The 56,782-nt window shown below is 37.9% G+C and overlaps 2 protein-coding genes across 2 annotated transcripts; one reads left to right on the top strand and one right to left on the bottom strand.

Annotated features, from left to right (window-relative positions):
- The first annotated feature begins 5,777 nt into the window (after window positions 1-5,777).
- tprb (translocated promoter region b, nuclear basket protein) lies at window positions 5,778-40,383 on the top strand. Its single transcript, XM_055221099.1, has 52 exons — window positions 5,778-5,937; window positions 6,271-6,375; window positions 6,465-6,538; window positions 6,649-6,745; window positions 6,820-6,923; window positions 7,133-7,297; window positions 7,371-7,463; window positions 7,533-7,613; window positions 7,939-8,026; window positions 8,386-8,526; window positions 8,598-8,698; window positions 9,148-9,345; window positions 9,754-9,861; window positions 10,241-10,467; window positions 11,637-11,800; window positions 12,402-12,547; window positions 13,316-13,464; window positions 14,089-14,251; window positions 14,371-14,505; window positions 15,166-15,306; window positions 15,819-15,984; window positions 17,007-17,173; window positions 17,605-17,757; window positions 17,941-18,057; window positions 18,628-18,831; window positions 19,744-19,931; window positions 20,582-20,729; window positions 21,060-21,197; window positions 21,280-21,411; window positions 22,208-22,317; window positions 22,398-22,608; window positions 22,732-22,878; window positions 23,256-23,454; window positions 24,111-24,304; window positions 24,436-24,509; window positions 24,732-24,925; window positions 25,907-26,200; window positions 26,870-27,024; window positions 27,652-27,732; window positions 27,810-27,989; window positions 28,538-28,654; window positions 29,787-29,837; window positions 32,177-32,270; window positions 34,477-34,628; window positions 36,253-36,309; window positions 36,847-36,935; window positions 37,664-37,773; window positions 37,867-37,941; window positions 38,511-38,655; window positions 39,039-39,172; window positions 39,670-39,762; window positions 40,310-40,383. The coding sequence occupies exons 1-52, from the start codon at window positions 5,787-5,789 to the stop codon at window positions 40,342-40,344; spliced, it is 7,035 nt and encodes a 2,344-aa protein (XP_055077074.1). The 5' UTR covers window positions 5,778-5,786; the 3' UTR covers window positions 40,345-40,383.
- Window positions 40,283-53,826, bottom strand: prg4b (proteoglycan 4b). Its single transcript, XM_055221100.1, has 14 exons — window positions 53,552-53,826; window positions 52,811-52,884; window positions 52,373-52,489; window positions 51,340-51,462; window positions 49,743-49,811; window positions 48,000-48,041; window positions 47,685-47,921; window positions 45,539-46,324; window positions 44,712-44,798; window positions 43,531-43,667; window positions 42,718-42,874; window positions 42,065-42,181; window positions 41,218-41,346; window positions 40,283-40,651 (listed from the first exon to the last, which is right to left on the bottom strand). The coding sequence occupies exons 2-14, from the start codon at window positions 52,875-52,877 to the stop codon at window positions 40,530-40,532; spliced, it is 2,190 nt and encodes a 729-aa protein (XP_055077075.1). The 5' UTR covers window positions 52,878-52,884; window positions 53,552-53,826; the 3' UTR covers window positions 40,283-40,529.
- Window positions 53,827-56,782: the final 2,956 nt, after the last annotated feature.

Genomic DNA, 56,782 nt, shown 5'->3' with positions numbered 1-56,782 from the left:
TTACTGTATGTAATTGCAGGTCTTTGTTGTTCTTTTTTTTTTTTATCTGAGCAGGGTCACCTCTCCACAGATCTGGCCTAATCTACTTGCGATAGACAGGTTTAATGCCATAGAAACGGTGATGGATGAAGTAGTCAATTTGTTACTTAAGTAAAAGTACAGATACAGAGGTAAAAAGATGAAGTAAAAGCATCGCATGAAAAAATCAATCTTAAGTACTTTAAGACTAAAAGGTTTTCCATGTAAGTGTTGCGTTAAAGTGTTAAATTGAATTATATTGATTAAAAATGATACATATTTTGGTCAACAGTAACAATATAAATCAATTTCTTAATTTTTCCTTACAAATTTTGTGTCTTTATTTTTGTTTGCTCAAAGCTGAAGCTTGAACCTGAAAACTTTAGTTGGGATGTTGTCTCAAACATGGTAAAAATAACAACTCAAATCACATGAAAAGTACTTTTTACTTTACAGTCCAATTAACAAAATGTAGTGGAGTAGAACGTACAGATACTGCTCTCAAATGTAGTGAAGTAAATGTAAAGTATCCATTGTAAAATCTGCATAAATAATACACAGATACCTAAAAATTCTACTTAAGTACAGTGCTTTACTACTTTTACTTTTACCTTCCATACATAGCATACATGAAAACATATTCCGTTTTTATAAAATTCCCACTTTTTTTTGGACATAAAAATAGGGAAGAATCTTGTTTTGTCCTTCAATACCAATTTACTTTGTCATGTTTTTAGGACCAACATCAATACGAAAAATCCCTTAAAAATGCAGTTATATTTAGCACAAATATAAATTCACTAATGGTATTTAAGGTTAGCGTCTGCCTCCCCACAGCATCTTCAGACTTGCCTCCTCTTTGCTGTATCGTGTAAGCAGGCTTCCATAACCTCCAGTGCATCGCCTGCAAAGGGTTTTCCTAATTAGTGTTTTTGAAGTGTGACACGCTAGCTCATTCCTCTCTCAGGATATACCAGTGTCTGCATTTAGTCTGGCTACGCCTTTTTAGCCTCTAGCTTCCCAAAATCTCACAACAGCGTGTCAACAATAAATCAAAAACACTCAGGAGAGGAGAGAGGAGGCTTTCTCAAAGATGCCCAAACATGTTAAGTTGACCCACATCAGCTGTGATGGATATTTTTGACTCTGTTTGCGTGCCACATGTTAAAGTATCTGAATACTGTAATAATAAAGTACATTAAATGAATTGGCAGCTCAGAAGGTTCATAAGGACACTGGAAATAGACTTGGAGTGAAGATGAGTCATTGCGTGAGCCAGAAATAAACAGTAAACCATTAGTGAGGGGCATATTTAGCTTAGAGAGTCGCACGAAGGGAAGATCTTTTCCAAGTAGGTGCATAACAACTTTTTAAGGTTAAGTAGGGCCGACAGTGACGCTACTACTGCAAAATTAACCTTTTGTACTGTTACACTCATTTACTTTATAAATAATGATGATTATATTATAAGGATTTTAACATACAAATAAAAATAAAATACTTTTTGGGAGAACCCCTCAAAGACAGTATAAGATTATTACATTGTCCATTTTGGTGTTTTTAAGCTCTGGGGAGGAGAGTTTAACATTATTTCTATATGCATTTGGTGATTTTCAGGCCAAATAAGGCTGAAGCTTGTTTTTACTTGAAAAAAGCAGCTGGGGTGTATTTTGTTTTATTCTGGTAATTTAATAGTTACTTTATCTTGTAATTAGTTACTTTCATGAATTAATTAATCATTGGATTTATATGTCGCCCAAACACCCAAAGCGCTTCACAGTGCATTATTCATTCACTACATACTTTGTGGTGGTAAGATACTGTTAGCCACAGTTGCCTTGGGACAGACTGACAGACGGCAGGCTGCCAATCTGCACCATCGGCCCCTCCGACCAACACTCACGCACACACATACGCCACTATATAAATCCATAGTTACTAGAAAGAGTTTCATACAAAGGCAGTAAAGTAACAAAAAGAATAAGGAAGAAGGAAGAAGAAAAAGTAAGCCACTTGACCCAATGTTATCAATGTTATCCATTGACTTGTGTAAATAATTAGTACTTCCTCCTCAATTGTACACTTGCATTACATGTTTTAGTGAGTCCTGCTTGTACTGGAGACTGACTGGCCCCAATAAATACACATGATGAAAAAGTAAGCATTCACTTCTAATTATTATTTCAAATTAACAGCAATGTTTCCCATACCCATTTTCCAATCACTCTTGTTGGCCTGACCCTTTGACCAGACAATGAATAAGTGAATAATGAGGATGCATAAGGGCACACTGACATTCAAGACAAGAGCAGCAACTGTTATTGTAAACACTTAAATCTCACTTTTCATGTCTTTGTCTATGTATGTCTTTATTTACATCTCTTACTCTATTTCCTCTGATGAATCATTAGTCCCTCCTCCACTCTCCCATTCACAAAAACCATGCCTGCATATCTGTCTGCAAATCAGCTTACCGTGCGATGGCCTGACTCATCACTACTTCCTGTTCACCCCCAGCTGAAGTTTATCTCGGGTGTTTACCATTGACCGCGGCACCTTATTCCGCCCACATATCATGACGCTGGGCTTTTTTGCAAATGTTTGGTACAACCTTTGTGTAGCTAAAGTCCAGCTGCTATGTTCTAGTTACGCTCCAGTTACGCTCCATTTAGTTTGGATGATGTCATGAGGGGTAAAAGGGGTCCCCGGTACCAAATATGGAGCCGGATATGAGCGAGATGACATAACAGATCACATAACAGATAGACGTTCCTAAACAGTCAAACAATATATTCTAAATGTTGACACAAACAATTCAGTGTTTTGGGGGTGTAGTGGAATACAATAAATATTTAGCTATAATGTCCAGAATTTGTTATATTGGAGAATTGTTTACTGTCAATATCCAAGTGATTCAGCAATCCAATTACAAAACTTAAGATCTAAAATACTAAAGGTCCTATATTACAAAATTGACCCCTGTGAGCTTTAAGCCATGTTATAATGCTGTTATCTCCTCAAAACATACCTGGAGTTGTGTTTTGTTTCATTCACACATGTTTGAGTAACACTTTATTAGTCTGTCTGCATCTCCAAAGCTCAAAATGCTCTGTTCCACGTTGTGATGACATGTAGTTGTAGTTTTTATGTTACCAGATACATTTTACCTTTAGTTCAGTAGAGATTGGAAATTCCAGGGCTGAAACCATCCAAATGATTCTAGTGAAGGTGTGTGGAGTTTAAAAACACAGTGGAGCACTTCCTGAGTCATGACATCACACGGTGGAACGAGTATTTTCAATTTGAGAGAAGAACTCACTAAATATGCAGGGTTTGTGTGAATGAGGCAAAACACAACTCAAAACACAACCAGGTCCGTTTGTGATGAGGGAACATTATAACATAGGTCAGAAAACAGCGTAATGTGGCTTCAAAACCCCAGATCTGTGGTTTAAGGCAGAAACTTTTTAAACACAAACAAGGAAAGCATTATATTTAAATGTGGGCTATGTAACTTTACAGGGAGTCCACTCCACGCCAACTTCTCTTCACATGGAAATGTTTCGCTTTATCATGCATTTGTTCAACTATGTTTGTTTTTTTGCAAAAAAATACCTTGAAAAACATGCACTCTTCCTGTAATAGTACATGCCTCTCCTGTAACTTGTCCTGGTGGCATCACCTGCTTGTCTGCATAGAGATATATATATTTTTTGTGTTTTTTTCCCCGTTTGTTTTCATTAATGAATTTTTTGAATGCAGGTTTGCAAGTGAGAAAGCACAAAATAATTTTATATAACAAAACACACCCACACACCCTTCCCTTCACACACACTCAAACATACACATCCTGGTCCAATGTGTACAGTACACTTTGCCGTTTATTTACAATTTCCAAATCTAAAAATCTAAAAATAAACAAAGCAAACAAAAAAGTAGGTAGAATAGAGAAATAGATTTGCACTTGGCAACCTTGACAATGTCCCTAGTCCATATCAGTCCAAAAGCATTATTATTATTATTTTAAATGCCATACATTGGATCTTTCCAGACAAGGCAATAACATCTCCATGAACACACAGGCAGTGGACCACAAAAGTTGCATGATGCATCTTTAAAAATATATTTAAAAAAATATACATAAATAATAATAATTATGTCAAACCTTTGAGTATGTTTAGTCTGTATTCAATAAACTCTAGAAGATGTCACTTACACAAAGAAAACACTTATTAAACATGTTTCATAAGTCCTAATGTGTTATATATGTGCAGGAATTTCAAAAACTGTTGCACAGCCTGACTATGACCTTTCACCGAAAATAATAATGATGGACTACGGTATTCAACAGTTCTTTGGTTTTGGGAAGTTGTTTGCTTGAGAGCGGTGAGTACGGAAACCAGGTTAAAGTTCACTCATAAAATATGCAAAGGAGTGTGTGTGACAACCACCGACACGCTGTGATGTATGAGGAATGAAGCTTGGCTTTCACTGCACTTAAAGGGTGATTAAAGGATTAGGATATAGGCTGTATAATACACAGATCAGTTAAATGAATGCCACCAGTATTACACACTGGAGCCACCTTTTCACTCAGGTATCCAAGATTTCCAAAGCCAATAGAGGAAATCCCTTTGCATGAGTCATAGCTTAACTACTCCTAAATCTCAAAGTGATGTTTTTTTGCCCACACTGGAGGGTTTCTATGGGGCAAGTATAGACAGACCCAACATGGCTGACTCAGATCTCAGTTTTGGTTGCCATGGGTTACTGTACATCCGTGTATCTAGGCGTGACAATAGGTGTAAGGAAATAGTCCTGCTGCCTGGAGCGTCATTCTTGTTAAATATTAATAACTCATAAAAGTATTCAAAACTGGTTGAGACAGGGAGGAAATACCATCTGAGCAGAAGTCACAGCTATACAGGGATGGTTATATATTTGAAATATGTTTTGAATGACAGAAGAGGATGGATGATAAAAATAGGCTTTGAGAAATTTGCAGGCCATGTTGAATGCAAATATTAAAATAATAAATAAATAAATAAAGTCTAAGTTGCATGAGGGAATTGTGGGACAAATAATTGTTCTCTTTGCTTATAGTTTAGTTTGGTTTTGTCTTAATTTGAAGGGACAACGTGCAGACACATAAACTACAAAAAACAGATTATACAGTGCAATTACATCCAATCAAAAAATAAGAGCAATCCACAATGTCCACTCTCTGACTCGTACACACTCACATAGATCCATGTACTTTAGGGCAAATAGTAATCTAATGTTTAATGAATCTAACATACAGCCTGTTACCAGTCCTAGGCTTTTCAAGTTTTTAACATCTTTGTTTTATGTTACAGTGAAGAGTAACAGCGCCATCTACAGTGTGTGATGGGCTGTTATCGCGATACAAAATAGCTGGACTAGTATGTCTTAGCTGTAAAATAACAAAGCAAAGAAGCATAGATTAAGTTTTTTTTTTTTTTTAATTATGCATGATTTATTGCTGCAAAATATAAATATGGATACGGGGCTTACAATGAGTGAGTGAGGCAAAACAAAATAACCAAATAAATACACGTGAGACGGTTATAAAACATACAAACATACATACACTCTACATAGGTCTAAACCATAGACTGTATATAGCAAACATTTGTGTCAAAAGAATCTAGTCTATTACATTCAAAACTACATTACCCACAATGCTTTGTTGAGATCGACAGCCTCAAATGCTAAAATGCGCATGCGTCCTAGTTGTTGTGGGAAAAATGGCGGCACTGCTACAGCAAGAGCTGGAGCCTGCGGAGATCGCAAAACTACCAAAAAACATCATAAACAAACTCGAGAAGATCCTCTTGGACCAACAGTATGAAATAGACTCTTTAAAGGCACAACAGGAGCAGTTTAGAGTGGATAATGGTAAGATAATATGTAAAAAATCTGCTGGATAATTTTGCTAAACTTGCTCACCATGCTCTTGAATAAGTGCATGAATGTTACCCAAATCCTGGATTATAACACATGTTTTATTAAAAAAATTAACTTACTCAGTTTGAAGTTCCAGATGTAACTTTACTTACGTACTTGGTCGGGCTCAATAGGTTTTATGTGCGTTTGGGATATAAACAATTGTAATGTTAGCTTGTCCTCAAAATTAGCATAGGGGATCATTCTACGTTAAACCTTATGAAAGCTCCAGAAGTCCACCACATTCATGTTTTAACTTAAATATGTCTTTCTCTCTCACATTAGAGCAACATTTCTTTGAGAAAGTGCAACAACTTGCTCACTGTCAAGAAGAGTTTTTGGCTAAGTCTCAGGAGCACTTGAAGCTCCAAGAACAATTCACCAAACTTGGTATTACAGACTTTGCTGTTTATACAATTCAGGACAATATGTTTGACCTTTTCCATGTCACTCACTAATTAATATGTTTTTATATTCAGAGGAGGAATTTAAAACTGAGAAACTGAAGAACAAAGAACATGAGATCACAAAGGAGAGGCTGTCATCAGACCAGGTAACACAAACGTAACTTAAACAAACGTAATCTGTGCATTTAGTGCCTTGAAGGTGGAAAAGCGCTGTATAAAATGTGACCTTTTCTTTTAAACGATTATTTTTGTGTAGGTTCTGCTGTCAAAAGCCAGAGAAGAGCTCGAGGCTGAAAAGCGAGAACTTGTCCGGACACTGGAAAGACGGTCATTGGAAGTTGAGCATTTAAATGGTATATGGCCAAAAGTTTTTTTTATTTTAAAAGTTCATTTTATTTAACTAACCTAATGGCTGTTTTTTGGTCAGATGATTTAAGGCAACTAAATGACAAACTGGTTGGAGCTGGTACATCTAGATTAACTTTGCAAATGAAACTTGATGAGCTTGAAGCAGCTGAAGTTAACATTAAGGTAAGTTAAGGGCTGGCTTGTCCATGTAGTGTGATTCTAATAAAAATAAATACAACTGAATGACTCTGTTCAGTTCATATAGTCTATTTAAGCGGTTTGTAGTAAGAAAGTCAAAGGAATGCTGATTACATCCAACTAGGCCATTCAATGCTCAAACTGAAATACAAATACCCCCTATTTAACAATTTTTATTTATTTTTATATGCTAGTACAAAGAGAAGCGTATGGATCAGGAGAAGGAGCTCCTACAGGGACAAATCTCTTGGCTGAATGATGAGCTTAAAGCAAAGACTGAGGAGCTGCTGTCCCTATCCAGACAGAAGGGCAACGAGATCCTGGACCTAAAATGCTGCTTGGAGAATAAAGATGATGAGGTGTGTTTCTTATAATGTAAAACAAATATGATTGCTTGTGGTTCTCATTTATAAGAATATACAATTATTGCAGCTGAACAAGCTTCACGACCAACTAACCAGCTGCAAAACTTCAAATGAAAATCTGCAGAAACAAAGTGAAGAAATGGTCAACAAACTGAAAGAGGTATGAGGTTTTGTAATGTATCATTTTAAATGCTCTGTTGAGTTGTCAAGCAATTTGTTTTCATTTTAGGCCAAGGTGCAACAAGCTGCGATGGAGGAGAGGTTTAGAAATGAACTTAATGCTAACATCAAACTGGCTAACTTGTACAAGGTATGTGTAATTAATCATACGTTTATTATTTTTTATAATAGAGCTGTAATGACTAATCAAAATAATTGTGACTAGTCGACTATTAAAATAATCCTCAGTATATTTTCACATTTTTGTTATTGTTAACTGGGCTTTACACACACTGAAGCACATGTTGAATTACCTTTTTATAACAAAGACTGAGACATCAAATCAAAATGTCAATAAACATTTTTCCTTTTGTTTTACTAGTTGACGAATGAAAAAAAAAAAATCCCTGACTTATTTTTGCCTTAAATTATATAAGTAGCTGTTGAAATGGAAATTGAATGGCATTTTATTGCAGGGAGCAGCAGCAGATGCAGAGGCAAAAAGTGAAGAGTTGAACCAGGCAGTTGAGGAGCTGCATAAACTCCTAAAAGATGCTGGAGAAGGTGGGACTAATTCATCTAAACACTTGGGTAGGAGTGGGCGATATGAAATCAGTATGAGATTTTTCTGTTGTTCACACTTCACTGTGTGTTTAAATCCAGCAGTTGCCCATACAAAACCTTACAGAAGCTGACCAAGTGGTTGTGGAAAAGTGTCTGTACTTGAACAGACAACTGTAGGGAAAGACACTAGTGAATCAGGATATGATGACAACAGCCAAAATTGTACATCATCACAGGGATAACACAGGATTTTTCTCCATATCGCCTAGCCTTACAATTGAGCATACTTTTTTGAGCTGCCGATACATTTTTTGCAGTTTACGCAACGTCTAACAAACTTGTATGACTCTTGATTACAGCTAACAAAGCCATGGAAGAAAAAGTGCTGGAAATGAATGCAGGCACAGATAAGGCTACAGCTGAGTTAAAGGAGAAAATTCAAAGTCTTGAGAAGGAATTGGACAATGCAAACGAACTACTGGCTTCTTCTAATCTCAGAGGTTGGTTCACATTGTCATAAATATGTTGTTTTTAGTTTTCTTAAAAGTAATAATCATAATATTTCTTAAAGGTCCTGTTGCTTCATCCTCCTTAACTGAAGAACAGCTGACAACTATGTCCCCCACTGCTGCCGCTGTCTCAAAGATAAAGCCTAAAATGAAACTGACAGAGGTAATTCATTATGTTGAATCCATGGAATGTAAATATTTTTAAGTTATTATACAATGTGGGATGGATGGGACAAGATCTCATGCCACAAAAACTAGTTTTGTGTTCCTGTAATTATTACTTTGTTTGGTGGGATACATGGTAAATCAATGCCTCTGTCACATCTGCTGCCCAAATCTAACCAGAAAGTAAAATTACAAACTAACTGGAGATCACTAGGCAAGATTTTTAGTAAAATTGGTAGTCTAACCTGTTACACCTCAGCTGTATTTCCATGTGCTGCAAGGAAAACAAAATATTCATGAAAATGAATGTACATTTATTTTTGATTATGTAAAAATTTTGTTCTGGTGGACCTAATCTTACTTATCTTCATGTGGAAACTGATAACTCAACCACGTTTACATATTAGGGGTGGGATGAGACATTTATTCATGTCTGTGTAATTTCAGTTGTATACAGCATATGTGGAGAGCCAGGAGCAGCTGCAGTTGGAGCGTCTGGAAAACAAACGTGTCAACAAATATCTGGATGAAATCGTACAGGAGGTAGAAGCCAAGGCCCCAATTCTAAAACGCCAAAGAGACGAACACGAACGCATGCAGAAGTCTGTGGCAAGTCTCTCAGCCAAACTGGAGCAAGCTGTCAAGGTGTGTAGTTTTACCAGTTATTTATACTAATACCTGAAAATGTCTTCTCTACTAGGGCTGCAATCATTAATGAGAATTAAGATTATTTTCATAGTCAACCAGTCACGATTAATTGTAATTTTACAATAGTTACTATACAGACTCTAAAACACACGCAAAAGATTTATCTTATCACAAAGACAGAGGCATGATTAAATTAAACAAAAAAATAATTAAATAATAAATAAATTTATTCATAAATTTAGAATCCTACAGTTGCCATATTGCAATATTTATATGTTTAAAAAAATCTACATTAACTAAACAAGTTGACTAATTGAAAATATAATTACTGACTGTTGCAGCTCAACTTTCTACTCGATGTTTTTAGTTTTTTGCTGATGTATTTTGAAATGATTTTCTATTCAGGAGGTGCATCGTCTCCAAAAAGAGGCAGATGAAGCCAACAAGCGCGCCTCTGTTCTTGAAAGAGAAAGCCAAAGATCTGAAATGCAGCTGTCTGATATGGCTCAGCAGGTTTGTGAATGTCCCTTTTTCAGAAAACATTGCTTCAACATAGGGCTAGGCACACTGATCAGTGACATTTTATCACTACATTTAAATTTTGTCTTATTGAGATAAATTAAAAGGCTTGCTATATGCATTTTCTCAGCCTGAACAATATGGACTTGTAATCAGTGCCATTTAACATTAAACAAAAAGTCAGATGTCTTCCTCTATTTAAAAAAATTATTAGAAATCATAATAAAAATAAAAATTTGATCAATTGCACAGATCTACTTTATCATAACGATCCAGGTTTTGCAGAACGTTGCTGGGATTTTTGGGATGTTTATTTTTCTATAGTTACCATTTCTGTTTTTCTTTTAAATTGATTGTGAAATTCTCCTCTCAGGTGCGAGTGTTGCTGATTGAGCTGGAGGAGGCTCGTGGGAACCATGTGCTTCACGATGAGGACGTGAGCTCGGCCGACGTCAGCAGCACGTCTGATGTCATCTCTCAGCACCTGGTGACCTTCAGAAGTGTGGAGGAGCTACAGAAGCAGAACCAGCGCCTCCTAGTGGCCCTCAGGGAGCTCGGGGAGGCCCAGGAGAAAGAAGAGTTTGAATCCACCGGCAACAAGTGAGTAACGCAAATTTAACTCTTTTATTTATGATTTTAAAGATGCACTATGTAACTTTTCTGGTGGAGCGTTTACGACTTCCTTATGTCCATGAAGATTTTATCTTGAATGTTCCATATTAGCAATGTAAATGCCTGTAATTGAATAAATGCATACTGTGGAACATTCCAGACAAGGCCATTATTAGGGCACAAGTAGCAAAAAGCTTCATAATGTACCCATCACCTGGAACAGTATACATTAAATATGCAGATGATACAGCTATATTAGGACTTCTCTCAGACAGCACATCACTTGGACAATATCAGAACTCTGTATCACACTTCACCACATGGTGTAAAGAAAATCATCTTCAACTCAACCTCAAGAAAACACAAGAAATGACCTTTGGCCCTGGAATATTTGACCCTACCAGTATTGACAATATCACAATAGACACTGTTGAACATTTCAAATATCTTGGACTCACAATTGATCATAAACTGACTTTTGACTTTCACACTCTGGACATTTCAAAAAGATGCAATCAAAGACTTTCTGTTATCCGTAAGTTAAAAGGACTCCATGTTTCACCACATCTACTGCTTATTCTGTACACCAGCATCATCCAACCTGTCCTACTGTACTGCTCACCATGTTTTCTTACCATGCTCACAGTTAAAAACCGTAATTCATTTACAAAAATAACCCACCTAGCAGCAAAAATCATTGGTCTCCCTACTCCCAGTCTGTCACAGTTAAACTCTAAAGCCATCACTCGTATAGCACAGACAATAACACAGGACCACACTCACCCACTGCACCGGTACTTTACTCTACTGCCTTCAGGACGACGATACAGGACTCTCAGATGTCACAAAGCACGCTTCAAAAATAGTCTCATACCCACAGCCATTATTAACTTGAACAATTTATAGACTACGGAACTCTAATTATCATTATGCACTTTTACAATGTCAATTACCTGCCTTTGTGTTTGTCCAATATATGTGATGTGTTTGTGTGGCATTGTATGTATGTATGGCGTTTTTCTCTGTGTGTTTTTGACTGTGAAGACAAATTTCCCCTCGGGGACAATAAAGTAACTAACTAACTTTTTCATTTTTAAAAAATACATTTTGCATATAATATTTTAATTGCTAAATATTCGGGAAAAAAAATATTCCAGGCGAGCTGAACTGGAGCAGAGTCTGGAGAAGGTGCAGTCGGAGTTGGACAGCTTGAAAGAGCAGAGGGGTCAACAGCTGAAGATGACAGAGTCCATAGTGAGACAAAGGGACATGTATCGTGTGCTGCTTGCTCAGGCCACTGGGGTCAGCTTCCCTCAACAAGGTAACCGTAACGCATTACCCTTATATACCACTTTTACAGACCCTCAAAGTCCCTTTACAACATTCTCATTATTCTCTCCACACACTGTGGTGGTAAGCTATTGTTGTAGCCACAGCTGCCCTGGGGTAAACCCACCGAAGTGACCGAGTGGCAATTTATGCCAGTGGCTCCTTCAAACACCACCAACAACAGATAACCCACATGTCCCAGTGTGAATGTGGTGTAAGGACAGCAGTTTTCATTAGAGCCACTGCTTCCTCAACTGTGGCACCTGGGACTCCCAATAGTCTCTCATCCAAGTACTGTCCAGGCCAACCCTGCTTATCTTCTGAAGCTCTTGCATAGGGCTGAATACAAACTGAAATTGCTGTTTAAATGCATCTTGTATTAGTTTAGCTATTCACATTTTTATCATTAACATTAGAGATCCCAAAAATATGAACACAATTCTATTGCTGAAACCTAAATCACAAATCTAATTTAACTGCGGTTGTCTGATATCCTGAATTATCCACCTCAGCCCTTTATACTCATTCTATCATGTCCCCTGTTTTATTATACTGTATACAAGGATAGATTGAGCATGTTATTTATCTTATAGGTACTCTCCCTGAAGACCTGACCACTCTGACCTCGACCCCAAGACGCTCACCTGCAACCACGCCCACCACGGGAACACCCACTGCTCTCGTTTCCATGGCAACAGACACAGCAGAGGCTCTGGAGGCCAAAGCTGCTTTGAGACAAGTAAGTTCCATTATGTTCCTGTAGATGGTGGTGTTTTCCCTGGTGTAGCCCCATCTTGCTCTGTTGCCTTATTTTGTGTCTTTGTTTACTTCTCCAAATACCTGAGGGTGCACTATGTGAGGTTCAGCCACCTGCTTGTCTCCATGGAGATGGCTATGTTTAATGCCATACTATTAAGCATTTTAGGAAAACATAACATCTACACAGAGACAAGTAGCACAACAAGAAAACTTACGTGGTGCATCTTTAACTTAAATTTTCTATTTAAAGGTCCTATATTACACAAAATTCACTCTTGTGAGCTTTAGGCCATGCTATAATGTTAGCTCCTCAAAAACAGACCTGGAGTTGTGTTTTGTTTCATTTACACATGTTTGAGTAACACTTTATTATTAGTCTGTCTACATCTCCAAAGCTCAAAATGCTTTTGTCCACCTTGTGATGTCATGAAGCGGTAGTTTTCAAGTTAAGATACCTTTTTACCCCTTGTTCAGTAGAGGTTTTTCAATTCCAGGGCTGAAATTATCCAAGTGATTCTAGTGAAGCTGTGTGGAATTTAAAAACACAGTGGAGCACTTCCTGTGTTACCACATGACATCACAAGGTGGAGTGTTTTCTATTTGAGAACTCGGCCTAAATATGCACGGTTTGTGTGTTAAACATTAATGAAATAAAACACAACTTCAGGTCAACTCCAGGTTTGTGATGAGGAAACAACACTATAACATAGATTAAAAAAAAACAAAAAAAAAAACAGATTCTTTTCAGTTGCAGGATGTGTTCACCTACTATAAAAAAGAGCGATTGGAAAGTGACAAATCGATGACTGAGCAGAACGAGAAACTCCAGGAACAAATCTCTGAACTCCGCTCTGCAAATGCCAAGATCTCCACCCAGCTCGAATTCGCCTCTAAAAGGTACATTATAGGGCTGCCCAAGTTATAGTTGTTACTGTTCCACTGTTAGCTGACGCAGTTTTCATTTAGCAAGAAAATAAATATACTCAGCATTTTAAGGTATGGTTTGAATATCTTAGTTATCTTCTCAATTTAGTGCTAATTTGCCCCTTTTGTGATCCTGATTTATTGTTAAAGATACAGTATGTAACTTTGTGGAGGTAGCACATCACCTGCACGATTTAATGAAAATAAATTGTTAATACCATACTTTGGAAAATTCTCCATGAAGATGAAAACAAGGAGGCCCTCCTCCAGGCCAAATAAGAGTCTGGTTTATTAATGTGTAAACGAGCTCAGAGTAGCAAAATGAGGGGGAAAAGAAGTGTTTATAGTTACATACATGTTACATACTGTGGCTTTGTCTGGGCTTTCACACATTTAATTAGTAACCATTTTAGTTTTATATATTAGTTCATTTTATATATTATATATTATATTATATGCTTTTTGTTTATATATATATAATTTTATATATTTTATTTTTAGTTCAACTGTTTAACTAGACTAGACTGTTTAATTTCATTAATCCCTTGTATATCATTTTAACCTGACTGAATAACCTAATGACTGAAACTTGTGCAGGTACGAGATGCTGCAGGACAACGTTGACGGCTATCGTAAAGAGATCGCCTCCCTCAGAGAAAAAGAACAGAAGATGAGCACTGCGATTCAGAAGCATGAACAGACCATCCACACTCTCAGTGAGGATCTGAAAGCTGCCAAGGAAAAACTAGCCATGTCTGAAGTATGTTATATTTACCTTTTTAAAAACAAAATAATTTTACAAAGTGTCTGGAATATACTGGGCTGTGCTTTACAGTGCACATTTTTTAGAACTGATTTTGTGACTCTGGTTATTTCCAGGGACAGGTTGGAAGTCTTCGTAAAGAGAGAGATATGCTCAAGCTGGTGGAGTCTAGACTCACCAATGAAAAGGAGGCCATTTTGAGTCAACAACAGAACCAGAATCTACTACTCACAAATCTGCAGAGCATACAGGTAAACTATATTTTTGTCCATGTATTTGAGAAACCCCAGTCTTACCACAGTGCTCCAGCTGTATTGTATAAGCCAGTGGTTCAGCAAGTGCAGCTCTATGTTAAAACGTGAGTGTTGTTTGTGCAGGGCGCAGTTGTGACTCATATTGTGAGCACTTGCGCTGCTTTTCAGTGCCCAGCCTTATGTGAACACATGAAGCTCTATCAGGCGCCACTAAAACTCCACACTCCACAGAACCCAGGATACTTAACTAGGTTATTAACTCAAACCGGGTCTGGCTTCATGTTCATAATGAGCGGGTGTTGCGGTTCGTCAGCAGCTTAACATTGGGTTATAAACAGCTGTGTATCATCTGCATCTGCAGGAAGTTTGTAATTAGCATGCTAGTTATTGTTAGCACTACTGTGACGATAATTTGGATGCTTGAAATGTATAAGTTAAGTGAGGAGTAACACTGGACCACTGCAGTTTCATGTTTTAAAGACAGTAAGTCAATTAAAGGTTTTGTACCTGATTTACCATATTTTGCAAAGTGTTTTTTATTGTGGCAGATTGAGCAGTGAATATCAAGCTTTTTGCTTAGTGTCAAAATCAGGTTTTACATTTTTGTATCTTCACAAAATTAGCTAAACTTTGGTAATGTTTGTCTTATATTTGCAGGCCACTCTTGAGCGCTCGGAGACAGACACTCGTCAGCGTCTCACTAGTCAGCTTGAGAAACAGGAGCGTGAGATCTCACAGCTGCAGAAAAAACTGGAGAATGAAGTGGAACAGCGCCACCTGCTGACAAGAAACCAAGAGGTATATCTGTAAAAGTTTTTTTAACTACTTCACTCCATAAGACACTTGGTGAAAGGTCGTAGCTGTAAAATACACTGGTGTGCTTTTAGCTGGCATGTAGATGTGGGAGATGTAATATTGTGATTGTCGTTTTGGCGATATACTCGATCTTCAAATTTTGCATACCTATAATTATAACTATTAAAATGACCCAGAAATAGACTGTAGATGTAGTGTAATCTCCCAAACAAGAGTATAAAGTGTTATTATGAGAGTGAATGGACCAAATTAACTACAAAAGGACACAAATTGTTTAACAGTATTAGAAAAGTTTAGTTTTTTTTTTGTTTTCTTTGTCAAAGTTGCCCAGCCCAACTGTCATATATTGAGGACATATCCTGTAATGAGCTTGGAATGGATTTATTGTTTTTTGTTGTTTGATATGGCGACTGTGGAGCTCATTGCTAAACATACAGCAGTAACATTGCACTGAATGAACTTTATCACAATTTCTCAAAAACATTTTTACACAGATTCAGTTGTTAGAGACGAAGAGGCAGCTGGAGTTACAGGTGACTCTACATCAGAAAACCAAAGATCAGTTGAATGCAGCCGAGGTGGAGCTGAACACCCTGAGCATCCAGGCAAGAGGAGGAGACGCCCGCCGCAGCCTGGGCTCTCCACCTACACCAATACGAAGTGAGTAAACACACGTGTAACTCAGAAGATCCACCTCTCAACAACTCTGAGGATTAATATAACAGTCTGAAGCCCAAACCACACACTTTTACTGACAGAGGATTCACTGTTGACCTCTCCCTTAAAATGACCCAAACTTATCATTGACAATTAACAGTTACTAAAACTCAGTATCAGTTATAAATAAATAAATTCCACTGCCCTATTTGAAACTCATGACGAATGAAGCGGATGCTAGGAATATTTTATGAAAGTAAGGAATGCATTTGGACTACTGCAAACAGTATAAAACTAACTAGTCCAGTCTTTCACATTTGTTTTATAGATAAAAAAAAAATTGGGGAAATCCCTATGTTTCAAAGTTAAGCATATTGCCCAATAGTTTGGAGTTTAGTGGAGTTTTCTAGACTTATTTTTGTTGAGGTGAATTTATTTTGCCCACAAACTGTGAATGAAGTTGAACCCAATAAAATGTTGGTTAGCTTTTATTAGTGTCTGGTATTTGAATGAGGTTTGTTAATTTCTTTCTTCCAAAACAATGTTGCAGTGTTTTCCTCTTTGTCCTTGGGCTGCGGGATGTGGCAAAACAACACTTCATTAATCACTTTTTCCCCCTCATTTTGATCAAATACAATTTCCACTTTAGTTTCTTTTATTAAAATCAAAATTATATCATTTTCTTGAGTAAAACAAGGCAGATTGCAATAAAATCCTCCAAATTCTAGTCCATTCTTAACACCAACACAGAAATTGACTATGTAGACTTAAACTAGAAATAAACCTGGACTAGAACAGGATTAAACAAGTACTATAATGGGACCAAACTGTGCTCAAACCAAGACCAAACCAGTGTGAAGTGCGAATGTGCCCATAAAATCCCCAAGCTGATCTAAAGCAAGTCAGAGGCATGGACTTTAGAAAAACTCTGAAACAAAGTCGAGATCCGATAATTTCAAATCATGAATGATCAAATTTGATTAATTACATCCCTGTCTTATTCCCATTATTCTTTCTGTCCATAGGCTTACCAGTGTTGGACCAGAACCAGGAGGACTTGCAGGGTCGTCTTCGTTTGGCTGAGACCAGAGCAGATGAACTGTCGGAGAATCTAAAGAGCGTCACTGCCTCCATGGAAATGTACAGGACCATGGCCCAAAGTCTGGAGGAGTCCATAGACCAAGAGAAGCAGGTAGGGACAAGATTATCCAAAAACCCAGCTCTTATCTTCATGGAGTTGTTGGTGCTGGCCTGGAATGCTTCACAGTTTGGTATTTAACTTGTTCATCTCCATGGAGACAAGCAGTTGTGCCACCTGATGTATTTTTGTGCCTGTAATTAAATAAATGCAAGATCAGTAAGTTTAATGCCATATTGTACCCCATCCCCTCCACCTCCCCTGCCCCTCCACCAAAAAAGTTACCTAGTGCACCTTTTTAACTATATTGTACAACTTGTAATTCTATATAGGACATCTCCTGTTACATAGACAGTGACATATGTAAATAACTATCTAAACCTCGCACTTTCTTCATTGTATTGTTGGTTTGTAAAAATGAAAAGCTATACTGCATTTTATTACAGTATAGCTTTGAATTTAATCTAAATTTTTGCACTGTACAGGTGACTGAACAGGCCCGATCCTCTATTGAAACTCGTATGAAGGAGGCTCAGGAGCAGTATCACAAACTGGAGGAGAAACTGGGTGAGGTCCAGAGAGAGAAGCAGAGCCTGGAGGAGCAGAAGAGGGCTGCAGTAGAGACCCTAGAGGAGCAGGTGTGTATGCTGCGACAAAAAAATACTTGAACAATACAAATTTTTAACAGTAGAAGAAGCATATACATCTTATCAAGACGGGGACAAACTGTCTGGGGAAAAATGTATCCAAATTAGTCATAATTGACTCAAATGAATCTTGAGGACCTGCTATTGAGTGAGTAAACATGTTTTTCATTTCAGATAAACGTTCTTAAGAGAGATCTAAGCAGCGCACAGGCTGACCACCAGGAGGCTCTTCAGAAAGTGGCTGTTCTTGAAGCCCAGCAGCAACAGGCTCTGCAAGACAGCCGCGAACAGGTAAGATATAGTTTAGTAAAACAATCATTCTTAACCTGGAGGTTGAGACCCTTATGAAGGTTGCAAAATAATTTCAGGGCATCTCAAGGCTTGGCATTCTTTAAATTCAGCATGGACTCATTTGTATGTCACACATCTGAATTTTCATTCGGCCTAATAATAAACCAACAGAGATTCTATTTTATTTTAATTTTTGAATGCTGAAGTTAGCGTTCATTCAAAAGTATTCTGACACTATAGAGCAATAAATACTATTCACTGGTAGTGACTTAGTTTATCAGGTTGTTCCATGGCTCTTTAAAAAAAACAAAACAAGTATTGTTTTGGCTAGTGCATCTATGGGAGCGTAGGGATAGACTTATCCAGCTTTTTCAGTTCCAATACTGATTTCAATAGTATCGATTTACGTACTGCCAATATTTAATTTATGTACAACTGCTCTGCTTTTTGAATTCTTCACTTTGGAAATAATGTGTTATTGAATCGAAAATAGAATTGAATTATTACATGGAGTAAAAAAAATGCTACCGACCCTTTTAAATGCACTCATTTGTTTGTGATATTCTGAAGGCTAAATTGACTGCAGAAGCACAGGACAAATATGAGCGCGAGATGATGCTCCATGCTGCGGATGTGGAGGCTCTTCAGGCAGCGAAGGCCCAGGCTGCGCAGACTCTGGAGCTCAGACACCAGCTCGATGAGAGAGTGCAGAGGGTCAGTGCGGAGCTACTGGAGGCACGAGTGTCCTGGGAGGAGCAGGAGAAGATGTTCAAGGTTAGTGACAAGGATCGGCTTTTCCTCTGCATTTCTCTTTAGTTTTACCATTTCACTGTTAATTAAGTTCAGTAAATTTTAGATCAGAAAATAGCATAATATGGGCCCTTTAAATCATTATTTTATAGTCTAAATCCTTGCATCCCTGGTATACCCACATCTGTTATAACGTTGTTTCCTCATCAGAAACATACCTGGAGTTTTGTTTTGTTTCATTCACACGTTTAACACATAAGGTCTCCATATTACGAGTTGAGTTCTTCTCTCAAATGGTGATACAGGAAGTGCTTTACTGTGTTTTTAAACTCCATGCACCTTCACTGAAATCATTTGGATTATTTCAGCTCTCAAAATTGCCGATCTCTACTGAACTAAAGGTAAACAGTAGCGGTTAACTTAAACTATCACTTAATGACAAGTACAAAACAGGGTATGTTTTCGATTAGGTAATAACGGTTTAACATGGCTTAAAGCTCACAATAGTCAATTTGGCATAATATAGGACCTGTTGTTGCTTAACTATAAAATTTAAGATAAAAGAATGAATGAATTAAGATGCAAAAATGTGTGCCTTAACCACATTCTCCAAAAGGTTTTTCTCATATTTTTCAGCAAAAACAAAACAATATGTACATTTCCTTCTATTTAATAAAAGCTGATCACATAATGTAGGTTTGTAAGTGTTTTAAATAATATGTGAAAGCAAATTTAGGATTTCACAAATCAGCTATTCTCTTCCACTATTCTTCTTGTATTTGGTGTTGCAACATGGAAATTTCCTCACCCTGGGCCAGGCAAGATTGTTCAATTACTGTGAAAATCTTACATTTCAAATTTAAACACAATATATTAAACTGGTCAACTTTTATTGGTTAATAATGGATTGATTTTTTTTTTTTTTTGATTCCACAGGAGGAGATGTCCAAAGTGGAGAGCCGTAGTGAAGAGCTTCAGAAACAGAACACAATGTTACATGAACAGATCCAAACGATGAGCAAGAAAATGGCTGAAAATCTGCAGAAGGCGTCTAGTGACAGTTCTCTTAATATCTCCTTAGCCGACGAGGGCAAGTCTCAAGAGCAAATACTCGAGATCCTCAGGTAAGACTGGGCAGAAATTTTGTTGTTGGTTAATATTTACTGATGGTACTTGATGCTAAAACCAGTCCCTAAACCAGATGGGTACCACTTTATAATGACTGCACCTTAATCAACCTTAATAAAGCATGAACAAAGACTTAATTCATGATGAACAAATAATTTATTAAGAATTATTCGGGCTTAGTAACTACTTAATTTAGGAGTTAGGGGTTAGGGTATTGAGTAGTTACTAAGCCTGAATCATTCTTAATAAACTATTTGTCCATTATGAATTAAGTCTTCACGTTTCCTGAATAATTTGAGATTGGTTTTGGCTCTTTATCAAAATTAGTATAAAACCACATGATAATATTAAAGAAATTGGACTATAAACATTTTTGGGGGAAATCTATTTTACAAAATCTGAGACCAAGAACATTTTACCTGTAAAGGCAAGTTATAATAATAATAAAGTGCGACTTATAGTCCGGAAAATACGGTAATTATCATTGTGCTATTGAAATCTGTAGAGTATCAAGCAATTTCCCTTAGTAAAAAACTTTAACCTACATTTCAGTACTGTTACAACATTAGTATCTATCAGTAACAAACTGATCTATTTACATTTGCACCGTTGTTCAGAATTTCATTATTTTTGTGAATTTTTGCAGCTTTGTAAGACGGGAAAAAGAAATTGCAGAGTCCCGTTTTGAGGTGGCACAAGGAGAGAGTCTGCGTTACCAACTCAGAGTGGAACATCTGGAGAGAGAACTGAAGGAGGTGCAAGACAGTCTGAGCGCAAACAGAGAGAGGATGCAGGTTTGTTTTATTCTAATGCATAAACACTGGGAATTACAGATGACACAAGATAAAGATCGACTAATGTGTTTTTCCCAATGCAAGAACACGCCTGCTAAATAGTGCAAATAGATGCGGATGTATCAGTTCTATTATTTCTCAATCAATCTGCATCCACTATAGCTCAGATTACACGTGACTACTGAAGATGGCAATTATCAAAATTTACCCAATACTGTGTCCTGTATTGTCTTGTGATTTAAGTCTCATCTAAACTTTTTTCAAAATATATTGTAAATAGTTAAGAAGTTATAGATGACATTAAACGGGGTTCATTTTGACTTGTTCCAGGTAACGGCAAAGACTTTGGCTCAACACGATGAACTGATGAAAAAGACTGACACCATGAGCATCCTGATGGAGACCAACAAGATGCTGAGAGAAGAAAAGGACAAGATTCAGCAAGTCCTGCAGCAAACCCAAGCAAAGGTAATGTAAAAAACAACGCTTTTATATATATCGGCAAGTCAACTTTTATTCACATGTGCTTGTTTATTTTGTCTTATTCCAGGTGCAAAAGCTGGAGTCTGATATCATGCCTCTGGAGATGGCCAACTCTGAACTGAGTGAGCAAAGTGGGATGCTTCAGACCGAGAAGAAAATCCTGGAGGAGGAAATAAAACGATGGAAAGCTCGAACCGAGGTTTGTGGCATCCATTTTAAACTTCATCATGGACTGGGGATGTCACAAGAGCATATTTTAAATTCAATTACATGGTTATTTGTGATTGACAACTTGACCAAACAACAGTGAAATCCTTAAATCACTCATTCACATTGTCTAATACATCTCCATTCCTCTATTATTCAGAGAGTTTGATTTCATAAACTTGGCCACATATAAGGTAAAGTTAATGTGACATATTTGACCAGATATTAAAGCCATTTCGCACTTAGTTTTACTTTTTGGAGTATTATTTGATTAGCCATACAGTGGTGTCCCTGCATCATTATTTCACTCAAAATTGTATTTCCATTGATTCATGAATGCTTGAATAATCCTGTATTGCCTTGCATTCAATACTTTTTTCACTTATCCCTCATCTCCACCCACTTGACAACTAGTTACAATAAAAAAAAAAAAAATCATACATAAAGGTTTCAGAAATGTCAGTCATTTTTCATCAAAATATAATTCATATATAAAAATATGAAAATAAAAATCTGCTGTTCGCTACGGTAAAATGCCACTATGAAGAGGAGGGGTCTGTTTTTCAGTTTTGAACATGAATTGAATGTACCCAATTCTCATATTATGCTTAATATGAGAATTGGGTACATTCAATTCATGTTCAAAACTGAAAAACAGACGCCCTCCTCTTTTTTAGATCAATATTGCAGTAAATGAACTGAAAAAGACAGATATTTTATAGTTTAATGCTAATTACCACCAACAAAAGCAGAATGTCTTCTTTAACCTGCTTCTTCTTTTATTGCAGCACTTGGTGGCCCAGCAGAAAGATTCAGATCCAGAGGAGTACAAACGTTTGACAAGTGAAAGAGAAGCCCACCTCAAGCGCATCCAGCAGCTCACAGAAGAGGGCGCAAAGTTAGTAATTTTACCTAAATTATGTTAAACAATTCTTTGATGTGATTTATCGATTGTCTAACTGTTGTTTTATTTTTAAGGGCCAATAATATGAACACAGCACTGAAGGGTCAGGTACAGGCTTGTCGTGAATCTTTGGCTAAAGTGACTGAGGAGAGGAATCATTTGAAGGGCGAAGTGGAGGCCAAACATCAAGACCTACAGGAGAAGGCGAAGACCATCATGCAGGTCAAGAAGATCGGACGCCGCTACAAAACTCAATACGACGAACTGAAGGTGGCGCATGACAAGGTAATAACTGTCAATAGATACATTTGCATCAGGGCTGTGCTCAAAATATCAGTACAATATATATAATTCAGTTTTGTGCAAAGTATGCGTTGGAAAGTTTTTATATGTTGAGTTTTGTTTTAGCTTGTAGCAGAAGTAGCAGCAGGACCGTCCCAGAATGAGGAGACTCGTCAGGCCTCTGCTCAGGAAATACAGGCCCTCAAAGACTCTTTGACCCAAGCAGAGGCGAAGGTGAAAGACCTGGAGGCACAAGTGGAGAAAAGCAACAAGGTAAAAAATGTGGTGCTTTCTTTTTGTTTCTTTTTTTTTTACTGTTTATTTTTATGGTTGTCACAATAACTACATACATACATACATACTAATAATAATAATACAAATATAGAGAGAAAAGAGAAAAAGTCAGCATTGTGTCAATTATTATTTGCCATTATTAGGGGAAAAAAATCGAATCTAATTTTAAAAACAAGAAAAAACACATTATTTTCTTTGTTTGCTATATTGCATTTTTGTAGGGCTTGGCAAACTTACCTCATGTAAATCTATAGTTATGAATTAACTTTATTGTTTTATTCATTTTCTATAACATTATAATTAGATTTGAACATAAATGTGTGGTACAGATGTGATGTTGTTTTTCTTTTGTCCAGGTTGCGACCGATCGAGACACAGATCTGCGCAGTTGTCAGGAGCAGACGAACAGACTGCAGACAGAGCTGAGCAGACTGAGGCAGGAGCTGCAGATGAAAAATTCACAAGAGGAAACTCAGAGGCAACAGATGGTCGACAAAGAGGAGAAAATGAAGAAGGCTCTGTTCTTCGCCAAGCAGAAGATCAGCCAGCTCATGGGTACAACTTCAACCATATATAATGTCAAAGACAGATCTCATCTGAGTTTGGATGCTAATCAAGGTTGGGCCTGGTTAGTTCTTGAAGGCTGGGAATACCAGGTTCCACAGTGAAGCAGCAGTGGTTCTAGTGCATAGTGTCGATGTGTCCTTAGGCAAGACACTTTACCCACATTGCGTAGTATGAATGTGGCGTGATTGTTGGTGATGGTTGAAGGGGTGATGTGCACAGATTGGTGGCCTCGCTTCCATCAGTCTACCACAGGGCAGCAGTGGCTATAACAGCAGCTTATGTTTAGGGATGCACTGATAACTTTTCATACATACATTTATGATTTTGCATTTACTTGCCCAGTAAAAATCAGATTTCCATGTGTGTGACATGTTCGTTAATAAACAGTTGTATAGTTGTATAAGTACAATGAATTTTAAAATGGCTTTCAATCTTTAATATTTTTTTCTTTGTTGTCTTTGCTGCATTAGTTTGCCCTTTTTGAATAAAACAAAAAAAAACAAAAAACAGATGCAACTGTTTACATGACTTTTCAATAATCACATAACTACAGAAATCAGTGGGTGATCAGAGTTTTCGTGTGCACGTAAACATACCCAATGTCATATCAATCTAACCAACTTCTTTTCACTCTCACATTGAAGGAAACAAGGAGCAGATGCAGAAGGAGAATGAGGAGCTAAAGCAGCAGCGCGAGGAGCTGGAGGTGCGAGTGAGTGCTCTGAAGTCCCAGTATGAAGGTCGTCTGAGCCGACAGGAGCGAGAGCTGAGGGACCTGCGCGGACACCAGGAGAGCAGAGACCAGAGGGACGAGCCGGCCGAGGCAGGGCCCAGCAAGGTACAGGACGGTGGGACAGAGGGACAGGGGGTTGAATGAGAGCACAGATTCTCAACAGGGGTTATTTTTTCTATTACAACATTTTTATAGTTGAATCCTCATAACGGTACCAATGCTATTTTATTTTTTAGACGCAGGAGCAGCAGAGGAGCACCGAACAAAGACAGATCAGTCTCAAGACCACTCCAGCTGCAGACAGGGGCAGGTATGTGTGACAAGTTCTCTTCACTGACATGTTTGATTGATCAGAACTCCTTTGTATAATGGCTAAAATCTTCATCAAGGCTCAAGTGGCTCTCTCTTTTTATACCAAGTGCCACCTGTTGGCTTTCCAATCTCCACCACGTTTATTATTGTTAAAACGTGGTAGTGGCTGAAAAAATGTCTCACCTTTTGCTGAAATTTAAATTCAGTTATGTTTTATCAGTGCCTCCACCTCCGAGCCTCCAACTGCAAACATCAAGCCGACTCCTGTGGCTTCAGGCAGTAAACAGACGGCCATCCCCGGGAACAAGGCCACCCCCAGAGCCAGTATCAGACCCATGATCACCCCAGCCCCAGTGCCCACACCTACACCCACTGCCACTGTCATGCCCACTACACAGGTGGAGACGCAAGAAGGTAAGTTTACTCTGACTGAATACCTTTGCAAGTAAGTGTTGTCCTAATACAAAATTTTTTATTTTCGAAATTTGATACTGTTCATGGGTTTCAGGTGAATGATTCCTTCCTGATTTGAAGTTTGTCAAGACCTTTCCCCATTCAGAAGATAATATTTTAATTTCAGTTGCGTTATTGCTTTAACAAAGAACTGCTGCCATGCCAAATCCTTCAAATCAGGAAGAAAAACCCAATGCCTGAATACCTAGATTTATACAATAGAATGAATTTCAATACAGAGTAAATAGTAGTTTTGTTTATATTACCACACATGTTCTATAGGCTTTGTGCACAACACCGTCTGGCAACCTCAGTGTTACCGTTACTACTTCCTGTCCAATTCTATCTTTGAGGTTTTTGCTGAGTCACGTAAAAAATTATAAATATTTAAAGATAAGACAGTGGACAGTGATTTGAGGGTGCATGTCTCAGAGTGTTAAAGAAAAAACAAATGAGCTGCAAACTTTTCAATGCTATCGCAAATTTTGAGGCGTGACAAATATTAAAATAATGCTGCACACTTAAATAATCTACATGTAAAAACAGTTGGGTAGTCTTTACATGAATACATTTTAAGAGGTTATTTATTTTATATTTTATGCTTTTAATAAAAGTTAGCATTAGTTTTGAGAAACCTTGAGCTAGCTAGCAAGTTGCTGTGAGCCTATTATAGATTTAGACCATAAAACTATTTAGGAAAGGTTCAAATTGCTCGTATTTGTTTACCTTTTTCCAAGAGTAATGCTTGAATTGATTGCTTAGTATTGATAAGTATCTAGGCAAGTCAGTTAAATACATACATTACAATACTTTGCATTGCAGTGTGTATGAGTAACGCCAAAGGGCAAAAAAAAGAGCAAAAATGCCATGTGGTTAGTTGCTAAATTTTGACCACCTCATTACAACTTAATTGCTTTAAAATAAATGTTTTCTTCCCTATAGCAATGCAGTCAACAGAAGCCCCTCCAGTTGAGCACGTGACAGTGTACGGCAGTGCTAGCGGCTCTGTGCGCTCTGCTAGCCCTAATGTACAGACCACGTTAGCTAGCACCATGCTAACAGTGCAGCAGGTCCAGACGCAGGCCACCGCATTTGTCCAACCAACGCAACAACAGAGCGTGACCCATTCAGAGCCGGCCAATCAGGATCCTCCTCCTCTGGTGTTTGAAACGACACCTAGCAACCAAGTGGAGTGGCCCTCAACATCCTCCACCTCCTCCTCTGTGTTTGGGACAGGTGAGAAAATATTTTGCTAGATACTTCAACAGGTTGTTAAACATGCACTGTGTAACTTTTTGGTGGGGGTCAGCAACCTGCGTGTCATTAAATGTGTCTATCTTGCATTTATTAATTTCTAGGCCTTGAAAAACATGCGTCGCTGTAAGATGTCACCTGTAACTTGGTGTAATTTGCTTGTCTCCATGGAGATGAGTTTAATACCATTCTTCCAACTGTGGAACATTCTAGGCAAAGCAATAATATCTGTTTTGTGTTGTATTGCTCCCTCCTCATGGGCTTACTGAGTTGTAATGTAATTGATACGTGCATGTTTGAGTAATTAACCTTCATTTGAGGTTCCAGTTCTCATAAAATGTCTTTCACACACCTCTTCTCCCCTCCCATTTAAATACTTAAGCATCTGGGTATAAGCAGGGTTAAAAAATTATGGGTAGCCATGTTTCAATTACTTAATGATCGTAATGAAAATATGCTTCTTACTACATTTCAAATACCAGGACACATTTACATTATGGAAAATAAAACAGATCAGAGTAATTAGATAAACAGATCAAAAATCAAGTCAAATTATTGAGTTATTATTAAAACCAGAAAAATCACACTATGTCTTCTTTGAATTTGTAGTTTCTTCAGCATCATAAACCTTTAAAGACTTTTATTTTTCAGTCTCTGCTACCCCGGGCACCTCATCGATGTCCAAACGGCCCAGAGAGGAAGAGGAGAGCTCGACTGTTGTGACTGAGGCAGAGGTTCCATCTGAAGACACCTCCAGAGCTCCGATCTCCAAGAAACTGAGAATCATCCAAAGAGTGGGACCAGAGGTGAGCAGAAGACTGTTTAAACCTACGTGACATACGGGAAGAAATGTACTCATGGTCTAACACACGGATTATAACATAAACACTTCAGTTCATACTTATGCTCAGTTATATTTGTATAAAAATGTTCAAACTGGGTTAGGTTCCCTAACAACCACCAGAAGCCTGGCGGTTGGATCCCATCTCTGACTAATTCATACTGGGGGCATGGTGGCTGAGTGGTTAGCCTTCACGATTCACAGCAAGACATTTTTGGATTGGAGAAAGTGAAGTTTGCATGTTTCGCCCTGTGTCTGGGTGGTTTTCTCACTTCTACCCCAAACTTCAACCCAAAACGTGCACCATAAGTAAAATCCTTCAGCTAAAGTAGTCCAAGACTAGGTTAAGATCTGGAGATGGGTCTGGAGATGGGTCACTGTGGCACCCACTGCTCTTGAGACAGGCCCTAGTGTCAAATACAGTGGACAAATATGAATGTGGTGGTCAAAGGAGCCAATGGCGCAGATTGGCAGCCTTGCTTCCAGAATTTGAACCCAGGGCAGCTGTGGCCAGAGTAGTAGCTTGGGAAAAGTGCCATATTAAACAAATGCTTTATTATTATTTAAAATACAAATTGTTTTTTTATTTCAGGAGGAGATGCTGACTGAAGAAAGTGCTGAGGCTGAAGGGGTAGTGCCAACAGACAGTCAAGACGTCACAGAAGCCTCTCAGGTTAGGTTAAGATAATAGAACATATATTTAGTCTCCTGTTGCAGTAAGTGAAATAAATTTGTTGTATTTGTGTTTAGGATGAAGACTTCCCAGCTCTAGAGGAGGAAGAGGAGAGTACAGTGCCTCAGTCTGTGATGGAGCCGGAGGGGCCTCAGGGCGACGCCTCTGAGCTCGAAAAGGACGTGATTGTGATTTTAACTGATTCTGAGAGTGAGGAGGGCCAAGAGGAAGAGGAGGAAGAGGAGGAGGATGAACAGGTACTCTTGTCTTTGTATGAATTATTATTGTTCTTAATAAATGTGACTTTGAGAGGCTGTGCCTGATTTTTTTGTCTTATAATATTGAAACGATTTGCAGATATCCATTTCCTACTTAAATAATCCATTACCATCATCCTTTTGCTTCACTGTGATGAGTTTATATAAGTGTGTTTCTCAACTTTCAAGGGCAAAGTTGGCCATTGTACCACTGATAACAACAACTAGCATGCTAACGGTTCACTAGCATTACCTCCTGGTTCGCGTTTGATTAAAATGCTTTATTATTAGATACAAACTGCACACACTGATTTTACAATATATTTGTACTGTGCCAAAAAATACCTAAACTGCATAATAATTATAACAATGTTTACGACTAATTTATGAAGCTACTAATGGGAAATCATGAGTAAAAGAAAACAAAAAAGACACTGAGTAGCATGAAGAGCTTTATGGCACACATTTAAATGATTTTGCCTTTTAAAGAAAAACAGACTTTGTTTATTGTGCAATGCCTTATAATACATGCTTCCTGTGTTTTGTAGGAGTATGATGAAGAGGAAGAAGAGGAGGAGGAAGAGGAGGATGAGGAAGGCGATGATGATGAAGATGATGAAGACAGTAACAAGGGCGGTGGAGACGCAGAGGTCTATGATTATAAGGTAGCTGCCACTTGAATACGCACACATTTTAATTAGCATCTGCATTTGTACGTAAAATGTTTTTGTAAATTCTTGAGATGGAATCGTCTCTAAACCAGCACTAAACTCGGACAAAACGAAGTCTAAGCCAGACTGAACCAGGAGGAGTTCAGGACAGACGCATGGGGCTGTCAGTTTGCTTGTGAACTATTGAATGTTGTAATAAAATAAATATCCACGCAAATTCTACTGTTGTTCTGTTCATAATGAGGCAGCAGCGTAACAGCAGCCGCTGCATGAAGCACCTTAGCCTACTCAGCCACACAAAAGGCCTATCTGCTAAGAGCGCTCCCCAGTCCCATTGAGACAGTGTGCTAATGTGGCTTTCTGTCAACGGCCTCAGACAGTGATTCTGCCTCTGCTCAAAAAGAGGACCATAGTCAGCGTATCCACAATCTCACATTGCCCAGATCCTTTCACCTGGCTGTGGCTTTGCCTCTGTGCAGCAACTGTCCAGGCCCAGGAGGTGATGAGCTACACTGGGCACTTACGGGACGAAAACATAATTCTTTTGTCTTACTAAACGAAAATGGCTGTGACGTACACGGACCTATTAATGTATTTACACATATTTTAGAGAAACGAAAGGAAAAGAAACTACTCGTCTGGGTTTGAACACGGATCTACGGTGCCAAAGTCTGAAATTTTACCTAGTGAGCTGAACAAAGCTAATGTGATCAGCAGTGCAGTAATTCTCAGAATGGCTAAAATAATTACTCAAAAAAAACCCCCTCTTAATTAATTCTATAACTTCAATGTCGTAGAAAGCATCCATAATAAATACTTTAATATATTGCAAAACTGTGTAAAGGGACTGTGTTCTTCAGCCAGAGCCACCCCAAGCAGTGCCATCATATTGACAGTTTGATCACAGCTGATTCATGTTCTCAGGAGAGAAACCTCAAGCACAAAAAATACATTTTTGTTCACAAGTTGAGAACTCGTGCACGCATTTTAAAAATTTTTGTCAATGTGAAATTATCATTTTTAAATTCATATTCTCTTGAATAATACTATACAAAATTCATATTTATCTGTTTTCGTGCATAAAATGTACACATTTTAATTTTTCCATGCACTTCTTAATTGACAGCTACCCCCCATATACGACGTGGAAGAGGAGGAAGAGGAGGATGAGCCAGAGGTGCGTTAGCTGTCACTCATAATGCAATTTCATTTATAATATGCATAGATAGATTTCAGTCACATCACATAAGTCTGAAAACTCAAAGAAAAACAAAAAATGGAATAAACTCCTGACTTTCTGAAGCCTGTGGTCCATGCAAGTGTCCAGTGTCAAGTTTTGGTGTAGACTGAGTGTGACTAAATGAAGGGCTAAAGTTGCCTGATGCTTGTGACTTTGATGTTATTTGAAAAGGACTGGGTTAAAAGCATAAATTAGCTCATCTGTTTTAGTTCCAAGTCACACAAGTCAAGATCAGATTGTTCAGAGTTGAGTCTAAAGTCGTTTTCACACATTAGTGCTCTCTGGCCCCAGTGCGCACTAGATTTAGTTTACTTCTCTTTTGGGTCGGTCGTGTTCACATACACCGTGCATCATTCACCCCAAACACTGCACCATGAGCCACATGAGAGCCCATCAGCTGATCGCCAAAATTATCTCCATGCGCTTCAAGCTACAGAGCCCTGTGAATACATACACACACATGAACACAGTGGTCTTTTCTTTCACCTGTGGCTAAATACACTGAGGGTGACAGCAGAGAAAGACCTTTCTCAATGACACACACTCACGCTCACCTGCACAGAGAGAGGCAGGAGGGAGACGTGTCACAGATTAACTTGAACCAATTAGCCTCAATGGACAAATGTGTCATAACAGCTCTGCAGTGGCCCATTCATACAAATATAGGAATGACGTGTTAACGATGTCTATAAGATATTAATAACCATAAAACAATTCTATTTTCTTTTTATAATACAGTACTTTTTCAGTTAGAAGTAACATGTTGGGGTTGCCAACATATCCACAAGTAAAATACATGTTTCTGAGCTAAAAAGGTTTGGCTTTGACTGAATTTAACTAAATTCTTGTCAAAACCTAAACAAGTTCCCTGCCATAGCACATCTGTCACATCTCAGACCAGTGTAACTCTGCCCCTGTGTTAATATTGACTTTAGTTGTTTACTTTCCCCCTCAGTCTCTTTAGTCCATGTTTTTGGGGGTGAGTCAGTGTCTGAAAGTGGACAGCTAATGATCTTTTCATTTTTAATCTTGTTTGAGGAATTTTGAATTGAGGGACTGGCAAACATACAGCTCAACCATAACTTAATTTCAGTTTAAAACTCATGATGATTTTATCTTTATTTTGCTCATCTTTGTTACAAAAAAATTAAATATCTTTTTTTAATGATACCTATAAGAATTTTCTGACAATATTTTGACAGTGTGCCAGTGTAGTGCCTTTAAATGTCTTGGTTTATTTATGATTTATGATTTAAAATTCACGCAAAATGTGAATGGACCATAAAATTAACCTCAAAGTGGCAGAAATATCACTACGCTCTTACAGGATTGCACTAGATGTTGTTCTGGAAAATAAATAAAATGAACAGATACAACTGCGATATTAGAGAGAAATATTAGAGATATATTTTTCCCACTTCTGCTCTAGTCTAAAGTCTAAAGTTTAGTCTGAATTATTCTGCAGTTTCCCTAATCCCTATAGATATTCCCGCTCACAGACTCATAGATGCCAGGTAAAGATGACTTTTAAAAGTGGGATTTTTTCCCCCATAAATTAACTTAAACACTTCCTGGAAACACAAGTTTTCCCACACATTAAGTGGCATGTATGGAAATGCTGGAGTATATGGGCACTGTTTAAAGGGCATATTTGTTCCACCTAACCAAATCCAGATGGTGCTCTGACTTCCAAAATGTGTGGGAATAAAGCGTTTTTACAATGTCAGTCTAATACACCATAAAATATTACGTTTAGATTTTTTATTTATTTATTTTTTCATGAGCAAAACATTTCCACCCACCTTGTTCTATGAGTATGTGACTATAATCAAGTTTTCCTCTATATCTGTATCATTTGTGAGATGAGACCAGAGCCTCAGTTGTAACATAACCACATATCATTCAGGGTAGCCAATACTAGTGTTGTCTCGATACTAAAATTTCAAACTTGATTTCGATATTAAGGCATTGACTCGCTCGATACTCAATACTGATTCCACGATGAACATTAAATTGAAGTATTATGGCCTTATGTCTGTTTAATCCTTCAGTCGTCCATGGCGTATGCTGTTCTGTGTTGTTGTACTTGTTCTCATACAGCTCAAGATTTCTAAAGCTGTTCAGAACGATTTAATATTGGATTTTTGATACTTTTGACAACCCTACGTGGAATATAGTACTGTTGTTGTACATTCCCAACCTTGACATCTTGGGTTATTTCATCTTCTTAAATATTACTCATGATAAGTTTTGTGTGTTTGTTCTTGTTTTCCCAGAGCGCTGATGTAACGGACCCAGGCACAGAGACAGAGGAGAGTGTGGGGGCGTCGGGCTCCACCCAGAGACAAGCCGATTCCCAGACACCGAGCTGTAAGATCCAGGAAGCCCCATTTAACCTCCACCTAACATGTGCTCACTCTGCCAACACACATGAGATATCAGACACAGCATCACTGGAGCACGTTGCCAGTCTCATAGCATAACTGTCTCATTCTACCGTCCAGACCCTGCGGAATCTGTAGGTGTCATCGTCTACGTCTTTGGCCAATCAGACACGATTTTAAAGCCAAAAAGACACAAGCCGCAGAATACATTTCACTGACATCATCGGTTTATTTTTCTTGAAAAAGGACTCGGGCAATTATGCTATGAGGCTAACGAAATGCAATCAGTTGATGACAGTTGATGTCTGAGAGGAACATTGTGTTCCCTCAGATTGTGGCGGCGGGGGGGGGGGGGGGGGTTGTTGCATGCATGTCTACGAAGGAGTGTTCAGCAGTTACCACGGTGATACAGTGCACACATTAGCGAACACGGATACTGATAGGTTTTTAGCTTGAAAACGTCAGGAAACAATACAAAATGGATTTAAACGACAGATTTTCAAGAGCCCGTGATCAATACGAGCACCTGATCCTGTTTAGGTGTTTGATTTTCAACAAAACGGTGAGCGTGATTAACTGAAAATCAGCTCATCTCAGCTCAATCTGTTCTTTATGGTCACATGGTGTTAAAACAAAGCTCAGATTAAAGTCTAGATTTAGCTATGTTCATTTATATAAACACTATGCTTCAGACAGAGCTCTTCTTTGCTTTGGTCCAGTTATTCCTCACTTTCCTTACACATACTGAGCATCCTAATTATTCACAGCAATGTACAAGTGCTTGGTTTTACAGGATATATTCAGATTCCCAGACACCAAGCTGTAAGATTCAGGAAACCAGTCTAACCCTCACCTCACACGTGTCTCTGTCCTAACACCCATTAGATATGAACTGCATCATGGAGCAAATGTAATGTGTTGATGTCTGTCTGAGCAGGAAAGGAGAGGAAAATACAGGATTAAGGATAAACAATGGGGTCTTTATATCGGTCCCCTCATGTTACAGAGACATATAGAGCTCGACAGAATGTTATTTAAACCCGTCACATAGAGGCTAGACCAGTGCTTCTCAAACTACGCACATGGACTCTTCTGTAGTTCAAACATTTGTTGAATTAAGAGTATTTAATCCACATTTTTGTCCACTTTTGGCCTAGTCCTTTTTAGTGCTGGTGGTACTCTGTGGAAGGCCAATTTTTAGGTAGTACTTGTAAAACATTTTAATAAGAAGACTGCTAAATATAATATATAATGTGTAAACTGCTTGTTTTTTTGTTAGATGCACTTGAAGCAGATCTAGATTAATTAATTTTTAGGATTTTAGGTTTATTTATGATCACTTGACTGGCTTCACATTATACTTTTCGATTTGCATTCCTTTCATCCTTGTGTCCTTGCATCCTTGTGTACTTCCTTCCTTGTGTCCTTGCCTCCTTCCTTCCTTGCCTCCTTGTGTCCTTTCTTGCTTCTGTCCTTTCTTCTTTGTGTCCTTGCTTCCTTGTGTCCTTGATTCCTTGTGCCCTTACTTCCTTTGCATCCTTCCTTGCTTCCTTACATTCTTGTATCCTTGCGTCCTCCCTCCCTCCTTGTGCCCTTACCTCCTCGTGCCCTTGCTTCCTCGTACCTTTGCTTCCTCGTGCCTTTGCTTCCTCGTACCTTTGCTTCCTCGTGCTCTTACTTCCTTGCTTCCTTGTGTCCTTCCTTCCTTGCCTTCTTGTTTTCTTGCGTCCTTGCTTCCTCACTTCCTTGCCCCCTTGCATCCTTGCCTCACAAGTGTGACTGAAATGAACAGAACAAATGCTCTAAAGTACATTTTTAAAAGTTTAGAGCAACTTCAAACTGTTTTTGTGTATATTGATATAAGAGTGTTGTGTGTTCAGATGCAGAGAATCTCCTTCCCCAGTTTAGGAAGCAAACGACAGGATGAAAACCTAATGGCCACTGGCTGAGAGTTTAATTTGAACATAATTAATAGCGCAGTAACGTGTGAAAACGGACTAAATTTGATGTACATTTTAATCAATGAGGGACAGTCCACATAAACATTAACTAACACAAAAAAGAAAACATTTTATTTTGCCCGTTTATTTCCTCATTTCCAGTCGCTGCCGTTCACGGAAAACACTTAGTCACTCATTTGTTTGATTTAAAGTACCACTTCTAGTAATGCAATGTACTTATTTTTGTTTCAGATGAGGGCAGTTCAGCTGAAGCCTTCTCCACTGAACAACCAATCACAGGCTCCGGTATTCGAATGCCACAGTCGCCGCGGAGATCGATGCACCAACCGTCACGTCTGAACATCCACCAGAGCTCAGAGCTGGGCCCCCCCACTCAGGTCCAGGTCAGAAAAGACGTCCTTTAAAAGAAATATTCAACTAATTATTTTCATTTCACAGTGTATCTAAATCACGTTTGAAATGTTAGTATTGTATGGAAGCCCGTTTCCGCCATGAAAAAAAAAATAAAAGCCCCACAGAAAGTCGAAATTACGAGTTTTAAACTCGAAATTACGAGTTTTAAACTCGTAATTATGAGTTTAAAACTCGTAATTATGAGTTTAAAACTCGTAATTATGAGTTTAAAACTCGTAATTACGAGTTTAAAACTCGTAATTAGGACTTTTAAAACTACTAATTATGAGTTTAAAACTCGTAATTAGGACTTTTAAAAGTATGAATTATGAGTTTATAACTCGTAATTTTGGGAATGTAACATTTACAAAAAGTGAACCTTATCAATTTTGATTAAATGAATTTGGTATTTTAATAATTTCCTCAATAAACCAGCGGGGTTGTGACCAGCTGGCACTCTGCTCAGACCAGGAAAACGAGCGCTCACAGACACAGAGCACAGCTCATGAGTGGTCAGAACAGCACTCAGGGCCCACTGATTTGTTCAAGACGCCAGAAACTTTACTGGAGCTTAATTTATTCATTTTTTAAAAGTATGTAGGTGATAAACATAACAGTCCTCCTCCTGTCTCCTCTGCTCTGTACACTCAGTTGCAGTGTGCTACAAGCTCAATTAAGACTTTAAAAGTTCTAATTACGAGTTTTAAACTCATAATTAGTAGTTTTAAAACTCATAATTACGAGTTTTAAACTCATAATTAGTAGTTTTAAAAGTCCTAATTACGAGTTTTAAACTCGTAATTACGAGTTTTAAACTCGTAATTACGAGTTTTAAACTCATAATTACGAGTTTTAAACTCATAATTACGAGTTTTAAACTCATAATTACGAGTTTTAAACTCATAATTACGAGTTTAAAACTCGTAATTTCGAGTTTAAAACTCGTAATTTCGACTTTCTGTGGGGCTTTTATTTTTTTTTTCATGGCGGAAACGGGCTTCCATAGTATTGTGACATTGACCAAAGGAAAAAAAAACTTGATAAGCGACACAAATTTATTACAGTGATATTAAAAAGTTCTATTATTTGACGTTGAAAATTACATTGTTTAGTTCTGATGTAGACCAAGACCCTAGCCTTGCCAACCCTAGTATGAGCTGAAACTTTAAGTGCTGGAAAAGTGATATTTAACTCTAATGCACAGGGCTGGGCATCATGGGAAAAATCTTTATTTCTTCCTTCATATTAGTATATCTTGATTTATTCATTTTTATTTTTTACATTTCTTTCATAGACATTGTCCTGACAGACTTATAATAAACGCCAACACAGAAAATAGTCACATTTCTTGCTCCAAAGTGTGAGTTTTGTTCCAAACCGCATGTTTTTTGTGACGGAGAATTGACTGTGGACTTCTGTATTTTAAATCCCGACCTTATAATTGACTAAAACATGACTGACTCTATTTAAATTGTTAATAGTGTATGAGCAGCTCTATGTGGGTTATTTCACACTGTGTTAGTTGTGTGGCACTGCTTTTTCCTTAGTTGAACTTTTACCCCACGTTTAATTTTCAACTGTGTAATGTGTAATTATGATTCTCTTTTTTAACAGCGCATTCCTGGTCGTCGACAGTTGGCTCAGCTCGGTCATAGTGTTCCTGGCAGCACAGTAAGTAACACAAGAGTGGGTGTTTCGACATGAAGTTTAATCATTTTCCATGGGTTATAGCTTCGTTCCACCTTTTCCTCTGAAACGTGTTATCCGCAACATTTTGAGTACTTGTTCCCAATCAAAAGACATACAATTTTTACGTTTTGAATCATTATTATCATTATAATGGTCAGAATTTGTCATTATTCTGAAACCCATGGATATTTTGCTTTTCCTAGGGTTTCTGCTTCTTATTTGTGACATTTTGAGGACTTTTACCCATAAATCAAAAGATACAATTTGTTTAGTTAATCATAATCACCATGGCAACAGTCCTAATTTTCCATCATTTTGAAACCCATACATATTTTGCCCGTTCGTAGGTTTTAGCATCCTGTTACCTGCCAAATCCAAACATATAATAATGGGTTTAAAAGAGTTAATCGTTACGGCAGTGTTCTTAGTTTTCCATCATTCTGAAACCCGTGGACGTTTGGCTCTTTACAATATTCTGCCAAACACATCTTTACATTGATTGTTTGGTTTCCTTCACAGCAGCACTTTGAGGACGATGACAGGATGGTTCCCAATGCTCCGACCCTAGTGGCGCCGCAGCGTTCGGACGGTTTTGACCAGTGCATACAGTAAGCCTCATACCAGCACCACCTCTTATTTTAAGGAGCTGTACCTTATTTTTTTATTTCTTATGCTTTTGCTTTCCTTGTTTTTTACATCACAACCTGTCTGCTTTTTATGTTCTGCCTGACTCATACTTGGAAGTTACAGTAAATATTTAAAAATAACCGTTATATATAGGTTACAGCGGGTTGAAGAAAATGGGTTTCTTGAACTTTTGTCTACATTTTATGAACGACCCAAAGCCACTCTGGAAATATTGTATGTTTTAAAAAGGAGACACAAAGGAGAGATCAGACCTGAATGTCAAGAAAACTCTGTTCTCAACGCGCCATTTACCCGAAAAGACTCAGGACAAGTGTTAGACTTTTCTTCTACTCTGATCAGAGGGGGGCGAGCACAGAGAAGAAGCTACGCAGACTGCTTCTTCTCCGACGTCCCCTTTTCAGTAGAACAACACTCTATTCCTCTCCCCGCACTGACATAATCTTTCGTATCTTTCAGTTCAGGTGACACAGCTTTTGACCTTTCACCCACACCCTCGTTTCTTGTGATTTTATTCTCACTGAAACTCTGCCAGCCGCCATATTGTATTTAAAACTCATTATTTCTGACGAGGAAATTAGGACAAACTTGATTTTTATAGTGTGAAAAGGCCATGGGGTAAATAGTTCACTCCCCCTGGTTTAATTCACATTTAAAGTTTATTTTTAAGAATTATCATTTTGTTTTCCAGGTCCCCTCAAGTGGCCGGTGTTCCGCGCTTTAGAATTGGGGTGACAGAAGAAGTCCCACAGGCCAGCACCTCCACTCACTCAGACCTGGGTGAGCTCGCGTCACAAGGAGGTACTGAGTGGACCAGGGGATCTTAAATCAGAAAATGTTCCTTTTAAATTGGAAAAATCCCCTGCTCATATTGAGTTTTTTTTGTCTTCTCAGGTCTTGGGATGTTCGCTGAGGAAGAGTCTGGAGGTCGTAGTGTTCCCACCGCTCCGCTACAAGTCTCAGGAGCAGGTAATGTCCCGTACGCGTGCGAAACAGCTGTCAACTTAAAGGTCCATTCTGTAACTTTCTCTGGTTACCTGCTTGTCTCCATGGAGATGTTATTGCTTTGCCTTGAATCCACAGTACGGCTTGTCACTAATTTACCTACAGAGACAAGCAGGTGAACTACTAGGCAAAGTTACAAGTCACATCTGTGGAGAGAGGTGTCTTATTGCATTTTAAAACACACATGTACATAAATAAATGCCAGATAAGTTAAATGTCTTACTGTGGAAAATTTTTTTTAACCTTTATTTAACCAGAAAGTCCCATTAAGATTCAGATTTTTTTTTAACCGATGAGTTAGCAGCCGACATGATCAACACTGTACACAAAAATCATCAAATATTACATTATAAAAAACAATTACACATGTCGCGGTCTCGGTCACTACACTTTTACAATTACAACATTCTAGGCAAAGCAATATAATCTCCATGGAGATGAGCATGTTGCACCTCCTCCAGAAAGGTTACATAGTCCAACTTTAAGAGACACATTTGTATGGACTGATTCTTGGGTTTTTTGTCCACTGACAGCCTTTTCTGAAATCGCTCCCTCGGACTCCACAGAGCACGCCTCCCAGTCTGTTCCCATGGTGACCACATCCACACAGGGGCTGGTGTCTGGGACGGGCGCAGCAGGAGAGGAGAGGGATGACTTCCTGGAGCCTGACACTGACCGGTGAGTAGCATCATCGCAGTTTTTGAGATATTTTAAAGCCAGAGTACATAAAGTATTGGGTGGTATCATTGATTCATCATATTTTTATAAGTATATTTCATATTAAAGTGATAGTATGTAACTGAACCTCCTCCACGCCTTGGTCACAGTGAGGATGCCGTTTTTTTGTTTTTTCACATGCTTTTAGTTTTGTCTTTTTTTTTTTTTTGTCCGAAAGTTGCATACTGGGGCTTTAAACGTTTTTAGATATATTTTTCTGACCCATTATTTCCCATATTTGACCTTATATTCTACAGCTGCTGTTTATTTACTTTTCTGTTGCAACACTGAAACTTGCCAGTTGTCATAAAGATACCCGTTTCTTTGTCCCATGTGTTTTCCAGATCCGTGGAGGCGTCGGGAGAACCTGTGGTGTCTCAGGCAGAAGCAGCAGAGCCCAGTCAAACCTCAGGCACAGGCAGCCTCCCCTCCACCAGCCAAGAGCCGTCCTCCAGCTGTGCAGGCACCAACCGACCAGGTACATACAGCACCACCACTGTTGAGTCATATGGGACGCCCTCAAGAACATGCACTTTTAACTAGGGCTGCACAATATATTACAAAAAAAGTCAAAAGGCAACAAAATACATGCATCTCAACTGCAGAATGTTCTTTATCATTTTTTGTTCGTTTTTTGAAAGTAAAATTTAAGTCATTAAGTCTCATTTTAGTCAAGATTTTTGTAAGGAAACTTTGAATGTCTAGAAAAGTGCATAATAAATTAAATGTGTAGTAATAATAATAATAGAACAGTGACTAAACAAAGACCAAAACAAGGTTAAATGTATTGTTTTAATCTTGACACAGTTAGATTAGTACTAATTAAGGCATGTACATTTAGTTTTTTTCTTTCCTTATTGTGTCAAAAAGTATTTTAAAATATTTCTTTTGCAATACAAAACAACATTATTGAGTATTGCATCACGTTTTCATATTGTGCAGGCCTACGTTTAATGTGTGTTTGTTGTTGTTCAGATACGAGCAGTGCCAGAGCCAGGCCCTCTCGCTCTGGTCCGAGCCGACAGCTGCAGCGCTGGTCTGAGGGCAGAGGGGGGCGCGTGAAGAGAGGTAATACTCTTTTATGGCCTGTTCAAGGACTGTGCGTGATTTTCCTCCTAATAATAAAGTTTGTTTTGCTCCAATATAGACGTATTGTAAAAGCAAATGAGGGGTTAAATGAGACCTCTGTGGCGATGCTGTCTGCAACTAATGAGAAAACGTTTTTATTTTTATAGTCCGTGAACCAGGAAATAAGGCGCACTGTTAATAATGATGCAGTAATTTTAGTATGGAGATTTTTCCAGTTAGCACGTTAGATGTTGTTAGCATTGCCATGGCCACAAAACTCCACTCTGGCCGTATAAACTCATCCTGGAGAGTAATAAAGATGTGTTAGGAAAGTGAGGAATAAGTTTGGACCGCTGCAAATTTTTAAAAAATGAACCAAGTCTGTTTTTCAGTACGTTCAAAATCTGGTTCAGCCCCTTTTCTCACTTTGAAATCTAGTTTTGAAGACCCATATTCAAATTTTTTTGGAACAACTAGTGATTTACTTTATTGCAATTAACAAAGGCACTTCACATACAAATATTCATTACACATTTTATTCCAACAGGTCAAGCATTTGCTCGAGGTTTATACAGACGATGAGACGCCCCCTGGTGGAGACTTGACTGAATCTTGTGCTTTTTTTTTTTTCTGCGGACTCCAGCTGTTCAGTTGTGAAGTCATTAAAATTATATTGTTTTACTTTTGTACTTAAATTACATTTTGTAACAAGTGTCCATTCTCAAATGTTTTATCAAAATTTAATAAACATTTTAAAATCAAAGCTGTCATTGTGATGTGGAGACTTTCTTTGGACATTTGAAGACTTCGTTGCTTTGAGGGGATGCATTGGGTTTAGCAGTAGCAATGACTGGTCTGTCTCCTTCTATCCTTATTTTGTAGGATTTGGCTGCAAAAAGAGAAAAAAGCATGTAAATAAATGAAACGGTGGCTTTCTGTGGTTAGGTCTGTCTCAAACATTAATATATCGACTTCAGTAAATTATAGATTACATATTTAGAAAAGTTGTTAGTTATGCAGTCATTTTGTCAGTGGCATTAAATAGTTTCAATATTATCATGTAGATTAATACAAATTGAGTTAAAATTGCAATTTGAATGAACGCAATTGGTAAATAAATTAGTGAAATCAAAATCTATATCATAAATCTAATCACAATTTCAATACTCGTCAGAAAAATCTAAATTTGATCTTTTTCCCAAAACATTCATCCCTATTGTTTATATTTCCTTCCACTTCAAAAACCTATTTTAAGTGCCGTCCCGCCCAAAATGACTTAAACATCTGCTCCTACACATTAACCCAGACACCCGACACAAATGTGCTTTTTACTGACCACTTCACATACTTTTCCATACTAAGCCATGTTAAACTTGGTAATATAGCCTTCGAATTGTTTGTGTTATATTTTTGTTAAATCTTAAAAATAATATATTTTACATGTATATAGCTTACATTTTGAGAAGACGTAGTAGTTGTACCCCTCTGGCTCTCTCTTGTTGGGGATGGACACAGCAGCAGTGATGGTGGCGGGGAAACCTCTCCAGGACGTCCTGTAGTTTATGGAGGGTCCTAGAGACACTACTGACAAAACAAGGCCATTTTATAATCTTATGGTCTTCTACATCCAACTATACTTTAAAGGTACACTATGTAACTTTTCTGCTGTGTGGTTTACTGGTCTGCCACCTGTTTTTACATTCAGTTCTCATCATTACCAAACCAGGTCTCAGGACAGTCTGACCTCAGCAGTGCCACAAATCTACACAGAGCAAAGGAAAAGTGGTTGTAGATTTTATGCCCCTCATTTATAAACTCTCATAAACCAGCTCAAACTAAACAGTGTAATTCCCTTAAGTCAATTCAAACACACTACAGCTGTCATTTTTTAACAGAAGCCTGTAGACCACAGGTTCAGTAAATATTTAAATGTACATTTTACTATGGATTTTATTAATTGTGAATGTTTATGTTTTTACTGTGTGCTCAGGACTCCCTTGAAAATGAGGTGCAATCTCAATGGGACTTCCTACTAAAATAAAATAAAATAATCCTACAGCTAAAGTAGACCAGACCGAGTCTAGAGCAGCACCTGGAGACGGGTCCACGACTCCTGACAGGTTGCCCTAGCGACACTGAAGGATGGGTCAAATGCAGAGGACAAATTTCCCCACAATAAAGTGTCCCTTAACCTTATGGAACATTGCAGACAAAGCAACAATGTTTCCATTGAGACCAGAAGGTGCCAGATTCTCCACTGGAAAAGTTCCGTAATGCACCTTTAAATACATATGTGTTTTACCATGTGCAGGTGCTTGTCGAGCGACCCTGTTACGATGTGAGTAAACTGCCAGGTGGACTCTTCTGTCACACGATGGGTTGGTGCCAAACTGGTATGAGTATTTCTGAACATTGCCACCTTAGATATAGAAGTCGTGTTAGTTTGTACACGAGAAGCTTTATATAAAAGCGGGACCAAACACCTAAATTCCACCAAAAACCGCGTTTCAATTAGAGCTGCTAAACTGGGCAGTACCTGCAGGACTAAAGAAAAGAGTAAGGTGGGGACGAGGGGCGGAGTCTGGACATACAAGGAACAGTGTGATTGGTTTAACAGGTGTCCACTTGAAACTCCGCCCTGTTTCTAATGGTTCTCATAAGAGCAGTGAGGGGCCTTAGGCCTGCCACGATAGTGACTATATGAACTTATCGTTCAATATATGACAATTTTCATGTAGCCAAAAAATAATCCAAAAAGTACAAATGAGAAGATTTAACCATCAAGGGTTGATGACATTTTTACAGATGCAAACTAACTACTAAAGTGTTTCATTCTATTTATTGCAGTCGTCCAGACACTGCCCAGTTTAGCAGCTCTGTTTGAAATGTGGTTGTGGGGAGAGTTTAGGTGTTTAGTCCCACTTTAAAGTTTGATTACAGGTATTTGTAGTTCACCTCTTTTGAAGAAATAAACAGACTCCCCTCTGCGGCGGTACTGAGGCACAGACAGAGCAGCTGTGACGTGGCCTCTGAGTCCATCAAAACCAGCTGTTACGAGTTTGGGAAAACCAGGATCCAAAACGTCATTTTCATATCTCCAGTACTGAGGGCCCTGCAGACACACAAGTAAAATGAGCACATCCATCCATATGAATACAACATAATATACACAATCAAATAAAAACAACACTGCAAAAATAAGGACTATGAGGTTATCCAGTTAATCGATAAATGTGATTATTCAGGACATTATATCAACATGAAAAAAATATAATTGTGACCATTTTAGAAGTACAGTTATTCTCCAAAAAATAAACCTAAATACAAGAGTTTTTTTTTTCTTTTTAAAGCCATTTAAATCATGTTAAACTTAAAGGTACAGTATGTAACTTTCTGGAAGTGGTACAGCACCTGCGAGATTCCATGGAAATAAAGAGAAAGCAAGTTTTATGCTGAACTGTGGAAGATTATAAACCATGGAACAATATTTCTATGGAAACAAGCAGGAAGAGGCCAAATAAGAGTCATGTTTTTTGGACTAAAAAGTGACATATTGTGGCTTTAACATTATCATTCGGAAAGGTTTGATTTCACAGAGCTAAAACGCATATGGTCCTTGAGGGATTTCAACAAACTGGACAGTGATAATGAAAGAAAATTAAAGTCATAATGTTCAATAATGGGTTCTGTGCAGAGCATCATGTTAGCTCGCTCACCGTGTTATTTAAAAATACATTGCAATTGAACTGAATTTCTTTGTATGTTTACCTTGAAAATGTACGTCTTTCCCTGGCAGTTGCAGCGTGTGAAAACCGTATCTATTGGAGACTGGACGCCCCACACATGAGAGATGCTTTGAGCTGGACCCGGGACTCTGTCTCTGTCCAAAACCCAGAAGTAGTGACCTAATCAAAGAGAATGGTTTACTTTAAGTCACATTTTATTTATTAATGTAAAAAACTACACCTTAAAGTGCAGATGACTTAACATAATTATATTTCAAAATGTACAAACTAAATGTTTTGCCTTGTCTTCCCTCATTTTGGAGAAAAGTTGCCTATAATTTTACTTCCTGGTTGGACATGGATGGAGCAGCAGATGTGACATAAGAGGTAAGTCCATAACTGTTACCTAGCAACCATAATGTTAAGAAGGGCTGAAGCTTGTCTAATGTATGCAATAGTTATTACCTGACAAATAAAAATACACGACACCAGCTTTATTTTTGTGAAATGATGGTTTAAACTGTCAAAAAGATGTGTTCATCGTGTGAATTGTCCCTGCATTAGGGATGGAATGTTGTATAATTTGTATGTATTTTCAACATTTATTTTTTCAATTTTTTTCACAAACTGCCACTTGACTGATGTAAAACTACAACAAATATTTACCATATGTACTATCTCACCAAACCAAGTAATAATTTGTAAAACATAAAAACTTTAAAGGTCCTATATTATGCAAAATTAACTCTTGAACTTTAAGCCATCGTGCTGTTCCCTCCTCAAAAACAGACCTGGAGTTGTGTTCTGTTTCATTCACACATTTTTGATTAACTCTTTATTATTAGTCTGTACATCTCCAAAGCTCAACATGCTCTGTTCAACCTTATGATGTCATGTAGTGGTAGCTTTCAAGTTAACAGCAAACTTTTACCTTTGTGGAGTAGAGATTGACAATTCCAGGGCTAAAATTATCTAAATGATTCGAGTGAAGGTGTGTGGAGTTTAAAAACACAGTGGAGCACTTCTTATATTACCACATGACATCACAAGATGGAACAGAGTGGTTTCAGTTTGAGAGAAGAACTCAGCCTAAATGTGCGGGATTTGTGTGTTAAACATGTGTGAATGAAACAAAACACAACTCCAAGTATGTTTTTGAGGAGGAAACAGCATTATAACATACTGTAAATCTGAAAATAGTGTAATATAGGACCTTTAACCCACCTCTGAAAACCACCACTGTCCCGTTGCTGAGCGTCGTGACTCCACTGATGGGACGCCCACTGCACAAGTCCATGTCGTTGCTGTCATCTGAGAAGAACACATCACTATGAGAACTGTTTGTCTGCATCTACAAGCTTTTATTGTTGGGTGGTACATGTAATTCTGTGTTCACGGACTCAGGCTGTTAAGAGTCTTCCCATTTTGAGTTTACAATGTTCCTTTTCCGTTTAAAACACTTAATCTGTTTTAGCTGGAAAAACTATGAACTCTGCGTCCAAATGCAGTTAGAGTAGTACACTATTCACTTGGGACAACAGATAACAATCCTTAATATGTGAACTACCTTTATCAGCATTTTCACAAAGAATACACATACTCATTTAAAGGAGCACTATGGAACTTTTCAGGTGGAGGCCATCTGCTTGTCTCCATGGAGTTGCCCTTGTTTGCGTTATAATCACTTTTTTCATATTGGACGATTTTCATTTTTAATCCAACTGTATTTTGTTCCATTAAAAATCTTTTTTGTATTGGTCTTTGGGGGAACTTTGCATTGACTGTTCCACTGTATGGCATTAAACTTATCTGTCTCTACGGAAACAAGCAAATGACAAAGTTCAAGTTCAGATCTGTGGAAATTTGAACCCCGCTCTCCGTAAGAATGCATGTTTTGTTTTTATCTTTGAGCAATAAAACACATGTAATGGAAAAGGAAAGACAGACATGCAAAATGCCATATTGTGGGATATTACTGGCAGAACATTAAGATCGCTATGGAGACAAGCATCAGAAAAGTTACATAGTGCACAAATTATTTTCACGCTTACCTGCCGGGTACTCTGATGAATCCCCCAGTCCATTGAGCACAGGTTTGTTGTCAGAATCGAGGACCGGGATCAAGGGCTTCACTAAACTGGGTTTTTCCGGGTCTGGTTTGGACGTGGGTGCGACTGTAGAACTCTGAGTGACATCTGGTACTTTGTCTGGACTTGTGTCTCCTTCTTCTGGATTTTTGTCAGAATCGAGGACTGGTTTCAAGGGCTTTTCCGGGCTGGGTTTTTCCGTGTCTGGTTTGGAAGTGGGTGCGATTGTAGAAGTTTGAGTTTCATCTGGTACTTTAACTGTACTTGTGTCTACTTCTTCTTGGTTTTTGTCAGAATCGGGGTCTGGTTTCAGGGGATTTTCTGAGATGGGTTGTTCTGTGTCTGGTTTGGAAGTGGGTACGCTTGTTGGATTTTGGGTTTCAGCTGGTATTTTAACTGTACTTGTGTCTACTTCTGATGCTGGAGCTAATGTTGCAGGATTTGAGCTTTTAGTGGTAATTTCTGGTGTTGAAGTAGTTTCCTTGTTGGCTGTTGTTGGTAAAATGGTCGTAGACGATGGTGTAGTGGATTCCTTTGATTCAGGAGTTAAACTTGTGGTTTCTGGTATTTCAGAAGGAGGTAATGGTGGTGCAGTTGTTCCACTCGTTGGGTTTTCATTCATTTGTGCAGGAGTGGTTTGGACAGTAGTCGTTTGGGAGTCTGAGAGGGGAGTGGTGGATTCTGGCGTAGGTTCATTGGATAAAAGGTCGGCCACTGTGGGTTCTGGAGCGTTAGTGGAGTCATCAGCATCTAGAGGTAAGAAACAAGGATAAGTATTAATATAGGCAGTCCTCATTAGATATAGTCTCCCAAAGAACCTGGACTATACTGGCAAAATCGCACTTGTTGCCCATCATGTACATTAAGGTGGCATTCACAATTGTACATTCATCACATCAAAATTAGTACTAAACTGGGAATAAATCCAGTAGTAATCCTGGAGTAGACCTGAACTAAACCAGAACTAGAACAGGACCAAACCAGGTCTACCATCTGGACTAAACTGGGCACAAACCAGAACTAAACAAAGACAAGTGGACGATGGTAGCTCAGTGTTTGTCCACTTGACGTAAATCCACTGATCCACAGGTTGGAGGTGTGATTCCAACTCCCACAGATGAATGCTGTCGTTGTGTCCTTGGGTAAGACACTTAACCCACCTCATCCTCTGTGTCTGCGTACACTGGTGTATGAATGTGTGTGAATGGGTGAGTGGTTCCTTGATGTACAGCGCTTTGTGTGACTTGAAGGTGGAAAAACCCTGTGTAAAAATGTGACCCTTTATTGACTGTGAACGCACCTTTAAAATGAACAATACTGGGCAAAAAGGACAGCTTAAAGATGAAATATAGTCAATATATAAGGTTCAAACAAGGAGCAGTGGGCTACACAGCTTTACCAATGTTCTAATGTAATAGAAAAGTTGCATAGTGGACCTTTACATTTTAATTGTAAGACTCAACAATAGTAACGCATCATGACTATGGTAGCATACTGCAGTGTCAGCTATTAACTATCCAATAACATTTTACATACAATACAGCATGAATAAAGACTTAAATCATTATGAACAAAGCGTTTATGAATTTATTTATTTATTTATTAGTTTATTAATACCCTAACCCATATCACTAATGTTAATGAAGAACCCTTTCCTGATTTTTTCCATGTATTTGTGCAAGATTTGTCGTGTCTCAGTACAGATATATTGTATAAGCAGCTTTTGAGTCACAGTATTTTCGCATTGTCTTGTCTGCATTAAAATATAAAGCGGTTTATTGTCTGAGAATCAGGAAGTGCACAGTTAGTATGCTTGCTGTTGTTAGCACCAGCTTAAAAACTCATCACCATGAATAATTAGGATGCTCTGAATGCATAAGCTAAGTGAGGAATAACTTTGGATTACTGCAAACCCTTTTAAATGAACTCGCTCTGTTTATCATGTTCTTGAAGACGGTAAAAATCAGGTACAGCACATTTCAGTAGCTACAAAGTCTGAATCATACTTAATAAACAATTGGTTCATTATGAATTAAGCCTTTTATACTTTATTAAGACTAATTAAGGTGTAGTTATTATACAGTGGTTCTAAATATCCATATAAAACTACCTGTATTGGCCGTCACTTCTGCAGTGCTGGGGACAACAGTGGTAGAGCTCGTTGTTGTTTCATCTTTTGGTGCAGTGGCTGTTGTTATTTCAGTCTCTGGGACTATTTCAAACCCGTCTAGGTCAGGTACAGGGGTGAAGTCCTCCAGCACGTCAGAGGGGGTGGAACCAAAGCCGCTAGCGCCCTCTGCAGGTGGACTGGGCTCCGGAGTGTCCACCTCAGCCTCCTGTTGAGAGGCTGTAGATGTAAGAAGACAAAGGGTTAATATAAAGTCGTAATTAAATAATATGACCATAATAAAAGTAAACAACTTACTACTGCCAGGATCATCATTTGGATAAGGTGTAGGGCTGACACCTGAAATGAAAAATAAAAATAACAAAACTTAACAGTCACCCTCTCTTCCTGGAACCCTAGAAAATCCTGGAAGCTGAGGAAGACTGGGCCTGGTTAGTACTTGGATGGGAGACCACTGGGAAATACCTGGTGCTGTAGTGGTGCAGCAGTGGCTCTTATCTAATGCGTATTGCTGTTGTGTTCTTAGACAAGACACTTCACCTACATTATTTACTGTGAAAGTTTATGTGTGTGTGTGTGTGTGTGTGTGTGTGTGTGTGTGTGTGTGTGTGTGTGTGTGTGTGAGGAGCCCACAAGTGTAGAGTGAATGAATAAAGATTGTAAAGTGCTTTGAGTGTCTTAAAAGGAATAAATCCAAAGCTTATTTTATCTTATTTAAATCTATAAATTATATTACTGTTTGCTTCCATCAACTTAATTCCCAGAATGAATGAAAAATGTGCAAATTTACAACCTGAGAAGAAACATATTGTTGACTCTTTTAAAACGATTACTCTGCTGCCTTTTGAGTCATAGTATTTCATTTGCCATAATACACACCACAACAGCATGCTAGCTAGCTTACTGTGTCTCAAAGCAGTCACTTTTATTAAAATAGGAAAACATAAAACAATCAACCTATTAAAATTTGAATGAATTAAAATAAAGACTATTCAATTATTTTTAGATATAGAATTGAGACACAAACATCTTTCTATCTAAACACGTTACCAGTGACACCCATCCGCAGCTCCCTGTCCTCTGTCCTTATCTTTCACTATTTATCATTTTAGCGTGACTCAGCAAACACTCCATAAAGGTACAATTGGGCAGGAAGTAGTGACGCTGACAGTGAGGTTGCCAGGGGCTGTCGTGCACAGAGTCAATGACTACGTTTGAACAAACATTTCAGGTACAAATGTATCAACATCAAAGTTCGTTTGAACATCAAATGCTAGAAATCCATTAAGAACTAAAGTTGATGACATTTTTCCACATGAGCTGTAGTAACTTTCAAAATGTCAAGTTTAGCATTAAATTAAAGAGGAAATATCACGTCATGTATTCCACGTTTTAACACGGATACAACAGCTTTCTGGACTTTCTGGACGGCATTGAAAGCGCCATGTTTGGCCGTGCCCTGAGTTTCTCTCTTTGTTTTGGATCTTTTGCCTGTTTCCTCACACACTTTGGGTTTGTACACTTTCCTCTTCCAGGACAAACTGTGTCCCTAAACCAACTCTGCCGTTTAAAGCTGCACTATGTAACTTTTCTGGTGGAGGGTTCGTCGCCTGCTTGTCTAATGAAAATGTTATTGCTCTGTCTGAATTGTTCCACAGTATGGTATTAAGTTTTCTATCTTTTATTTATTCAATTACAGGAGTTTCTATTTACTCGCTTGCTTGTTTCTGTGGAGATGAAAAAGTTTTACACTAATAGAAGATTTAAAACCCTTCATCTAAAATGTTACACAGTGTTTATTTAACTCTAACCTGGGCAGCAATTATCACTCACTTTAGGGAGCCAGGCCACATGGCGTTATAAATGTGGTGTTAGTCTGGTTACTTTCACTGTCAAAATGCAAATGTTTTGAGCTGGTTCATGGTACAAATCTCTGTCTGAGCCTAGAACTGCCTCAATGTTCAAAAACTAAAAAACATGGACAAAAGGTTAAGTTCTATAGTTTAAATTATGATGCTAGAATGTAGTGAATGAACTGACCTGGATCAGTGCTTTCACTTGGAGTAAGTGGGGTTCCTGATGGCTGCTCTGTGGCCTCACGTGTAGGATCTGTGGGAAAAGTGACAGGAAATCAACTCAAATACAAGAGTTAAACAGCAGTGAACATAGTGAAATAATGGTTCACCATTATTGTGGTCTCTGTACCTGTGGACTTTTTATTATTGTCACATGAATCTGGCTTCACTGGAGCATCACCTTCTACTTCTTCTGTGGCGTTTATTAGGACAAAATACATATATTCACCTCAATGCACTGATGCAGATTACTGCATGCAATGATAGCTAGTCTACACATACACACCACAGGAAAAGATGAGTTTATGAATTGTTAATGATGCTACAAACTACACAATACTACTGTTTCCCATGCACTTTTTATGTAGTCATGGTTGTGTTGACAGATGAGAGGTGAGGCTGATTGAACATGCAGCCATGCTTTCTCTGTATGTAAGATCATGTCTCACAATCACAGCTGTCTGTATGTTAGTACAGGACACTGAACAATAGAGGCGGAGCCCGTGGTAGAGAAATGAGCACTTCAGCACTGCACAATTAATGTAATACAATGCAATTAATATGTGAATATTATGGGCTAAGGTTACTTTGTATTGAGAAAGTTGGGTCTCACAGTCAAAAAGCTTAAGAACCCCTATAGTCTATGAAAATGAACTAAACAATGTCTAGAATAATACATTTGCATTTACCTGCATTAATCTGCACATTCTTCTACTTTGTAAAGATGTAAAATATATTTGCAGTTATGTTGTTTTTGATGAAAAACTCTCCTCACACAAAAAAATATCCTATTCACAGGTCTTTTGTATTCTAAACAAAGTGTTGAATGACTTGACAGAATAAGGACTAGATCATTAAATAGTAAAATGATCATTAGTTGCAGCGATAACACAAACCATTATGGACGTCACAGTGATGTTAATGTGCACAGACTCTGACCTGTTCACACTGACATGAACAAATGCATGTGACAGACATATAGACCATAGTGTGAACAGTGTTCTATTGTTACTTTGCAGTGACATCATGCTGGGGGGTTCTGCATGTATGTCTATGGCGTAACGTTCAGCAGTTACCATGATGACACAAATTTACACATTAGCAAACACTGCCAAACACGTTTTAAGATGTTTTCTAGAACTTTCAAACTAACACTTAAACAACACATTTTCAGGGCCTGAGATAAATAGAAGTGTTCATGGTCACGTTTACAAAAACTTGAGTGTGACTGAAAAACTGGTGGCTAGCGCTAGCTAGCTTGTGACTACAGTATAATGCTATTTGAGAGGGATTGTTTTAGGAGAACAAATCAGCCCACCTGTTGAAGTTCCCCTGTTGAAGTTCCAGCTAAGTTATTTCTGGTCAGATTGCTTTAAAATAAAACTCTGATTAATGTTTGACTTGACTAACAAAGTTTCAGACAGAGCAGAGCCTCCAGTTAACTTTACCCCCAGAGAATATTGATGACATCAGCTGCAAAGTATCAATACCATGTCCATATTATTATCATGGACATGTACATGCTTGTAAACTACATGCTGACAGTGTGTCGTGTCTCTGACCTGTCTCACTACAGTGGTCCTCGTAGTCTGGACAGCAGTGGTTGTATTTCTTACAGTCTGGGTCACAGTCACATTTACGACCGCGCCTGAACGTCTCACCACAGCGCCCCTTACATGAGTCCTCTGAAAACACAAACACGTGTGGGTTTATTATTATAAGAATCAACAGATGTGGTAGAGTAGTCAAAAAATGAACTCAAGTAAGAGTACTGTTACAAAAATGAATATAATTGGAAGAGCAAAACATGAGAAAAATGAAATCATATTTGAAGGAGCAGTGCAAGAAACAAATATGTTCAAATCAAATATTGTCAACATTTTGTCACTTGTAGATTTACTCACAGTGGGAACCTAAACATTTATTCAAGTAGGAGTACTGTTACTAAACACTACTCAATAAACTTGCTTGGGTAAATTTGTAATACTCACCTCTGAAAATCAGTAATACATATTTTGGTACCACTTTATAAGAACTACAAATTAAGTGGAATGACTGACCTGCCGCTGTTGTATTCTCACATATCACCAGTGGTGGAAGGTAATGAAGTATCATTAGTACTGTACTTAAGCAGAATTTTTAAGTATTTGTACTTTGCTCTCACATGTAGTGAAGTAAAATTCACTTAAGTAGTTACGTGGACATTCTACTCCACTACAGTTTTTAACTGAACTGGCCTGAAAAAAAATATTCATATTGCTTCTGTTGACCAAAATATGCATATTTTTTTAATCATTACTGCATCACTATGTTTACACTTTAATAAATTAACACTTGTGTGAAATTGTTTTTGCTCTTAAAGTACATTTTTAAATGGGCACTTAAATACTTTTACATAAGTAGATTTTTTCATAAGATGCTTTTACTTTCACTTTAGTAACTTTTTAGCTCTGTATCTGTACTTTTACTTAAGTAACAAAAATTGAGTACTTCCACCACTGCATATCACCACTGTCTGTTACTCCTGTCTGATAGTGTCCTGCTTTGGTCTGACAGTTCAAAAAACCCAAATAACCCCAAATGAAGATGTTTTACTGGAGGTGCAGAGGCTCACGTAGTCCTTGCAGCATTCTCCATAGAGCAGACAGCTGTAGTCACACTGACACATGTTGCCTCTGTAGTAGCCCATGCCACAGCGACCTTTGCAACTCGCTGGAAACACACAAACAGATACTGACTGGAAACAACTCACTAAGCATGTTGCAATATTCTGTTACTTGGCATTCCTGTATATAGTAATTTAAATATTTGTTGATTTTTATATTTTGACAAAACAAAAATAGAATATAATTTAATAAAATGCTCTACAAAAACAGGAAGAACTCAAAAGCCAAAAAGCATAATTATAAAAAATATATATGTGTGAGCCATGTGAGATTAAAGTACCTACTACAATGTACTACTACTACTACTACTACTATTACTACTCCTACTACTAATAATAATCATAATCAGTATGATAATAATACTTACACTGAGCCTCACTGAATGCCCAGGTACAAGCCAGCAAAACCGCAGCAACTAGTCCATATGAAGACATCTTTAATCTGAAAATACAAAAATCCCATTTTTCAGAATTCTTCTCAATTTGTTTCTCACAAATTTTTTATCTTAAAGGTTCACAATGTAACTTTTCTAGTGGATGGCATGCCACCTACTTGTCTCCATGGAGATGTTATTACTTAGCCTAGAGTGTTCTACCACAGCATAACATAAACTAATTCCAAGGAAACAAGCAAGTTCCATATAAGATCTGCTGAGTGGCAATCTTGCTCAGTTTTTCAATGTTTGCTTTTTTGTTTTTTTTGTTGTTGTTTTTTTTTGGGGGGGGGGTTGCAATTATAAATGCATGATAATTTTTTTTGCCATAATGTAGAACATTCCATCGGTTTCAGAATGATGAAAAATTGAGACTGTTGCCATAGGAAAAAAAACAAACAAACTTGTGAAAAGTCCTTAAAACATCATCTATAACAGGAAGCTGAAACACACGAGTTGTATTTCCATGGAGACAAGCAGGTGGCTGACCCCCAACCAGAAAAGTTACATAGTGCACATTTAATCCATATTCAAATCCAACTTTATTTATATGATGTATTTACTTTGAAAACAACGCAGTCAACCAAATATACACAAGTACAAAACAGTTACAGAACATTAAAACAGCAGGGAAACAGCTATAATAAAAATATTGACACAGAGAGATGATGTTACCTGGTTGTAGTTCTGTGTGTGAATGCGCTGCACTTTGCTCCTCCAGTGCCTTTAATAGGTCTGACAGGTTTGGCTCAGGTTTATGTTATTAGCTGGGTCCAGTCTGTAGACTTAAAGACTCAGTGATGTCATAGGGAAAAGGGAGGCTCCTCAGACACTGGATGCAGCTGGAAGACTGTCAACAGCAGTTAGTGCTGGGCAGACAATGACATCACTCCACCTCAGATGGAAAAATACATCAAGTGTTAAAAGGGTTTTTGGTCCTGTCACAAACCGGACATTGCCGATCAATACACCCACTCGGCAAAGTCTACTATTTGATTCTATCAAAGCCATTCCTGGATATTATGTAAGCTAACGCAGTGACGTTGAGAGAAGTTTTCAGATTATGTGTGAAACTCTCCTTAATCCACCATCCCTTATATATAGCCTGGATATATATTATATTTACTATGTTTTATTTATGTTTTATTCTACATACACAAGTCTGTATGTTTTGTTTTATTTGACACATGTCTTGTACTTTAATTAGTTTGAATGTTATACCAAAAATGAGTGATATAAAATTTGGCTATGTAACTTTTCTTGTGGAAGAGAAGAGTGGTCAGATCTGCTTGTTTCTGTGAAGATATTTTTGCTTTTCACAGCATAACATGAAACCTTTCTATTTCCATAGAAACAAACATGTGACACCAGGTCAATTCTGTGAAGAGTTGACCCTGTTAACAGTAAGAATGCAAGTTTTTCCAGGTAATTTTAAGCAGAAAAATGTACTTCCCTAAAGGTTTCACATTTTATATTTGCATTTTTGATCCCTAAAAGGCAGCTACTCTTACACTCCAATCAATTAGTTATTAGATTTGTAGACATTTTTTGAGGAATCTTCCCAGTTAATTTTCAGTATATTATTGAAGAAGCCATAAGGTTTGAATTACTTGAAAAAAGTCAGCCCGCTCAAAATAAATTGACCATGTACACAGACTCTAAAATTTGAAAATAGTAAAACTTTTATAGCACCCTATGGCATGCAGTACAGACAGAGGGTTAGACCTGTGAAGTCTACTGTTTTAGAAATAGTCTAAATATTTGTTTGAAAATTGCACATACCAAAATTCTGTCACATTACTTGAGGTGCAATTTGTAATTTAAATGTGAGAACAGTAAAAATTGACGGTAAATTATAAATCATAGCCTGTTTACAGTATAACACTATTCTAAAAATACAAGCAGAAGCATTCATAAAAGTCTCCTTAATTAAAATCCATACGTCAGTTTCCTGCCCCAAATATTTTCCACAATAACATTCACCACTGTCTGTCATTACATACAGCACAGCGCCATATTACAGTCATTTATGAGACAAAACAGTGACTTATGGACAAAATCACTGTGGTTATCTTGGCTCTGCTCTATGTTTAAAGTGAGTAATACTAGTATGTTTTCAAGATTAGCTATCGAAAATATGTGGTTACAAGTACGTGCCAAGCAAAACTATCAGATAAAAAAAGAAGTGCTGAATTAATAATTTTCCAATCAAATCAAGATCCAGCTTGTTTTTTTTTTTTAATGGAGAGGTCAACAGACAATCTTCGGTCAGTAAAAGTATGTGGTTTGGAGCAGAGTTCAGACCATTTTGTGTCAAACTGCTGCATATGTACATAATAATACTGAAAACATGTTGTATTTAATAAATAAAGAAATCTGCCTGACAATTGGCTAGTAATCGGTTGCTGAGAACAACCGCACACCCGCTGAGAAATGTCGTTGTGTCCTTGTGGTGTACATGAGTCTTGGTTGTGGTTGGAGAGGAAGATAGCACAAATTGGCAGCCTTTCTTCAGTCAGTCTACCCCAAGGCAGCTGCGGCTACAATATAGCTAACCACCACTGGGTATGGACTGAATGAATAATGCAATGTAGAGTTCTCTGGGTGTCTTGAAAGGTGCTCTATAAATCCAATGCATTATTATTATGATTATTATTGTTATTATTATTGTTAATGGAAGAAAAAGTGTGTTATCTCGATCAGCCCTAAAGAAAATATATAAAAGCTTGCCCCATTACATAAGCTGAGGTCCAGGTGTGGTTGTGTGGTCAGACATGTTGTGTTGACTAACCATAGCATGACTGTGGTATTGCTCCATCTCGTCCGAGCAGAGGGTTCATTAGTGTTCTTCTATTAAAGCCGAGATGATAACAGGATTTGAACCAGCAACCGTGGCATAAACACAGACATAACTTCCTCTGTTGGAGCTGTGTGAAAACCACAGTTTTATTTATATAGCTATAACTGTCAAAGCAGAATCTCTCAAGACAGTGTAACTTCATCTAATAAACAGCAAAGGAACATTGGAAACAATTTAGATGCCAAGAATAGGTTTTTAAAGTGGGGTTTGAGCGCCTCCTTCTGGATAGTTTAAGTACATAGGATGGGCCGCTATTTCTATTTTCTATTTTTACATCAGAGTTATCCCAAATCATTGTATAGTAACAGAAACTTCGATTATGGAGTTAAATGCTATTTTCAGATGCATGTTATACTGTTATTTCTTCAACATACCTAAAGTTGTGTTTGGTTTCATTCACACATATTTTACACAGAAACCCTGCATATTTAAGTTCTTCTCTCAAACAGAAAACACTGTTCCACCTTGTGATGTCCTGTGGAAACACAGGTGCTCCACTGTGTTTTTAAACTCCTTATGCACTGGGATCATTTCTATTTCATTTCTAGATAATTTCAGCTCTGGAATTGCCTGTCTCTACCAAACAAACGGTAAAAGGTAAACTTGAAAACAACTGCATCAGGCCTCTGTTCCACCCTATGTTTCTGTCATTTTGAGCTTTGGAGATGTAGACAGACTAATAATGCTGTGGGAGCATGTGTGAATGAAACTAAACATAACTCCGGGTGTTTTTAAGGTGGTAACTACATTCTAACATGCCTTAAAACTCACAAGAATCAATTCAGCGTAATATAGGACTTTTAAAAGTTATTGTTTCTGGAATAATGTCCGAATATAATTGCAAGGCTGTGGCCGAAATAGACTCAATACATTAAAAAAAAGATAAGTAATTGAATTGAATGGCCATAGCTTGTGAATGTTTCATCACATTCTGCCCAATAAAAGAAAAGCATTAGAAGCAGTATAAGGTAATCACCATGTTGATTAATAATACTCAAGAATATTTGGGTTTTAGAATGACAAAAAAATTGCAGAAAATTCAAAAT

Source organism: Periophthalmus magnuspinnatus, chromosome 4, assembly GCF_009829125.3.
Source record: "Periophthalmus magnuspinnatus isolate fPerMag1 chromosome 4, fPerMag1.2.pri, whole genome shotgun sequence".
NCBI classification, from domain to species: domain Eukaryota; kingdom Metazoa; phylum Chordata; class Actinopteri; order Gobiiformes; family Gobiidae; genus Periophthalmus; species Periophthalmus magnuspinnatus.
This window is presented reverse-complemented; position numbering and strand designations above follow the sequence as displayed.

Coding starts and splice junctions, on each gene's coding strand:
- tprb (XM_055221099.1), top strand. CDS start 5,787: ATGGCGGCACTGCTACAGCAAGAGCTGGAGCCTGCGGAGATCGCAAAA. Junction 12,548..13,315: donor CCAAAGCTGCTTTGAGACAA/GTAAGTTCCATT, acceptor GATTCTTTTCAG/TTGCAGGATGTGTTCACCTA. Junction 37,942..38,510: donor GCTACAAGTCTCAGGAGCAG/GTAATGTCCCGT, acceptor GTCCACTGACAG/CCTTTTCTGAAATCGCTCCC.
- prg4b (XM_055221100.1), bottom strand. CDS start 52,877: ATGTCTTCATATGGACTAGTTGCTGCGGTTTTGCTGGCTTGTACCTGG. Junction 48,042..49,742: donor AAGTGAAAGCACTGATCCAG/GTCAGTTCATTC, acceptor TTTTCATTTCAG/GTGTCAGCCCTACACCTTAT. Junction 42,875..43,530: donor GAAAGACGTACATTTTCAAG/GTAAACATACAA, acceptor GTGTGTCTGCAG/GGCCCTCAGTACTGGAGATA.